At 36.3% G+C, this 72,089-nt stretch overlaps 2 protein-coding genes, 1 non-coding gene and 1 pseudogene across 3 annotated transcripts; 2 read left to right on the top strand and 2 right to left on the bottom strand.

Moving 5' to 3' along the window:
• Window positions 1–28,454: 28,454 nt before the first annotated feature.
• On the bottom strand, window positions 28,455–28,561 carry LOC112086062. Its single transcript, XR_002899286.1, has one exon. It is a non-coding gene; the product is annotated as a small nucleolar RNA R71 (small nucleolar RNA).
• An 11,147-nt stretch (window positions 28,562–39,708) lies between these two features.
• Window positions 39,709–45,799, top strand: LOC112086036 (receptor-like protein EIX1). Its single transcript, XM_024154838.1, is given in 3 exon segments — window positions 39,709–39,740; window positions 45,165–45,366; window positions 45,368–45,799. Coding segments are annotated over 3 exon segments (666 nt in total).
• A 3,577-nt stretch (window positions 45,800–49,376) lies between these two features.
• LOC18015350 lies at window positions 49,377–51,858 on the bottom strand. The gene is given in 5 exon segments (XM_024154828.1): window positions 49,377–49,772; window positions 50,131–50,221; window positions 51,188–51,246; window positions 51,316–51,699; window positions 51,702–51,858. Coding segments are annotated over 5 exon segments (702 nt in total). The 3' UTR covers window positions 49,377–49,761.
• A 7,528-nt stretch (window positions 51,859–59,386) lies between these two features.
• Window positions 59,387–68,692, top strand: LOC112086035 (annotated as a pseudogene).
• The last annotated feature ends 3,397 nt before the right edge of the window (window positions 68,693–72,089 follow it).

Genomic DNA, 72,089 nt, shown 5'->3' with positions numbered 1-72,089 from the left:
AAAGACCACCTTTCAACCCTCAAAAAGCACAGACTAGCTCATTAGAAGCAACCTTTTCCTAGCTGAGTGAGGATCGATTGTATGTACAATGACTTGAATGGGAAGTTTGAATCTCTTGCAACCCATCTCAAGAAGTTAGAACATCAGATAGGTCAGACTGAAGATTCAATGAAGAGACAACCAGGATTCTCACCAGGAAGAGTGGAAGATAATCAAAGAAGTTATGCAATGCTATGACAGCAGTTTTGGAAGAAGAACCTGTCGCAGACTCTAAGGAAAAGTCGGCACCTGAACCCCTCTTGAAGGACACAAAAACCGAGTATGAGAGAAGCCATGTCATCCCAGTTAAGGTACCAAAACGCTTACCTGCCAAAGACTCAAAAAGGCTAAGGACCCAGGGTGTTTTTCTTTCAGTTGTTCTATTTCTGGAATTGAACTTTAAGATCGCTTATGTGATTCTGGTGCTAATGTGAATGTTATGTCAAAATCTGTTGCTGAGAGACTTTGTATAGGAACATTTATCCCATCTCCAGTAATGATGATCTTTGGTGATTCATCTCAAAAGAGGACAGAAGGAATGATTCAAGACTTGCCACTGGTCATTGGAAACAAAATCATTCCAGCCGATTTCCAAGTCTTAGAGATGGATGATATATTCATAAATTGCATCATTTAGTGTATATATTTAAGTCCAAATCATGTCTCATTTGCATACATTTTAGGTCTTTAGGCATTTTTTTAGGACTTTAGAGATTGCATTTGGTCCAAGAGAGTTTTGCATGGTTTGGAGTGTTAAACAGGTGCTTATGAAGCTTATTTGGAGTGGAAAATGTGAACCAGATGAAGAAATGGAGTTGAAATGATCAAAAATGGTGAAAAGGGCATTATGGAGGTTCTCGGCAAAAAGGGTGTACTGATGGTCGGGGATTCTCGGCCAAAATCCATCCTGCGGGTAGATCTCTCGGCCAAAAACACGGACTAGCGGTTAAGTTTCTCGGCCAAAAATCGCGGGTGCAGATACATCTCAGAAATCACATTACCGGAAGGTCTTGTCGTCCTATTCAGCTGTCGGGGTCTTCATAAAAGTTATAGATCATTGAGTCAAGAACCCAGAACAGTTCGTATCAGGGCATTTGGAGCATTGAGCAGAGACTTAAGCTCACCGGATGGCACGCCTGTCTCGCTAGAGTTTTTAGACCTACCCGATGAGCTCCAAAGATTGCAAGGGACGATGCACTTCCAGAACGATTCAGTTTACAGGTCCTTCATCAAGATTCAATATATTTCAGTCCGCTGTCCAGAACGTTTGAGACCATTCAATTTAGAGCTATGAGCAAGAAGATAACGTTTCCAGAATGGACACATGTCTAGAAGCCTCTTTCTGATCGTGTCAATGCATTGCAAAGATGAGCCCTCCGGGGAACCTTCCACTTCCCAAGCGCCGAAGATTTCTTAACCAAAGTTTAGATAATTGCGCTGCCTTGCCACTGGAGTTTGAATCAAAGCATTTGGACCAGTATTCCAGGAGTTATGATGCATCAAACGTGGAGTGCTCTGAGAAAATGAGAAATGATGCGACTTGAGTGTGCGGCTTGATTAACTCGCACCCATGAATGTTCATACTCTGGAAACAAGTTGCGACATTAGAGATGAGTGTAAGGAGTCTCTGAGCAAGGTAGAGACTTCCAGAATCAAATTTGACTAAGTCTACAATGCTGTGCGAGATAGGCCTGCGAGTTGGACATGAAGTGGAACCGTGTAGCACATGTGTTCGCAAATTACACCGACTTGGGCCTGCGACTTGGGACTAAAGATGACCAACTCGCACACATATTATCTCCTGAATGCGTCTTGGTTGTGCGAGTTGAAGAGAAGAAAGCCTGAACAACACAAACACTCACAGTTTACACCTAGATAGGCATGCGGCTGGGGCTGATGGATTAAGGTGCACAAGCCTGTTTCTATAGCTGTGCGACTTGGGCCTGCGACTTGGGAAGCACCTGACCATGTCGCACACTTGAGACATGACCATTTGAAGCCGGATCAGTACCCAGTTTGTCCTGGGCTGACCCGGTCCGCAAGAGATACTATATATGCTTTTTAGGGTTTTTTCCAAGACTTAAGCTTTGTTTTCTCTTGTTTCTCTTTCCCCTTTTGTTAAAGAAAACGAGTTTGTTAAGAGATATCTCAAGGATTTTATCAATCTAAGTCTGTTTCTTATCATCTCATCTTCTTATCTTTGCTTCTAATCATGATTAACATCACCTCTTGCAAAGGAAATGGTGTGTTCATCATGATTAGTGAGTAGTCTTCTTTTAAGCTTCTAGGTGTGTAGATTAGGGTGCTTAGATGTTTGATTTATGATGTTTAGGTTCTAGATTCTCATTTCCTTTCCTTGGTTAGCTGCTCTTAATGCTAAATCTTTGATAATCACTCTGATTTAGAACTTAGCCATTTCTCCACCCACAAGGTGTTTGATGAAATGCCTGAATGAGCTAACTTAAGGGTTTATGCCTTTTTCATCATGGGAATGATTGTTAAATGCATGAATGACATATTAGAACTGTTTCTTAATGCTCATTGATTCATATTTCAAAAATGATGATTTGGTTTGAAAATGGATTAGTGTAGAGGTTAATGCCTTCATGAGAGGATTAATCTAGATTAGAGTTATAAGTTAATTGGAATTTGAGATCATGTGATGCTTGCTTTATCTTTCTGTATAAGATTCAGTCTTTCTTAGCTCTTATTTTGATGCACAGAGAGGATGTCTAGTCATTTTAGACTTGGAACCTTATGCTTGTTGATTGCCTATTCATCTAATGGGAATTAGTCTTGATTTGGTAATTAACAAAGGAATTTTTGTCATGAGAATGAATTAATCTGATTTGGAAGTCTAGACTAAAGAATTGCAAGTGTTGCATTGTTTGCTTAGCATCATGAATTCACATTTAAAGCACCCTAATCAATGATCACATCTAGAGGTTTAGCTTTATCTTTATTTGAATTTGAGTCTTTGTTTTGTTTGTCTTGTTTGCTTGTTTAATTCTTAATTACTGCTTGTTCTTGTTTGTTTTTATGTTTTTAGATCACTTAATCACCAACCTGTTTCATTAGACTTGGATTAAGAATTGATCCTCATAGTCTTAGTGACTAGATAATCTCCATTTGGATTGACCCTCAATTGCTACAACACAAGAGGTTAATTGACCTTAGTAGGCTAAAAAAAACCTACTATCAATGGACCAGGAGTCCAGGACAAAGACAGACCTTTGATATTTGGTCGCCCATTCTTAGCAACTGTAGGTGCTATTATTGACCATGCAAATCGCTTTTTAGTCTTCCTAAATATGAACAGGAAAAAGTTCTACAAGACCATACCTGATCAAGCTCCAAACCGAAAGGACAAAAGCAAAGAGAAGATGTTGGATAACAAAAATGAAATAAAAGCACTTGCATCCAGGCAATTTGAAAAGATCAAGATAGTGGTGCCACCAGACATTAGCAAGGAGAAAGAGAGAAACCTTGAGGAAATTGTTGAGAAGACATAACATGTCTTCAAGGATGCAAAAATCTTTAAGAAAGGAAAGGAGTTTGTGATTCAAGATGATGGAGATCCAAAGTTCAGGCTAAGAAGGATCCCAAAGACTCTTATTTCAAGAGATCCTACCTCTTCTTCTCAATCCTAATCCTACAAAGACTATAGCTAAAAGACTTTAAACACAAACGCTTGATGGGAGGCAACCCATTTGGTATGATTTTTTTTTTTTTTTTTTTTCTATTTGATATTTTTCTTTTTATGCATTTCAGGCTTTCATAAAACCCATAAAAACCAGAAAATACAAAAAGATAGGAGGAGGAAACAGGATAACGGGAAGAAACCGGGAGTTCCCAGGAGCATTTGCCGCGGCTGCGATCAATTCAGTCGCGGCCGGACCAACATTTGCCGTGGTCCATGATTCTCACCCGCGGCCTAATTCTCCTCTGCCGCGGCCAGGCTTGTTTCTGCTTCCCGACTTATTTTCTCGATTTCCCGTGAACCGGAACTTCAAAATCCCAATTTATTTCGGGATTGAACCAGAAAGTTCCTGAAACATAACTTCCGTGTTAAACACGCCAAGGTAAGTCCTTAAAAGCTTTTAAAATAAATTTTTCTTAGGAAAAACACATTTTTAAAAGAAAAAAAGATTTAAAATATCAAAAAAGTATTTCTTTTCATCTTCTCTAACAAGCTTAGAGATTTTGAGAAAAAGACCAGATTTCAAACTTGACAAATTTCTTTCAAATTTTCAAAACTGTGTCACTCTTTTTCAAAGGAGATTCCAGATCTATCATCACATAACACTTTCATCAAGGTATGGATCCAACTTTCTCACTTTTTCTTAAGAACTCAGATTTAGGATTTTCTTAGAATGAGTAGAAATTCACTTAGGATGATTGGAGATTGTCTTTGAACTTAAGACTAGACTTCTGGGTAGTTTAATTGCATGTTTAAGCACCTAGACCATGGAGATTTGAAATTTTTGAAAATCTGAGATTTGAGCACTTGAGAAAATCGAAATTATAAGATCTGTTTGATTCAGCCTAGCAAATATGATTGTTTGGTCATTATTGATAGATAACCAGATTAGATTACATATGAGTGAGCATTAGCATCATCTTAATTTAGAAATCTCATATGTTGGACATCATTATATCGAACTTGACCAGAAACTCTCAGATTTTGTAATGTCTGATGCATTTACCGCTATTTGTCAGATGAATGTGTTTGTGATAGTTTTATAAACACTTTGCTCATAAAAATTGATTCAAAAGCAGCTTCAGTTACTCTCTGTCTCGAGAATTTTGTTTTGCAGGTCATGGATCTCTCCCAGGTACGACTCATTCAAACCAAGAGGAGTGCTCATGCGAAAAAACCCATTTGCAGGAGACATATAACGCATTAAACGAGACACAGCCGAGTGATGATGAAACCTTCTCCACCTTCATAGCTGCACATAGAAGAATCTTTTCAGGAGAGATTGAGAGAGCTTCCACTTGAAAATCTGTACCTCGGAAAGCTAAGTCTTTCTCTAGGCCGAAAGTTAAGTTTGTTGGTAAAGTCATTGACCCAGACATCAACTACTTGGAACAGCTTGAGAAGCTGAAGATCAAGCCAACTCCAGCAACTGACTACTCAACTCTTGAGATACTTGGAATCAGAGAAGATGTGATATGGTATCTTGATAGGCTTGGAATGAGGTCATTCGTGGAGCAGAGGTTTCCAACCTATGAGAGCCACACCAAGGAGTTCCTTGCATCAGCGACTTTGTGCTACAAGAAGAGAGCTACTCTTAGCGCTCTAGATGACACACTCTCCTTCTCTATTGGAGGTCATCTCTATTCTCTGACAATGTTAGAGATGTGTGATGCTTTGAAGTTGCCATATTGTGATGAGATTACATTGGTGAAGGATCCAGATGAGGATCTTTGGAAATTGATGGGTTATGGAGTTTATGATAAAGTAAGGTCCAAGGCATCACTACTCTCTCGTCCTGCTGTTCAATATGTGCACAAACCACTAGCACACACTGTGTTTTCTCAAGCCAATCAGGCGAATGTCCTCAAGCCAGAGTTGGTGACACTACAACTACCTTTTGCTTATCACCCAAGGTTCCCTTGCTTTGCTTGCATCTTGGCAAGGAACCTAGTGAAGGTTAAGCATGAGATGCTTGCATCTGAGTGTCAGGACTACTCACCAGCTTTTGGAAGCATCATTACTTCGCTTATGGTAGCAGCAGGAGTTGATTTTTCAGCTGATACGCCTCTTAGGGAAGATTGGTTTGATCTCCCTCAGTTCTCTAGAGACATGACTATCACCAGGGACAAGATGGACCCAAATGGATTTTCTTACAAGTTCTGCACTAGTACCACCGAGTACAGGGTCCTCATATCTTCGGATTCAATGCCTCGTATCCGAGATGGAGCAGACCTAGGATGGAGACCAGAGACTCGCGATTTCTTACCATCTTTTCAACTTTACCTCTATCCATGAAACAATTTCTGGCTGCAAAAGCCAAGAGAGAGGTAGCTGCAAACAGCAGGAGACTTCAGCCTGCACCATCTTCATCTCGAGCCAGTTCTTCTCAGACTATAGCATCCACTAGGAGTGATGCAGACTTTGCCGCTTTGAAGAAGAAGCTTGACCAGCAAGAGAAGATCAACAGGCGCATGAAGACGCTCCTGAAGAAGAACCACATGTTTCATGATGACTCTTCTGCCACAGAGACAGATGACCATGAGACATAGGCGCCTACCAATCACCTCATCATACCCACGGTTCTATCATCATTTTCTTTTCTTTTATTTTAGACTTTTTGGCTTTTATTCACCATCTTCTCACCAACTATTTCACACTGGGGATAGTGTGATTTAAGTCCGGGGGAGGATGTACTAATCTAATTTTTCTTTGTTTCTTATCTTTTTTTCTGCAATTTTTAAAATTTCCTATGCTTATTAAAAGACCTTCAGTACTTTTCAGGAATGTTTGACACAAAACTATGACACAAATCTAGACTTTACATGCTAGTTTTTTTTTGTGGTTAGTACTAGTCTAGGCGGTAGCTAGAGTACTTGCACTACGAACTCCCACCAGAGAATTTCTATTCATGGAGATCTTTTCTGCCAGGATATACTAGCTCATTTCACTTGAACATAATCTTGACATCTAATTTTCTCATCATTGGTTTTAGCAGGCATCATGACATACATCTAGGAAATCTTCACCTTATTATTACCACTCTTTGTTGTCCTAGATAGCCAGTTCATCTTTAGTTGGTACCACACCTTTTACCCAAACCATCATTTCAAACCTCATGCATTCTCTCTTTAGTTTTTTGGCAGATATGTGCAAAAACGCCGGAGAGGGAGGAACAACATGGTTTTCAGTCACTCAAGAAAAAGACTGAATGAAATTGGGAAAGTGGAGTATCAGGAATTCTATCAAAGCTTAATGGTGCCTCAAAGAAGCTTGAACTTAAAGGTAAATTTCGTGCCTCCTAAGACTCTACATCCAAAGGTATTTTCCCCTTTCAAAAAAAAAAATCAAAAAAATGAAAGAGTGAAAGAAAAGGAAAAACACAAAGCCTAAAAGAGTTTAGGATGGCAAAGGTTACAAGTATTCATCTGAGAACATTGGTTTTAAAACCTGGACAAAAATTTAAGTCTGGGGGAGTCATGAGCAGAACCTGAAGAAAGGAGATCAAAAATCTGAAGGCAAGAAGAATGTGACTGGAAACTGTGGATATGAACAGCTCCATCCTCTCTTGCTGTTTTGCATAATGTCTTGTCTCTCCAAAAAAGGTAACCCTAAACAATAAGAACCTCACCCTTAAAAGAGCCATTTTGAATACTTAGCCTTGATTGCTTCACTAAAGCCCTTTTGATGAGAACCATTTGAACTTTTAAATGAATATTAAGAACTAGTTGACTGGAAGATAAATTTAAGTATCTAGACTTTCGCATGACGGATCAACGGACTAGTTATGCCTGTACTTTGGTGAGAATTTTCTAGACTATACCTGATCTGAGCATAGTGACTAACTTTGGTTTAGAAGCATGGTCTCTGAGATTTTGTTAGTTCCTGCGATTTTCAAACCTCTTTTCCAGGTTTAGATCTTTGGTTTTATTTGAGGACAAACAAAGGTTTAAGTCTGGGGGAGTTGATAACACCTGATTTTGACCACTTTTATGGATCACTTTCACTATCTTATGCAGGTGTTTTCACTCAGTTTTAAAGGTTTTATAAGTGTTTTCCATGTTTTGGAGGTTTAAAATGCTTTTCAGGAAACTTGGAGCTTTGGAGTGTATTTTGGAGCAAAAGTACATTTTTGGATAAATTCAGACCGTCAAAAGTTTGGCAACTAAAGAAGACCTTCTCACCATCTGCTCATCCCCAAATTTGGCAACTATAGAAGTTTGACAACTAAACCAGCTTTCCAACACACTTGGAATCAAATGAATCCAACTCACTTGGAATCAAATGAATCCAACTGTTAGATCTCCAAATATCATCAATGCACTGAAGCCCAATCAACACAATGCAGTCAAGGACATGAGCTTTCACCCGTGGCCAAGCTTGCTCCCACCGCGGCTCAGGTCCTTTCACCCCTGGTGGACGTCAGTCCGAACCTCAGGAGCCCAACTAAGGCCCAAGACACTTCCTGCAACCATTTTACAAGCCTTAGACGCCCAGACTTGAAGAAACATTATAAATACTCATTTTTTAGGTCTTTTGTAAGGGAGCCTTTTTTTTTCTTTGAGAGAGAACTCATTTGTAGTTTTAGGTTTTATTTTTATGCATCTGTAGAAGCTCTTCATCGCCACTCTGTCTTCAATAAGAGAAGTTTTTCTGCAACTTTTGTTTCTTTACTTTCCTTCTTTCTAAGTTCCAAACCTATGATGATGTCTATATCAGTCATGTATGAGTAGTCACCTAGTTGGGTGAAAGGGAAATCCTAAGGGATCCCATGTTCGAATGACATCTAGGTTTTTAGGAAAAAGGATTTCGATTTATACATGATTCTCCCATTCATCCAAATCTCAAAGCGGTAACTCTAGATTGATCACCCAGAGTTCAATCCTAGGTTAAATACGAGCCACGAGAGTGTTGTATCTGGGTTGCCTGAACTGGATCTTATGGACGTCAACGTGGTAGGAGACGAAAGCTACCTATGGAGGATACGTAAGCCAAGATGGATCCGATCTGCAATGCATGATCTTGTTCTGGCATGAGAGCGAGAGTTAACTGCCATGAACAAGTGATTAGATGATTAGGGTGACAAGAATTGGTTAATCTTACAAGTGTCTATCCTAGTTTCAGATTCATAGAAAATCCTTTCCTAAATTCCTAGTGTTTTAGAACATGAACCCTAAAGATGAACCTTGAACCCAGCGCCATTTTTCTTATTGTTTTCAACCGATTTTAATTTCCAGTTTTTTTTTTAATTCTCTGCTTAATTAGATTTAGTGACAAACCAAAACCCTTTTTTATTAGATTCGGTCTGCAATTATTTTTAGCATCAGTTAGAAGTCCTCAAAACATAAATCCCTGTGGATTCGATCCCTAAGTACTACTGCGTTTGCTGTTCACTTGCAGCTTGTCTAGGGTAAAACTTGTGTTGCCCACTGCACCCACATCAGCTTTTAACAAGGTTAAGTCATCACCTATCTCACGACCCAGGTTCATTTGTGGCTTGGTTCATGGGTCGGTAGTCCAAGAGTCTCTTTCGGCCAAACAACTCAAGAGTCAGTCAAAGGCTACCCGAAGAATCATTCAACTATCTCTTTATTCTAGTCAAACTTATTTATTTATTTTTGTATTTTCCTAAGCATGACCTTTGGTCTGATCCACCTACTATATAAAGGCCTTGTACTCCTTCATTTTTAATATTCATCTTTCAAATAAAATTTCAAGACTTCTCTTTGTCTTTTCTGAACTTTTCGATACTTGGGTGGTTAGCCTTTGATTCTTTTTCGGTTTATCAAGTTTCGACCATAGAACTTGACGCAGCCTTCGATCCACTGAGTTTTCGTTCTTGTTCAAGTAGTTTTAGGGGCATCAGGAATTTCGGGAACCCGTTTCTCACACCAAATCATCCTAGATCTGCGAGTTCTTGAATCCAGTGTAGCCACCCCCTTGTTCTCATCTGTTCACCGTGAGTTTGGACCTAGGGATTTTCAGAAGTCTTTCTCTTACGCCTTAGCATCTGCTCCGTGGAACCGTTTAGTCTCAAGGATCTATCAACCTCAACCGAACCAACTGTGTACCATTCCTAGGGAGTTCATATCAAGTGGTATCAGAGCCACACACTTGTAAAATTTGGTAGTTTCTATCCTTTTCTGTCTTTTCAAATTTTATCTATGTGTTCTATTGTTAAATTAAAAAAAAAAGTCTGATCTAATTAAAAAAAAAAAGAAAAAAAAGAAAAAAGAGAAAAAAAAAGAAGAAGTTGAATCGAATTCTTTTGTTTCTATCTTCTCTTTTTCTTCTCCATAATTCGCTTGATTTTCTGATTGGATTTGAAGGTCTATAGCGAGTTTTGGATTAGTTACTTTAGAACCAAGAATAGTCTCTTTTGTGTGTGTCAGAACATTAAGAGGGCTGAGAGTAAACACCGAGATAAACACTTGTTAGAATTTATACTAACGTGTTTGTTGAATTTTTGCAAGGTACAAATTCATGTCATCCGACGGATCCACCACGCGTACTAGTGACAAGTACTCTCCTCGGATCGCAGCAGGAAGACAGCAGGTCAAAAACCAAGTCATGGACAGGAAGTTTACACAGATCACCGAGCTAATGGAGCGCATGAATGAGAGAATGAAGCGATCAGAAGTTGCCCAACCAAGGAGAGCCGACGATGCCGGGCCTAGTGGTAGAATAGGTTTCAGAAGGAGGACTCAGGACCGAGATGAGGTTGTTAATGACAATCTGTTTTACAACGGTCATTCCTCGGGAGGAAGCCAAGCCCAACAAAGACACGGCCGAGAAAACAGATGCAGAACAGACCCCGATCCTACTCGCAGTCATAACTGGGACGAGATTTGCTGAGACCGTAATGATCAATGCCAAGAGCAAGACGAGCCGAAACCGGTTCATGGCCGAAATGACAACGACCTTGGAGGCATGAAGTTGAGAGTTTTGTCTTTCAATGGGAAGACCAACCCATACGCGTTCTTTGAGTAGGAAAAGAAGATCGACATATTGTTTAGATGTCAAAACTTCTCTGAAAGAAAGAAAATCAACCTGGCCGCCACAGAGTTTCATAAGTACGCCGTGGATTGATGGGACCAAATTGTTATTAACCGGAGATGGAACAGAGACAGGCTGGTTGAGACGTGGGACGAGATGGTGATAACACCGTATTTTGACCACTTTTGTAGATCGTTTTGAAATACTTTTTCTATGTCTTTTATTACTTTAAAGTACTTTTATTATGTTTTTATAGTATTTGTAGTTCCAAGACTCTTTTCAGGAAACTTAGGGAAAAGCTTAACAAAATGGATAGAAGACCAGATTTTCAGCTCAGAGTCAAACCGTCAGAAGCTCACCCCGATTGAAGGCTTTCTCACCGTATGATCCAGCTCAAATTTGGAGACCTCAAAGATGGAACTATCAGCTTTCCAGCACACTTTACAACTTGGCAATCCAATGGTTCAATCAAAAGTTACGCGAAGAGCAAATGTTCCGTAAACCAGCCGGCAAGCGTTTCCACCCGCGGTGAACAGCCATTTCACCACGGTCAGAGGCTACCCGACTGTGGCCAAGCATCCATTCCCCACGACCACGTCCCTTCCGACCGCGGCCAGCCACCTCCGAGTTAGAAGGCCCATTTCTTACGCCCGAAACATTTTCTCAGCCTCAATTCCGGAACCCTCAGACACCATGGAGCATTGGAGACTATAAATATTTATCATTTAGGTCGTTTTTAGAGAGAAACGAAATAATTTATAAATACTCAACTTTAAGCTTTTGTTTTAGGTTTAGGGAGAGAGATCTATCTCTTGAACCCTTTTTGTTTCTCCGTTAATTTTGATTTCTACTCTACCATTTAGTACTATGTTTTTGTTTTCGTTCATCATGTCTGAGTAGTTTTATTGTTGGGTCAAAGAGATTTTCGATGGGGATACATGTGTTCGATGAGGATTCCATGAGCTATTGAAGCCGAATCCTAGAATTTTTTCTTCTGAATTTACTTTTAATGCATGGGAGTAGCGTCATGAACTACAATCTGATTCAGATTCTTGGTGATACAAAAGTATTCATCCGGTGTCAGATCTAGTTTAGGAGAGCAAAACAAACATAGGAGTGGAAACCTACCTATGGACGATTTTTGAATGCTGACAAGTCTTAAACATATTGCATCTTTTCTCCTCCAGGGCCAGAGTAGAAACCTACTGGTCATGGTTGAGAGAGAGAGTTATCTATGATCACGACATTGGTGATTCTAACGCCCGTGACTCGAGTTCAAATTTTTTTAACTAGGATCTTATTAAATTTACTCTTTAGCAATGTTTTGAATCGTTCATACCCCGAAGAAAACTTCCCTGAAACCCAGCACCTCTTTTTTATTGATTTTCACAGATTTTATTTCAAGCTTTAGTTCATCATTTTCATTCTCTTAATCGATTTTTAGTGAAGCAATTAGATTTAGCCGTTTTTCTCGTTTTTAGTCGATTTCATTAAGTTTAGTTATTAGGTCATTTCAATTCTCGTATTTTCTCGTCAAGATTAGTTTTTACGTTTTAAAGACACCACCAAAACCCTTACCAAAATCGTCTGGTTCTAGACTTCCTTACTTTATATTTCTTTCCAAGGCTTTTGTAGGAAAGATCCTCCTTCCATGTGGATTCGATCCCTAAGTACTATAATCGATCAGCTGTGCACTTGCCGCTATTGATTTCATTTAGGGTAAAGCTTGACACCCTCACCACATGACACATCAAGTTTTTGGCGCCGTTGCCAGGGAAGGCACGCGTTTTTTTCCGCAAAACCCTAAGAAAGGTTGGTAAATCGATTCTAGAACCCTTTTCTACATATTTCTATTTTTTGTTTCTTTTTGTTTCAGTTCCCGAAGCAATGAACCCTATAAATCGATATCCCTACTACGAGGGAGGTTTTTACAACACTCTTAAAGCCACCAGACGCAGAGAAGAGCAATACATACGCGATCTCTACGACGAAGTTGGAAGCTCAAATCCGAACTACCGAGCATTCCTAGACGAGCCCTACACGCCTCTAATGGTAAACCCTAGATCACCTATGCATCGCCTACCTCACCAGATTCTCCAGCAAGATGAGAACGCCCAGCTCAGTAATCGATAGAGTCAGCTTGAAGCCATAATCAAGCAGTTCATCGAAGCTCAAGCTGTTACTACAGCCACTCTAAATGAAAGGATTGATGGAATATCGAAGCTTTTCAATAAGAAGATCGATAACCTCGCTTTTCACAGGTCAAATCAATAGAGGAACGAGCAACAAAAGACGCAATCATGATCGCTAATATGTTTGACATCATGCAGGAAGAACAAGCAAAGCACAACTATGAGCTTCGCAACACTAAGAACAAGGTCATGGACCTGGATTTCAAACTCGACGATGTGGACAAGGCCCTCAACGAAGCTAAGAACGAGTCTTACGACTTCACGATCGAAGTTTCGGAGAACGTATACAAAGTCATTGACAAAACTGAGGAGCTTGATTAAACCAATGACAAAGTAGTCTATGCTCTTGATGAAGTTGAAGAAAAGGTTGAGGAGATCATGCAAGGACTTGGAGAGCAGATTCCAGCAACCCAAACTAAAGACTTAAGCCCAGAAAGGAAGTACACCAAGCCAGAAGACCCAGGAGATAAGGAATAAGCAACTGCAGACACTCAACTCGGAGACACTCTCCCGCGGTCGCGTCACCTGTGACTGCGGTCGTGCTCGGCCTACCTGCGGCCCATAGCCGTTTCCCCGCGGTTGCGTTTCCTGCAGTCAAGACCAGTCAAAAAAACGTCCCAAAACAGCCTCGTTCCGCCCATACAAGCGGTTGGTCGTCTGATGCACCTTCTGAAGTAGCTAGACCTCTCATCCAACAACTAATTTACTCTATCAGCACTCAAAAATCTGAAGATGAAGACAAGCCATTACCCTGCAACATGGCCTTTTCTTTTGAAGATGAGTATGAAGAACAATACTCTGAAGATGAAGATTGTGGATTGTTCGTAAAGGATCCAGATGCAGGATATTCCTCAGAAGACAGTACGGGGGAAATTCAATGGATCACTAACAACATCAGTAGAGAGAAGATGATAGAGATTAACAATATGGTCAAGACATTCCCTGCTCACTTAAGCTTCGATGATATCTGGAAATTTGGTTGCCTACAGGTCTTTTTCAGGTACTGTAAGGAGTCTAAAGAGGACATCCATAAGTACTTTATGCAAGCTCTATACCTAACATCACCAGAAGCAGCTGTCTATGCAATTCAACTTCAAAAACATGAAGAATGCAGCTACTACACCAACAAAATCAGCAAACAAAAGCTTGATGAGTTCAATGATGTAGTTTGAAATTTGCCTGAAGGAATCACCTTTCCTAGAGCTTGCAAAGACTTCTTGATAGACAAATACTTCTGTGAGAGCAAGGAATCAATCCATGAAATAGAAGACTTGTTTAATCATGCCAGAAGAGGTAAACCTGTTCGAACACTTCAGAAAATCGAAGGTATATGTCAGTTTCTCATCTCTTGTTCCATTAGAGGTGAAATGTTTAACAATATACTTTGTGATGCTGGAGCTTGTCTCAACATAATGTCCAAGGCAATTGCTTTGAGAATTGGTATTAATCACCTGTGCAGGACTACAGCGAGGATTAGTCTAGTTGATGATTCCAATGCAACACCTAAAGGAATAGCCCACAACATTCTCTTGAGAATAGGAGACTGCATTGTGCATGTCAACTTCTAAATTGTCGAAACAAGAGACGCAGCACATCCAGTGATTCTCGGATGGTCTTTTCTAGCAACTTCCGAAGCTATAATGGACTGGCCAAACCGGAGGATCTCATTTGCTAATATCGACAAAGATGTCTTCACAGAAGCTGTCCCATACAACAGCAAAGCAGGAAAACGTTCTACAACAGAAGAGTTTGAAGAAGAACTTTGGAGTAACGAAGAACCTGCTAGGCAAAGCAAGAAGATTTCAAAAAAGACATGTCTTAGGACAAAGTCTTCTTAATTGGACTAAGCCACGTCCTACACCAAAGTCGAGCTAAACGACTTAAAAGAAAAGCGCTTAATGGGAGGCAACTCATTTAGGTATTGTTTTCTTTATGATCTTTTTTTCTTTTTTTTTTCTGTTAATGTTTTTTTTTCCTTAGTTTCAGGTGTTTCTTATAAATCAAAAGCAAAAAAATAAAAATAAAAACCGAAAAAAAACAAAAAGAAGGATGGTCTCTGATTTCTCGGCCCAGCAGGAACCAAGGAGAAGTACGAACATGCCGCAGTTAAGCCCCCGCGGTCGCGGGAGCTTGGACCGCGGCAAACAATACTTCGACCACAGCCGCGTCTTACTGACCGCGGCCGAGCACCAGTTTACCACGGTCGCATGACCTCTGACCGCGGCAAATGGTCGTTCAGATGATACCCAACCCCAAACCACCCACTTCACCTCATTCCACCTCGCCAATCCCCATTCCACCTCATTCATCACTTCCCACCACCTTCCATCACCACTTATCACCTTCCAAAACCTTTCTGAATGGATCCGGTCCACCTCTACCAGCATTCCGGATCCAGGTAAGTTCTCTTTAGCTTACCAAATTCGATTATCTATGCATTTTTCTCATCCAATCTCGACTTGTTTCACACTAAAGACAGTGTGATTTAAGTCTGAGGGAGAATTTCCTCCCTTTCTAACCACTTTTATTTCATGCGTCTTGAATTATCTACACCTTTTGAATTTTCTTTAAAGTTTTTTTTAAAAAAAAATGGTTTTCAAAACAAATATGTTTTAAAGGAATGGTGAACAATAAATCAATGATAGTTTAACTGTGTGCTTTTAGACTGTTCCTAGTGACATGCTCATTCATGATTTGGGACTAGCCTAGGCGGTAGCTAAGCACATTTGAAACGAAGTACCCCAGAGGAATTTTAAATGATTTCAATTTAGATGAAGGAATACACTAGCTCTGTTTTGTTTGGACTTAACTTGGACTTAATTTTCTCATTAAAGCATTAGACCAGGGAAAAGAATCATACATTCAGGACTCCTTTACCCTTTTACCATTCTCTGTTGATCCTGAATGGCTAATTCATCTTTAGCTAGTTTCCCACCTTAACCAAGCCTCTTTCGAACCACATGCACTCTTGTTTTATATTGCCTTATATGCAGATATGTGTAGAAACGTCAGAGAGAAAGAGAAACGACGCAGTTTTCAGTCACCAAAGACAGAGACCTGCGATTTTGCCAGAAAACTTCCGGGAAGGATTCAACACATGAGGAAGCTCAGCTTGCCTTGGAAAAATCTCAAATTTTGGTACAATTTCGTCCTCTAGTCTCTCTCTCTTTAAAAAGCATTTCCCCTTTTCAAAAAAAAAATATATCTGAAAATAGGAAAGGAAAGGAAATAAAAGCCTTAGAGAGTTTAGAAAGGTTGAATTTTAAGTCCCAATGCCACTAGAGTTCGATTTTATAGAGTTTTGGAGATCACTTTTTTTTTTATTCCCGAAAAAAATCTAAGTCTGGGGAAATAGCTGTTCACAACAAAGGAGGAAGGATTATGCAACAACATTGGACAAGAAGAAGAGACTGAAAATTGTGGTCAGCAATAGGTCCTTATCTCTCTTGTTGTTTTGCATAATATCTTGCATCCTCCAGATTCATCAGGTAACCCGAAACTCTTTAACTCCACCACTTAAACAGCTCTTTAATGCCAAACGCCGTCTACCCTGGATGATGTCTTTGTTGAGAGTTCACTTTTGCATTAATGAATGTAGAGAGCTAGTTGACTGAAATCAAGATTTAGATTATTTAAGTTTTGCATGACGGAAAAAGTGGACTAGTATCTTTTGTGTCTTGGTGAGAATTTTCTTGACTAAGTTGTGGAATGATGCACGATCTATAGTCTTAGTTTAGGAGTTCATGTCTCTGAGATTTGTGCATTCTCTATTTTTGTTTTCACTTAACTAGTTTAGACTTTTGTTTTGTTTGGGGACAAACAAAAGTTTAAGTCTAGCAGAGCTGATAACACCATATTTTGACCACTTTTGTAGATCGTTTTGAAATACTTTTTCTATGTTTTTTATTGCTTTCAAGTACTTTTATTATGTTGTTCTAGTATTTGTAGTTCCAAGACTCTTTTCAGAAAACTTAGGGAAAAGCTTAACAAAATGGATAGAAGACCAGATTTTTAGCTCAGAGTCAAACCGTCAGAAGTTCACCCCCAGTTGAAGACCTTCTCACCGTCTGATCCAGCTCAAATTTGGAGACCTCAAAGATGGAACTATCACCTTTCCAGCACACTTTACAGCTTGGCAATCCAACGGTTCAATCAAAAGTTACGCGAAGAGCAAGATGTCCCATAAACCAGCCGGCAAGCATTTCCACCAGCGGCCAACAACCAGCCATTTCACTCAGAGGCTACCCGACCGCAGCCAAGCATCCTATCCCTGCAGCCACGTCCCTTCCAAACGCGGCCAGCCACCTCCAAGTTAGAAGGCCCATTTCTGAAGCCCAAAATGATTCCCTCATTTGGAAAAACCCTTGGTGACGCCCAGAAATGTCTTGGGAGAGCAAAACAAATATAGGAGTGGAAACCTACCTATGGGCGATTTGTGAATGCTGACGAGTCTTAAACATATTGCATCTTTTCTCTTCCAGGGCCAGAGTGGAAACCTACTGGTCAGTGTTGAGAGAGATAGTTGTCTATGATCACGACAATGGCGTACTCATACGTCCGTGACTTTAGTTCGAAAAGTTTAAGCTAAGATCTTATCAAATTTACTCTTTAGCTATGTTTTGAATCGTTCATACCCCAGATAAAATTTACTCTTTTCTATAGATTTACATCGATTTTATATTTAAATTTCTTTCGAAGGCTTTTGCAGGAAAGATCCTCCTTCCATGTGGATTCGATCCCTAAGTACTACAATCGATCAGCTGTGCACTTGCGGCTATTGATTTCATTTAGGGTAAAACTTGACAACCCTCACGACCGCACACATCAATAACCAAAAACTCAAGAGTTGCAATGGTTGGTAAAATAACAGTAATCTCAAAACTTACAATGTTTAGTAAAATAACTATAAACTCAAGAGTTGCAATGGTTCAGTAAAATAACTATAAATCTCCAATATTCTATTATCGTTTAAGTGTAATCATAGATTCGCTGAATAAATAATTCATATACCAAATTCATGCATAAATAAAAATGTTGTGACGATTGAATTTTCATCTAATGATATTTTTGCCAAAATAATTACAAGTTTTAATATTCATGATTTCATGTAAATGGAGGAATAAGAAGATAAATAGTACTCGTTTGGAAAATTTAGAAGCAAAGGTGTTAAAGTAAATAATGCATAATCTTGCAGACGGTATAATATCATCTCTTACTTATTCAATTTTGAGTAAAATTGATTTTTTGGTAGATAGTCGAGATACCTAGAACAGTTCAGTAACCCAAACTGGTGGTAACGAATTTACATGTATGATATCATGAGGGTAGACCCGAGCACTTCGTGCTCAATTTTCCGCCTTTTGTATTCTTTGCTTGTGAAATGTAAATGTGAAATCGAAAAAATCTGAACGTCTCTTTACTCTTTACAAACTCCTCCAAGTGTAAATCAAATGTTGGCAATTCTTGAGTAAAATATTATAGTTATCTCTTCACATATGCAAAGTAATACATGTTATTGCGGAAGAACAAGTTATTCAAGAATTTGATACGACCATTATTGTTCACAAACCAGCTTCTCAAGATTCAGTTTCCTCCTTACAAAGATGTAAATTTGTGAGTGATGATGAACTTCTAGATCCTGCAGATATTACTTGTATGATTTGTTTAGAACCATATATCAATCATGAAAAGTATTCTATATGTTTCTTATGGTCATAGATTTTGTTAAATTTATCTTCTTAGTACAGAAAATGACAATAAAAAAAATTATTAAATTTTCATAAAATTAGCAGTTGTGTACAGAAATGTCTAATTTTTTTTTTTTAAAAAAGATACAACCATACAATTGTAACATTTCGTAAAATGTCTAATTACGGAAATGTCTAATTTTAAAAAAATAAACAAAAGATAAAACCATACAATTGTAACATTTTATAAAAGTAGCAATTATACACAAAAATACATAATTAAAAAATTAAATGAAAAGACACAGCCATACAATAGTAATCTTTCATATAATTGGCAGTTGTACACTAAAATGTATAATTAAAAAACAAGACTAATTGGAAAGACACATCGGTCCATTTATAGTTTATATTGTTTAAGAAAATTATTGAAAAGACACAGTCATACAATAATAATATTTCATAAAATTAGCAATTATACATGAAATTGAATAATTTTAAAAAATTAAATAAAAAGACACAACCATATAACAGCAGCCTTTCATAAAATTGACAGTTATACACGAAAATGTACAAGTAAAAAAATAATACTCAACAAAAAAAACACAACATCATTTGTAGTTTTTTCTATTGCTTAAGAAAATTAAACAAAAAGACACAACCATACAATATTAATCTTTCATAAAATTAGTAGTTATACACAAAAAGAACAATTAAAAAACAATATTAGATACAAAGACACAATTGTTTGTTTGTAGTTTTTCCTATTGTTATTATTAACAGGAAAGTGTGTGGTTGAACCGAGATCTTAATAAATTGTGAACTTGGATAATGATTGAATCGTGTACAAAGCACTTTCCTTAAGGAGTATTTTGACCCTTTTGAAGCCTTGGGTTATACGAAATCCTTTGTAGGATAATACAATCAAAGTTTTTCTGTTGTTATAGGCTGAAATATAAGAGATACAAATAGAGATTTCTGTGATTGTTATTATGTTATTTGTTATGGTTGTTGTTTGCAATTACTTTCTCTTATCTTTTTTTCTCTCCAAAGATTTTTCAGTATTTTATAGAATTCCAAGGTGTACAAAAGGATAGTTACAATGATTTAGAATAACCATAATCCCAACAGTTGTTATGGTTTAATAACCATAAACTCAATTGCAATTATTTAATAACCATAAACTCAAAAATTGTAATGTTTAGTAAATAATTATAAACTCAGGAGTTACAATTGTTGGTAAAATAATCTTAATATCAAAAATACAATCTTTAGTAAAATAACCATTAACTCAAGAATTAGAATGGTTCACTAAAATAATTGTAACACTTAAATCTCCAATATTCCTCTCCCATTTAAGTGTAATCATAGATTCACTAAATAAACAACACATATACCAAATTCATGCATAAATGAAAATATCGTGACGATTGAATTTTCATCTTAGTGATATTACACATTCCAAATGCCGGAGAATGCAGATGTCCTATGGATTGAATCCTTTCAACTCATTTCGGGCATATGAAGATATTACACATACAAATTTCCACACTACTCTAAATGTTTATGCTTTGACACTATTATAAGCCATATGTCCATATACATTCATGAGCATATACAAAACCAAGTCCAAACTTCTTGAAATGGCAACAGTTCACACTTATATAGGTAGATATTTTTAATCGTGCACCTGCAAAGAATGCAATTTTCAAAAGATCTATTAAGAAGAAACCTTCATCCTAATCATTTTTTTGCAGGTCTAAGCATTTACTTTGGAATGATATAGGTTTCCCACATTGAATTAAGCCTGTAACGTTATATCAAAGGAGAATTGGTTTCCTATCATTAAAGATTTCAAATGGACTTTAATATCATCCTTTTAACTGACTTGATCACCACATCCCTAGGTAATACTTTTTCAAGTGATCCGTTAGATTTTGTTTTGACCGAACAAATCCTATGGTGATTATCCCATAAGTGATCAACTTACGTATCGTGCTATGTCTAGGTTGCACGACTTACATTATATACTTGGCTATAAGCCTTAGACAAAGTAGTCTGACTCGAAAAGACACAACTATATAATAGTAATCTTTCATAAAATTAGTAGTTAGACACAAAAATATATAATTTAAACAAAATAAACAAAAAGACATAACCATACAATAGTAACATTTCATAAAATTAGACGTTATACACGAAAATGTATAATTAAAAATTAATATTAAACGGAAAGAAATAACGGTTCATTCATAGTTTTTTATATTGTTTGAAAAAAATGAAATGAAAAGACACAACCATACAATATTAATCTTTCATAAAATTAACAGTTATATACGAAAATATACAATTCAAAAATAATATTAAACATAAAGACACAATGATTCATTTATAGTTTTTATATCGTTATTATTAATAGATATAAGGCCCCGTAATATATATTTAAAAGTTGTGTCTTCGCTAGCTTAGACATATGGTCTTATTGTTTTGTTGAACTCTAATGGTTGGTTGCTGTAATTTGTTGTTCGAATTTTCTTCTCATTTTGCCTTCAAATTCTTTATTTCGTTGATAGATTTGTCGAATAAAACTTAGTTCCTGCTGTCTTATTTAAATCCAATTTCCCTTCATTGGATAAGTGTTTTTCTTTAAAATTAAATTTCTTCTACACATATCAGTAGTACTCCAGAATATATATCCCTTTTTTTATTTTTTTTTCTTACCTTGGTATAATCTGCCCTACATTCTTTTTCTAGGCCTGTTGGCCCATCACTGTCTGATGGTTGATGTGTTAGTCCGGAAGGCTTGTAAGACTTGTTTACTGATCCTGCAGTCGCCACATGATATTTCTCCATTCTTTGCCCTCACTCACATAGTACTGCAGACCACTTCCCGGTAGGTCACCCATTCTGAAATTTTTCCAGCTCAAGCAAACGCTTAACTCTGGAGTTCTTTCAAAACCAATTCCCGAAAAAATAATTGCACTTTGATAACATAAATAGCGGAATCAATTCTTATAAACCTTTTCACATATACCAGTTGGGATGTTACAGTCATAACTTCAACTGGTACACATTACTCAAATAGATTATTGAAGCGGTTTCCCCATAAAGAATATATTAACCCGAGAAACCTGTAGAAGAAAGATAAAGCGCGTGTGGAGAAAGCTCGTGTTCACTCTTCTCTATCTATTGCAGGTTGGACTGAAACTCGAATGCAAATTGTTAGTTTAAGTTGGAAGAAATAATCTTATTTTTGAGGGTGAACCTAATCTTCTCGTACTCTACCTGAGTCAAATAACCAATAAAGATATCGGCACTACTAATTTTTTTGGTCTCTCATACTCACAGTTTGAAATGATTTTCTTTGTTTTTATCTCGCATAATCACGTTATTTATGCTTGAGTTTCGTACAAATATGATTGTGTCTATTTTTGTGAGATTCTCACTCAGACATTGCATCGACACCTAATCACTCATATCAAAAACTTCTCTGTTATGCTCTGCAGGGTAAATCAAATCAATGGTCTCTCTGTGCTGACAACTAAACGTTGTTAAAGCAGGCCTAGAATCGAATCTTTGTTAACTGGCAAGAGATTCATAGATGGAGACATAAATTCAATAGTAGAGTTGCATGGGTACCATATGAACACACTCTTTCAACATTTTCATCTTTCAATCAGAGAAAAATTGCTTAAAAGGATGCTTTCTTTGTAGCTATATTTGAATGAAGAACCTCTGGCGTCATTGTTGCAAGTTGTTAGTCCTCTTCAATTTAATGTTAAACACTTAAAATGATAGCTCAAGCTACCAACAAAGTTTCTTGGTGGTTTCTTTTGTGGTTAGATAGCTGCATTAAAGAGCTAAAGAAGGAATAACTGATAGATCGGTTTACATTAATATCAGCGTACCAAAGAAGAAATCTCTAAGCATATGCGTCTATGGAGGCCACCATTTGGAAGGAAATGGAGTCTGACAAAGACAAACTCAGATGACCATTTATAGGAATTAAATACACTGTTATTTTCAAGAAGTCTTAACCTCTTTACGGATCGTTGGGAAGATGTAACCAGTAGAAAGTAGAAACTGTGAGGAGGTCCAAACTCTTTACAAGGATATAGGCATGCTCAGATACCAAAAACAATATTGTATACATACTCATCTGATTATAATGCATTGTTTTATCATCAAAACACAAATGATAAGTTATGTTGATTACAGTCTTAATTTGTCGAGCAAAGGCAAAATAAGAATCAAGGGTTTTTCTATCATTTTGTATGTCAAACAAGGCATATATCATAGAACATAACTCATTTGTGTTACATTTTATCGGCCGTAAAATTGAAACGCAATTTCAAAGCAATTTTACAAAACATTATCATCATATCATATAATTATTTTTGTAGTGATGTGCTTAGGTGTCTACTTCTCGTTGCATTTCAGAGTAGTTTTGCTAACATGTCATTATTTTAAAGAACACTGTTTAATTTTTGTTTATGTGTAAAAATTCTATTTAAAACAAACCGATTTAAAATTTTCGAATTATTTGGTTCAAAATTCATATAAAACGGACCGAAATTATTTAAACGGAACAAGAATCGTAATGAACTGAAATCAATTTTTTTTTGTCTTGAATGGTTCAAAATTCACTTAAAAAACAAAATTTATTTAAACTAAACAAAAATCGTAACAAAATGAAATTAATATTTTTGTGTTAAAAGATTTGATATCCAATTAGAAATCGATTATCGATTTTAATGATTTTAAACTTATATCGATTATCGATTTAGTGTGTTTGGAGAGCTAGCCGATTTAGGTATTTGTGAAAAAAAAAAAATAGTTGAAACCTTAACTTGGTTTGTGAGTATAAATATAGGTTTTGTTCTCCATACTTTCGTGTTCGAAATACTTTTTTTTACGTCCTTGCATTCTCACTTGGTTTTTAGTGTATTTCACTTGGTTTTTAGTGTATTTCATTCTTCTCTGCTAAAAAAATCGACTGATTTTGTTTATTTGATCGTGTATGTGGCTTTATTCAAAATATATTTACTCGAGGTTTGCATCTATTACACACTTTTGAGGTATACATTTCATGTTTATCACGTTGCCGAGTTTAATTGTATTAGCTTTTTTATTCTGGTCTCTTTGCGATTGTTTTGATGGCTATGTGTTGTTTAGCTTGATCCGATGATGTATTTTTGGTTGGTTCTGATTTGTTTATGTTATTTGTTGTTCTTTGTTGCTAAACGGTAGACTAATTTGCGTTATTGTTCGTGCAGGTAAATCTTTTTCTTGATATATCAAATGCGATAACGTGAGAGAAACAAAAGCTTTTAGCTATGTGCTTCCCGGTCACTTGAACCCTTTTCGATTTTGCTGTCATTAACCTCTAATTATGTACCTAAGATTGAGAAAGAGAATTATGTTTGGATGATTAGTATGTGTTTTTGTAATATATGTGCTTCCTGATCACTTGAACGCTTTTCGATTTTGCTGCCATTAACCTCTAATTATGTACCTAATATTGAGAAAGAAAATTATGTTTGGAAGATTAGTGTGTGTTTTTTTAATATTATAGTGTGGAAGAGATGGTAGGAAACAAAAGAGTACACCATATGATTTGTGTAGCCATCAAAAGAAGCCACCAGCACAAAGATTCTAAAAGCCACGGTATAAGACGAGCCTTCGAATATCTATATAGCTGACTCTATAATTCAGTATGAATAGGCCTTAACAAGCCCACAAGACGCAATTTCATTACGCTTCGAGCCCAATTTTTGTGTGTTTATAATACTTTTTTTTTTTGCATAAAGGTGACTTGAAGGTGGACGGAAGTTTTTTCAAAACAAAAGACGGGAGGCTTTAATTAATATTCTAAACAAGAAGATTCAACATTGGATATTGACGTTAGCTTTTAGACGTGATATGTAATTAGCCTTTCTCTATGTACACATTTTTGCTGCAAAAGTTGGTTGAGTTTGTGCCTCTAATTTATTTGTTTACTTTTGTCATTTAATAGATTAAAAGGATAAAATATTTGACTATTCCAGCAAATCACTGTCTTTTTTTTGATGATATTCCTAGCAAGTGCACTAAAACATACATTATAAAAAAAAGGAACTGGTCCAAGCATTCAAATTGTTGAAACTATCGATTCTAATAATAATTTGGTCATGGCTCTGATGAATATTTTAGATGGATGAATTTTTGGCTTCTTTATCGCTTATGCATTGGGTTTATACCATGTTTTTGTTTTCAAACTCTCTTCCAGTTTTGATTTCGCTTACACTGGATCAAATCTGAATTGCATGAATTTCTTGAGTGTTGATGTTTTGAATCATGCCCTTGGCACTTGGAGAATTATTAAGGAGTGGTTTTGTGGAGAGAAAACTCAAGATATTAGTGATTATGGGATTGTTTCTGATGCTGGGATGCTTAGAGAAGCCATTTTGGAGCAAGGTGGTTGGTGGCACAGGTAATATTTGAGCTACAGTGAGCAGTTGGCTTGCGTAGATACCACTGAGGTAAAAATACAAAAGCTTGTGAATTCCTGGTGTGTTTAGCTATGCCGAGGAAGTTAAAGATGAACTCATATGAGATAAAGGTTAACTTGCAACATAAAGAGTCATTCTGGTGCGTAAATGAGAAATCAAACTCAGTCTCTTTGATGTGGAGGAAAATAATTAAGTTGCGACCGATAGCCAAGTTGCTTCATCGAGCAAAAGTGAAGTGTAGGAAAGAGACTTCGTTTTGGCATGATTATTGGTCTCCTTTACGCAGGATATAGGACATCTTTGGAGCTAGAGGTTGCATTAATTTGGGCATAAGCATCTTTGCAATGGTAGATGAAGTAATGCAAACTCATCATCGAAGAAGACATAAAACTGTGTTGTTAAATAAAGTGGAAGAGGAGATAGTGAAAATCAAAGCTTCGTCAAAAGTAGAGGAAGACATAATGCTATAGAAGCAGAAACCTGACAAATACACAAGGAAGTTCAATTCGAATAACACGTGGAGAACGTGTGAGGTATGAGTGGCCTAAAGCGGTATGGTTCACTCATGCTACACCTAAGTTCTCCTTCTTGATATGGGTAGCAATGCATGACAGAGTAGCCACGAGGGACCAAATGGTGAAGTGGAATTCTAACATAGATGCATCATGTGTTTTTTGTCAACATCCAATGGAGACAAAATCACATTTATTTTTCTACTGCGTATACTTAACTCAGGTATGTGATATATTCATCATTTAGAGTACATATTTAAGTCCAAATCATGTCTCATTTGCTCACATTTTAGGTTTTTAGGCATTGTTTTAGGATTTAGGAGATTGCATTAGGTCCAAGAGAGTTTTGCATGGTTTGGAGTGTTAAACAGGTGCTTTTGGAGCCTATTTGGAGTGGAGAATGTGATTCAGATGAAGAAATGGAGTTGAAATAATAAAAAATGGTGTAGAGAAGCAATTTTGAGTCTCTCGGCAAAATGCTGTACTGATGATCGAAGATTCTCAGCTAAAATCCATACTGCGGGTAGATCTCTCGGCTAAAACACGTACTGGCTAGTTAGGTTTCTCGGCCAAAAATCTCCGGTGCAGATACATCTCAGAAATCACGTTACCGGAAGCTTTTTCCGGCCGATTCAGCCTTCGGGGTCTTCAGCAAAGATCAAGATAATTGAGTCGAGATTCTAGAACAGTTGGAATCAGGGCATCTAGATTGGTGAGAAGAACGATAAGGTCACCGGAAGACAAACCTGTCCTGAAATCATTCTGGAGAAATCCGATACGCCTCAAAGACATTGTTACCGGGAAGCCTTCCCCTCGGATCTGGTTTCCATGGCAAGCTTTGTTCTTGAAGTTTGCAACTATTTTCCTTTGACACGGTCTGAATGCCACGGCTTGACCTCTTGAACCTCAAGCGTGGCAAACTCCTCTAAACCCAGCAAGTCCGGGTCAGGACCCAGTTTGTCCTGGGCTGACCCAGTCCATTAGCAATTAGTATAAATACTTTTTTGGGAGACAACCCTAGGAGAATCTTATCTTCAACCTTGATTAAGAGATATCTTGCAGATTTAATCATCTGAAATCTGTTTCTTATCATTGCATCCTCTCATCTTTGCTTCTAATCATGATTAACATTACCTCTTGCAAAGGAAATAGTGTGTTCATAATGATTAGTGAGTAGTCACCTTTTAAGTTTCTAGGTGTTTAGATTAGGGTGCTTAGATGCTTGATTTATGATGTTTAGGTTCGAGATTCTCATTTCCTTTCCTTAGTTAGCTGCTCTTAATGCTAGATCTTTGCACATCACTCTGATCTAGACCTTAGGCATTTCTCTACCACAAGGGTTTGATGAAATGCCTGAAAGAGCAAAGCTAAGGGTTTATGCCTTTTTCATCATGAGAGTGATAGTTAAATGCATAAATGACATATTAGAACTGTTTCTTAATGCTCGTTGACTCATTTTTCACAAATGAGAATTTGGTTTTAAAATGGATTAGTGTAGAGGTTAATGCCTTCATGAGAGGATTAATCTAGATTAGAGTTCTAAGTTAATTGGTTTTGAGATCATGTGATTACTTGTTGCATCTTTCTGTGTAAGATTCAGTGTTCTATTAAGTAGAAACTGTCTGGTCATGATTAGAATTGAAACTTTATGCTTGTTGATTGGTTAATCTTGCTTAAGCTGAATTAATCTTGATTAAGTGGTTTGCAAAGGGATTATTGTCATGGGAATGAATTAATCTGCTTTTGAAGTGTAGACTAAAGAGTAACAAGTGTTGCATTATGTTCTTAGCATCATGAATCAACATTGAAAGCACCCTAATCAATGATCACATCTAGAGGTTTATCTTTCATCATCTATATTATCATCATCATCTTGTTTGTTTAGCTTGCTTTGTTTACATCTTTATCATTGCTTGTTTGTTTCTTGTTTATGTTTACTTTGTTACTTGTTACAAAAACCTTTCTTGTTTAACTTGACTTAAGAACTTTCTTATAAACTAGTGCCTAACTACCACACATATGGATTTGACACCCTTTATGCTACAACAGCAAAGGGATTGATAACCCTCTAAGAACCTAAAAAATTCTTAGTATCAATTGGCGCCGTTGCCATATTGTGTGGGGATTGTTAGCATTGGTTTCTGATATAGTTTTTGAGATCAAGTTTAGTTTACTGATTCCCTTTCAAGTTCTGTCTTTGTTTTCAGGTGTGTGATCACAAGAGGTCAACTTAGAAGACAAATAGAAAGAGCTGATCACTTGAACAGATTGGGAATGGATCAGCAAGTTGGGATTGAGCACCAGACTCAAGAAGATGCTCACGGTCAAGGAGCTGGTATTGGAGCTAATGGGAACAGAAATCAGGTTCCACAGGATCAGGTCTATCAGGGACAAGCTCAGGGTAATCAGAACCAAAACCGGCCTCAGGTTAATCAACCAGAACCCCACCCAAAGCCACTTAGGCGTCAAGAGCCTCCACTTGTCTATGTAAGAGAGAATGACCGAGCAAATGCACACCAATACAGGGCCGGCATTCAAGCTCCACCGGTTCAGAACAACAATTTTGAAGTGAAGGCTTCTTTGCTCAACATGGTCCAGAACTCTAAGTTCCATGGCTTACCAATGGAGGATCCTTTGGAGCATTTAGATCAGTTTGACCGAGTATGTGATCTCACAAAGATCAATGGTGTATCTGAAGACAGCTTCAAGCTTAGGCTTTTCCATTCAGCTAAGGAGACAAGGCACACCAATGGGAGAAGAACCTACCTAGAGGTTCAATACAAACTTGGGAGCAGTGCAAGCTTGCCTTTTTATCTAAGTTCTTCTCAACTTCTAGAACAGCCAATCTAAGGAACAAGATTTCAAGCTTCACTCAGCATTCTAATGAGACATTTGGAGAAGCTTGGGACAGGTTTAGAAGCTTTACAACTCAGTGCCCACATCATGGCTTTTCAGAAGCCTCTCTCCTTAGCACTTTGTATAGAGGAGCTGTTCCCAAGCTCAGGGCTCAGTTGGACACAGCATCAAATGGAAATTTCTTGCCAAAAGAAATCACTGCAGCTATGGAACTTGTTGAGAACCTAGCCATGAGCCAAGACATTTATGGGAAGACTATGACCGAAGTTATAGAGGAGAAAGTTCTAGTGTACAACAAGGGCTGGAAAAGGAAGTAGAAGGGTTGAAAGCTGAGTTTGCAAAACTGAAAATGATCACTCAGCAACCTGTACACTATGTATGTGAAGCCAATGACCAAAGTTGCTTTGCAAATATCAATGAAGCTGGTCTTGCTCAAGAGGAGTTGCACTTCATTGGGAACCAGAATAAGTTTCAAGGGTACCCTCCTCAAGGCTTTGCTCAAAAGAATCAGTACTAAGGCAACTTCCAAGGTCAACAATCTTATCAGCCACAAGCGGTTCAGGCGCAAGGGAATAACTTCACAGACCAAGTCAGCTTTCAGCAACAAAAGCCTCCACCTCCTGGATTCGGTCAGCCACAGTTTCAGCAGGGTTCTATGCCACAGAAAGGTCCTGATATAAGTATTGTTCTCCAACAGCTTTTACAAGGAAAACAAAAGCTTGATTCCAAGTGTCTTGACCTGACTTCTAAGATGGAGACACTAGGCTCTGAACTTAAGACTCTTAGAAAGAACAAGGGCTTCTGCACTTAAGAAACTCAGGTCTCTCTTCCTGACAAAGTTGTTCAAAACCCCAAAGATTATTGCAATGCCATCTACTCAGATGATGATTACTCATTTTCTGCTCAAGAGATTGAATATCTCCTTTATGGTAATGTCTCTGATGGATCTAGTCCTAACAATGTGGAAGAGGGCGCTATTATAGAAGACTTTATGAGCTTGTTACCTGATCTCAATGAGGACATTGAGAAAGAAAATAGGAGAGGGGGGGGGGGGTGGGGCGCAGCCTATGCCTTTGTTGAGAAATGGAACAATTCAGGGGATGCTGTAGCAAAGAGGCAGCCGGTTGATCAAGCACAGACAAAGGATGATGTCTCCAACCTATATTCATCAAAGATGAAGCCTACATCACTCCCAAAGCTGGGTAATCCAGGGAAATTTACTATCTCTTGCACTCTTGGGAAGTTCAGAGTTGAGAATGCCTTGTGTGATTCAGGCTCAAGTGTAAGTGTAATGTCTATGAACATGATGGAGAGGCTGGGGATCAAGAACTTAAAAGACTATCCTTCTCCAATCACTTTTGGAGATTCTAACTCAAAGAAACCTCATGGGCTGATAGTGAACTATCCATTGAAGGTGGGTGAGTGCATAGTTCCAAATGATTTCATAGTCATGAAGATGAAAAAGACCAAGGAGCTTCCACTTTTACTTGGAACTTCATTCCTTAACACAACTGGTGCAAAGATTGACTTTGATACTCAAAGAGTGGTGCTTACAAAGGTGGATAAGGATGTCTCTTACCCTGTTAAGCCTCCTTTAGCTGAATTTCGTGGATCAGCTGTTCAAGAGATAAAAGAGCCAAAGGTGCTTGAGATGCATTATGTGGGAAGTGTTGGCATTTTAGGAGGAACTAAACCCCTCCCAGCTATGGATAAAGGAGAAGATGCCCACATCAACTCTATCTATAAGAAGATGGAGAGCCTGCCATTAGAATAGAAGATATCTTGCTCTCATGGTCTCTTACACTTGATGATCTAAAGATGATGAACACCAAGAGTGATGGCTCAGCATCAAAATACAAGAGCATTGAACCTGACGTATAAGCTGGATTGCAATGGGAAATCAGGACTGTTTTCTAAGGTCAGGGCATGTCTCACAAAGGCAATCATTGACAAGGACCCTGATTGCATTTAAGAGCTGATGCAAAAGGGTCTAAAGCATGAGTTAGAGGAGAAAGGGTCTGATGGTTCTCCAAGGGAGCAGAGCTCAGCTTTCATGCTTAAGATAATTGACATGTTCAGGAGCATCAGTGCTCCTCCTCACCCCAACTAAAGAAAGGTTTTACAAAGTAAAATTTAGTGACTTCAAACAAAGTGCTCTTGGGAGACACCCCAAGCTTATCCTTGTATATAATCTTTTAATCTCTTATCTTTATGTTTTTAGGATGTTTTGATGTGGTTTGTGGAGTGTGTTCAGGTTACAGAAGGACTTGGTGTTGTTTGGCCTTAAGAAATGGTGGACAAGAGGAAAAGAAATGAAAATTTGGCTAAGTATATAACTTGCCACGGTCTGTGCCATGGCTTACACTTAAGCGTGGCAATCTCTTTTTACTTGGCTGAATTCACTCTGCAGTTGCCATGGGAGGTGTGCCACGGGTCTAACAAGGCGTGGCACACTGGTTTACACAAGAAAATGTTGTTCGGCATTTGCCATGGCAAGATTGCCACGCCAAGGAATGAACCGTGGCAAGTCAAATTTTGAACACAAACTCACTCGGGATCTGCCACGGGAAGACACAGGCGTGGCAAGATGAAGTCTGAACACCAAGTTGCTCGGGATCTGCCATGGAAGGAACGCCACGGGGAGAGTCAAGGCATGGCAATGTGTTAAAGGAAAAATAAGAAGAATGCCACGGGTTGTCCCGAGGAGCTTCCAATGCGCGGCAACATGGCGTGGCAAGGGAAACAATGCACAAAAACAAGCTCCAACCCTCACTACAAGCACGTTCAGATCAGTGCAAGGAGCAGCATCAACACAAGGACACTTCCAGTGATGTTTAGCCTCCTAAGATGCCCAATTCCACTCCTCCCTTCCATCAAAAACAAATCTGGTAACACTCCAAACTTCTTTGTAAATATGCATCTAGTCTTTGATTTTGCATTTTGTTTTCTGATTTATTCTCTTTCTCATACTTTTATAACACAAGGGACTGAGTTATTTAAGTGTGAGAGAGGGATTTTTTGTTGGCTCATCTTGTTTTCTTTGATCTTATTTTCCATTTTGAGTCTTGAGTCTCATTCTTGATCATGCAATCATCTAAGTGCATATAAAAACAAAAAAAAAAAATGAAAAATCTGAAAATTTTTCTCAAAAAAATGTTCATGTAGTTGCATTCACATTTTAAGGATTGAGTCTAGCTGCATTCATATAGGGTTGCATCACTTGCATGGGAGTAATGATAGGTTTCCTTGAGAGAAAATCACATTAATAGTTTGATTCAGTGCCCAAGTTGTTAGGTCTCTAATGCTTTCATGACTTGAAAATTTGTGAGATTGTTGATGCACGTTGAATTGAACTTAGTCCTAATTAAGTGATAACCCTGAACTTGAACTTGCAATTATCATGTGATGCATGCTTGAATGAACTTGTGGATACCTTATATATATTTGAGCTAGAAACCCCATTTTAACCACTCTTTTCCTTAGCTCAAATAGCTGACTCTCATCACTGGAGCAGTTACCTCACCTTAAACCAAACCCATTCTTTCAAGCCAATGTTTGTGTGTGAATTGTGAGGCCACCAAGGACCAAACTTAGCAAAAAGTGTTAGGCTTAGAGCGACAAGGGTTAGGGTTCATGTAGACTAGTTCCAACATCAAGGAACTAACTAGGTCTAGGCTGAGAGATAAGTGAGGAAGAGCGGTTTCTTGGTGAGAGTTCTGAGAGAAAAAAGATTTTGAGAGAGAAAAGAGAAAGAGTGTGAATATGAGAGTGATAAGAGCAAAGGGTTTTAAAAGAAAAGAAAAGGTTTTGGGTCTTGTGTTTGAAAAGAAAAGAAAGCTCTAAGTGTTTTGAAAAGAAAAGTTTCTAACCTCTAAAGTGAAAAGAAAGGAAAAGATTCCAAAGGCTCATGTTTTTGAAAAAGAAAGTGAGAGGTTAGAGGAATCAATTGAGAAATGAGAGCTAAGTGTGAAGAAAGATCCCAAAACCAAAGTCTGTAAATGAAAAGAAAACCCCTTTTTGAGAGATGAAAATGAGTGAATAAGAGAGAGTGTGAGGTTCATGAGAGGGTGTTTAGAGCATCTTAGGCAATTGGGTAGATATATTCTAGCCCTTGTATGCATCGGTTGCTTTATATCTTTAGCATTTTGCCAATGTTTGATCATTCAGTTAGAGATTCCTTGTGCTGAACTGAACCCACATGTGCATATAATGAGATCATTTTTATCTCATAACCTCATCCCTTGGCCAAGCATGTTTGTTTGAGTATGCATCATTTTTATTCACTTGGTTACTGATTAATGAATGTTAAAGGCCTGAGGAAAATGAGAACTTGTGGAGATCCTGGTTTTAACTTGATGCACTAAGTAAAGTCATGCATGCAATTTAGACTTAGCAACTTGGACATTGAGTGTGAATTCTTTTTGCTCTCCATAGGAAATGTGAATTCCAAAACTCACAACCCTCTCTCTCATTTGTTCTCTTTGCTTGAGGACAAGCAAATGATAAGTGTGGGGGGAGTTGATATATTCATAAATTGCATCATTTAGTGTACATATTTAAGTCCAAATCATTTCTCATTTACACACATTTTAGGTCTTTAGGCATTGTTTTAGGACTTAGGAGATTGCATTAGGTCGAAGAGAGTTTTGCATGATTTGAAGTGTTAAACAGGTGCTTTTGGAGCCTATTTGGAGTAGAGAATGTGATTCAGATGAAGAAATGGAGTTGAAATGATCAAAAATGGTGTAGAGGAGCAATTTTGAGTCTCTCGGCAAAATGCTGTACCGATGGTCGAAGATTCTCAGCTAAAATCCATACTGCGGGTAGATCTCTCGGCCAAAACACGTACTGGCTGGTTAGGTTTCTCGGCCAAAAATCTCCGGTGCAGATACATCTTATAAATCACGTTACCGGAAGCTTTTTCCGGCCGATTCAGCCTCCGGAGTCTTCAGCGAAGATCAAGATATTGAGTCTAGATTCTAGAACAGTTAGAATCAGGGCATTTTAAGCAGTGAGATGAACGATATGGTCACCCGAAGACGAACCTATCCCGAACTCATTCCGGAGAAATCCGATAAGCCTCAAAGACGTTGTTACCGGGAAGCCTTCCCCTCCGATATGGTTTCCAGAGTCTTCATGAAAGTTTTAGAGCACTGAGTCTAGTTTCAAGACCGCTAGGAATCATGATATTTGGAGTCGTGAGCTAGGAGATATTGAACCAGAAGGAAGCCATGTCTAGAAGCTGATTTGGACCCATGCAATGCACCTCAGAGATCAGCCCTCCGGGAACCATTGAACTCCCCGGATGAAATTGAGTTCTTCATCAAAGTTTGATATGGTTGAGTCACCTTTCCTTTGGACTTGGGATTGTGTCATTTGGAGTTGGGAGCTGAAAGTTACATAGAACAGAAGAGAGGCATGTCATTCCGGGTTCAAAGAGCTTCCTGAGCACTAAGTGTTTGAGGAAGCCACGGGAACATGATGCGTGTCAACTGCGTGAGGGAACAAATTTTACCCTTAACAAAAACAAATGAAAGCCGCAAGTGCACAGCTAATCAGTTGTAGTATTTAGGGATCGAATCCACAAAGATTTGTGTGCCTGGTATTCTTCTACGATTTCTAACTTTATGTCTAGACTAGATTGGTTTTAGAGGTTGGTTGTTTGTCACGGATTAAACTAAAACAAAAGAAAGCAAATAAATCTATCCTAGAAAGCAAGTAGAAAAATCGAATGAAAGCAAATGAAACAAGCAAAATATCGAACTAAAGTAAATAAAGTGCAGATCTAAATAAACAAGTAAAAATCGATTGGTTTGTAAACTATGGCTAAAAATGCTGAGCTTTCAGGAACTCTACAGGGATCATAATCGGTTTTAACACTAGGGATGATAGATTGGGATTGACGGATATCAAAATATAGGGTTATAGAGCTAGAGTACGGCGGTATGACTACATCACTATCGTGATCATAACCAACTGTTTCTTGCAACCCTGACCAGTAGGTTTCCACTCTGGCCCTGCAAGGGAGAGAACGCAAGAGCTGCACAAGACTCGTCAATATTCACGATCTCGCCGCAGGTAGGTTTCCACTCCTACAAAAAAATCGCCTGTTTCATTCTAGGTCTGATACTTTATGAAAACTTTCGCAACACTAACTATCTAGATCATATACTAGGTGATCAATCAAGCATACATGCAATAAGAACGAGAATAAACAGAGAACAAAGTTAAAATCTCAGATCTATAAACCTAGATGTCTTAATCGATTATGAGAGCCCCTTTCGGGAACCCTAAGCCCAACTCGGGATCTACTCAGACATAGCTGAGGCACTACAAGAAAACAGTTAATTAACGACTACGGTTTGCGACTGATAATGTAGTCACTAAATTTTGTGACTACGTAATGACTGATTAACGATGACCCTACGACTGCGGAAAATCAGTCGCCAAAATGTCGCTAAATAGTGATTGCGAATGTCGTCACTTCTTAGTCGCTATCTAACGACGGATTAGCGACTAATATGTAGTCACGATTAATCACTCGCTAAAACGTCGATAAAGTTGCGACTAATTTGCGACATATGCGGCGAGTCGGTATTATTTAACACGTGTAATACGTTTTAGGGTGGTTGTACTGGTTTTTCGCGACGAACCGTTGGCAGTCGCAATATAGTGACAAAACAGTCGCATATTAGTCGCAAAATTTTCTATATATTGAGATCCCATCTACCTTCTACTTCATTAGTATGCTTGCTATCATTTTGGTAGTTACTTTATAAAATTCCTTTAGCTGTAAGAAATATTTCTTACAAAAAAGGTGAAAAAAGAGTTAAGAAAAAAAAAACTCTTATAATAGAAAGAGAGTTATAATTTTAATTTCCAAAATGTCTGGAAATTATAATTATAATAATTTTAGAGCTTGGATGTATAACCGAATCGATGAAAAGACGGGTAATTTTTCGGATGCGTTTATAGAAGGAGTGGAGCAATTCATGAATTTTGCAAATAATCAGACTATAACACAAAACAATTGTGGTAAATTTTTCTGCCCTTGTAGTGTATGCAAAACGACAAGTTTTTGTTGGGGAGTAAGATTTGGAATCATCTATACAGTAAAGGGTTCATGCCAGATTATTATGTTTGGTATAAGCATGGGAAAGAAATAACTATGGATTATGGAACTAGTTATAATAACAGTCATCTAAGTGGGAGTGAAGAAAAAATGGATAATATAGCTGAAGATAGATATGTGGATATAGTGAATGATGCATTTTGTGATAATTTTCGTCAAGATGATAGCTATTGTCTAGATGAGAGTAATGAAAATGTAGAAGAACCTGTACGTAACCATCCCAAAAAGTTTTACGACTTGTTAGAACCTGTACGTAACCATTTGATGTTGAAGATGCAGAACCAGCTGATGAATTTCAGTGTAACTTATCATCCTCAGATGATGATGAAGATGAAGATGAACCTTACTAATTATTTTGTTTAAACTAGTTGATAATATGATGAAGATTAAGATGAACATTACCAATTTCATTTTTTTAAAAATTGTTTAAATCATTTGATATTAGTTGATATTATCAATTTAACTAAATCAAAATTAAACCAGATTAAGATTAATCTTAAAACCAAATTAAACCCTAAAACTAAACCATATCAAACCAGATTAAAATTTGGTTAACCCATAAAACCTAATTAAACCATACTTAACCAAAATTAACTCACTAACCCTAAATTAACCCGAAGCCCACTAACTAAATCCTAAGCCCACTAACTAAAATTAACCCACTAACCCTAAATTAACCCGAAGCCCACTAACTAAATCCTAAGCCCACTAACACTTAACAAAATTTCTTCTTCCCTCTAGTCGATCTAAACGACTAAACCCTAATTCCTTTTTCTCTTCTCTCGATCATTCCGCCTCTTCTCTCACACCGATTCTCTCTTCTCAACCTGTTTTTCGATTCTAAGTTCTAACCCACACCGATTCTCTCTTATCTTCACTCTTTCTCTCTTCTCCACCGATCTGAAACCCACAAACCGATGGTTACTCGTCGTTCGAAGAAAGGAAGAGGAGGTGGAAAGGCATCGACTGCAAAGACGCCTCTCCCAAGTCGATACGCCTTCACTCCGTCGCCGTCTAACCAGTCTCCACCACCGCTTCAGCCGGAGAGGGCACCGTCGATCTCGGTGACCATCAGAGAATCCTGAACGCTTTTCTTACACAACCAGGAAGGGAAGCTTTCACCACAGTCCTATCTCCTTTACCGAAGCCTAATACAACATGGTAATGCTTTCATTTTCAGCTTGTATTGCTTAGTTTAGTTGTTTAGGTTTGAACTTGATTGGGTGTGGAACTCGGATTAGGTTTCAACATGGTATGCGACTTCATTGCTTAGTTTACAAATTTAGGTTTGGAACTTGATTTTAGGTGTTGTATGCGAATTCGTTGCTTAGATTAGGTAACAATTATGTATGTTTTGATAACTGGTAACTTGTTTGTATCTGAATTTGTAGGTTTGGTCGGGACAAATCTAAACTTACCCGAAAGATCACCAAGATCTTTACAAACAAGTTCGACGGTCCCTTTTACAGCTGGACCTGTGTGCCTCGAGAGAGACAAGAACGGTACTTCATTGAATTTGCGGTAAGTATTTCATTCTTATTCTCATTTGTTTCTTTGATGATTTTCAGTCATTTTAGGCATTTGAAGCAGTTGTTTGTTTGAGTCGTTTGAGTTATTTATAGCAACTGTTTGTTTGCTTCATTTAAAGTTATTGAGGCATTTCATTCTTTGAGTTAGTTGAGGCATTAGATTAGATGTTTCTTAGTTTAGGTTCGCTTAAAAGATCTTCTACTCATTTGATTCATTTGAGGCATTTTAGGCATTTGTGGCATAAGACTTCATCGTTTCTTCTCCTTTGATTAATTTGACTTGTTTTTTTCACTCGCTAATACCATTTTCTATGTTTCTAATGTAGAAAACACACACCTGGGATCCATTAGTAACCGGTGTTGTCCAAGAAAAGTTTGAGAGCATTTGTCTCAATCGGATGAAGGATATGGTGAGCAAGGCAAGGACTACTCGGGAGCAGCCCAACTGGATTGGCGACACTCTCTGGAAACAAATGAATGAATACTGGAACACTGAAGAAGCCAAGGAAAAGAGTGCCACTACATCAGCTGCAAGGATGTCTGAACGTGATGGTCTTGGACCTCATGTCCACTTCTCAGGCCAGAAGTCGTACATACAAATCCAACAAGAGATGGTTAGTTCTCTTCCCTTTTCATTCATCACTTATGTCTATACATCTTTAAACTCTTTTGTTTGACTTTTTTTTTCATTGCAGGAAGAAGAACTTGGAAGGCCGGTGAGTCTTGGTGAAGTTTTCATCAAGACTCATACAAAATCGGATGGCACTTTTGTAGACCGAAAGTCCAAGACGGTGGCTGAAGCGTAAAGAAGAAACTGGAAGAAAAGATGGCTGATCTTGGGGTAGACTCCGAGACTTCAGATGGTACATCACCGCCTGTGGTGCTGTCCGTAGAAGAGGAAAATGAACTCTTTCTTCAGGTAAATACTTTTTTTACATTGTCTTTTATGATATGCTTTTATTCTTTGGATTTTGACAGTTCTGTTATTCTAATACTGTTTTGCAGGCGACTTTCACAAATGAAAGAGGCATTCCTTATGGAATTGGAAGCCTCTCACAAACGACTGGAAAAAGGAAGTACCCAGGAACCTCGGCAACATACAAGGGTCTCGAGGAGCAGCTTCAAGAAGCTCAACGCCTAATAGAAGAACAAGCAGATCAGAACTCAAGGCGTGAGGCAGAGCTTCTCAAAGTTTCTGCTGAGCAACAAGCCAGAATCGACAAGTTAGCTCTGGTGGAAAGGTACTTGACTCATACTGATCCAGGGTTCTTAGATTTTGTGGCTGCAAATCAAGTTTCAAGTAATCCAATGCCTTCACCTAATCACTCTACAACTCCGTAGGTTCTGGTTGGCCTCTGTTTTTCTTTGCTCCTTTATTCTCTTTAAGAACTTATCACAATGATATGCTATGTATTATTTGGGTATTTTGATCACAATGTTTTGGAACAATGTCTATTTTGGTATTTTGGAACAATGCCTATGTTTAATGTAATATATATTTGCTTTTACAAGTTCTTCTAATTATTTGATTTCGAGTTTAGCTTTTTGGTGTAATGAACAAATTTGATCAAATGAAAATAGGAAATATAATGGATTACCAAACCTGAATCCGTTTGATCAAATGAAAGTATGAAGGTTCTCTCTAAAAACGACCTAAATGACAAGTATTTATAGTCTTCAATACTCCATGGTCTCTAGGATTCCAGAATTGAGGCTGAGAATGACTTTGGTCTTCAGAAATATGGGCTTTTAATCGGAGTTGGCCGGCCGCGGTCGGGAATAACGTGACCGCGGGAGATAGGTGGTTAGCCGCGGTCGAGAAGCTTGTGACCGCGGGGAATGGGCTGGTGGCCGCGGTCGCGTGACTTGCTGGCCGTCTTTGAGTGGCTCCGGGCTAATGGAATATCTTGAGATTCAACCGTTGGAATGTCTCCAAACCAAGTCCATTTGAAAGCTGGTTGATTCTTCTATAAGTTGTCCAATTTTGAGGGTGATCAGACGGTGAGAAGGTCTTTTTCTCTCGATGAGAGTTCTGACGGTCTGCATTTATCCAAAAGAGTCTTTTTGTTCTAATTTGTGCCTCTTTATCCCAAATTACCTGAAAAGTCTTTTAAAATCCGGAAACATAGAAATCCTTTGAAAACCTTTGAAAATGGAGTAAAAACACATGTAAAAGATATTAAAGTGATCTATAAAAATGGTTAAAATCTGGTGTTATCAGAACATTGCCACGGTAACGTTGTGGCAAACTTGCATTTAGTTTGGGATTTGGCATGGCTGTTTACCACGGCAGAACCAAGGAGTGGCAACAAGTGTTTAAGGAAGCAAGATCATTCGGTTTTAGCCACGGCTTCATTGCCACGACTAGTTGTGTAGGCATGGCAATTTCCTAACTACACAAGAAGACTGCCCTGTAGTGCCACGGTTCACTTGCCATGGGAGATCACAAGGCGTGACAAACCCATTGTTCTTGAACACAATCCCAGAAATTATGCCATGGAAAACTTTGTTCTTAAAGTTTGCAACCATTTTCCTTTGACATAGTCTGAATATCACGGCCTGACCTCTTGAACCTCAGGCATGGCAAACTCCTCCAAACCTACCAAGGCTGGGTCAGGACCCATTTTGTCCTGGGCTGACCCGGTCCATTAGCACTTAGTATAAATACTTTTTTGGGAGACAACCCTAGGAGAATCTTATCTTCTATCTTGTTTTCTCTTTGTTTCTCCTTCCTTTTTAGTGTAAAACGACCTTGATAAGAGATATCTTCCAGATTGAATCATCTAAAATGTGTTTCTTATCATTACATCATCTCATCTTTGCTTCTAATCATGATTAACATCACCTCTTGCAAAAGAAATGGTGTGTTCATCATGATTAGTGAGTAGTCATCTTTTAAGCTTCTAGGTGTGTAGATTAGGGTGCTTAGATGCTTGATTTATGATGTGTAGGTTCTAGACTCTGATTTCCTTTCCTTAGTTAGCTGCTCTTAATGCTAGATCTTTGCACATCACTCTGATCTAAACCTTAGGCATTTCTCCACCCACAAGGTGTTAATGAAATGCCTGAAAGAGCTAAGCTAAGGGTTTATGCCTTTTTCATCATGAGAGTGATAGTTAAATGCATAAATGACATATTAGAACTGTTTCTTAATGCTCATTGATTCATATTTCACAAATGAGAATTTGGTTTAAAATGGATTAGTGTAGAGGTTAATGCCTTCATGAGAGGATTAATCTAGATTGGAGTTCTAAGTTAATTGTTTTTGAGATCATGTGATTACTTGTTGCATCTTTCTGTGTAAGATTCAGTGTTCTCTTAAGTAGAAACTGTCTGGTCATCATTAGACTTGAAACTTTATGCTTGTTGATTGCTTAATCTTGCCTAAGGTGAATTAATCTTGATTAAGTGATTTGCAAAGGGATTATTGTCATGGGAATGAATTAATCTGCTTTTGAAGTCTAGATGAAAGAGTAGCAAGTGTTGCATTATGTTCTTAGCATCATGAATCAACATTGAAAGCACCATAATCAATGATCACATCTAGAGGTTTAGTTTTCATCATCTTTATTATCATCATCATCTTGTTTGTTTAGCTTGCTTTGTTTACTTATTTATCATTGCTTGTTTGTTTCTTGTTTATGTTTACTTTGTTACTTGTCACAAAAACCTTTCTTGTTTAAATTGAATTAAGAACTTATCTTATAAACTAGGGCCTAACTACCACATATATGGATTTGACACCCTTTATGCTACAACAGAAAAGGGATTGATAACCCTCTAAGAACCTAAAAAATTCTTAGCATCAGTATGGGAAGTGATGGCATACATTCACAACATGATATGCATGATACTAATGTATATAACTCGACGAATCATGGGGAATTTATTTTTGTTACAGTTACATAAGGAGCATGGATAAATTTATTTAATGGGTTTTCATTAAAAAAAAAATAATAAAAAATAGACAGGAAAAACATGATAATATTTTAAATAATGATAATCAGATTTTCATATCGATATTTTTTTGAGGAAAGACCTAATGGTATGAATCAACTTTCAAGTTTCAACCTCCAACTCAGTGGGGCCAATAAAGATTATTGAAACACCAACTTTCAAATACTTTTATTTTTAGTCATAAAAATAGACAGAAAAAAGCATTGAAATTAATATTTTAAATAATAATAATCGGATTTTCGTACTGATATTGTATGGAGGAAAGACCTAATGATATGAATCTTTGATTCTTTCAACCTCTAACTCAGTGGGGCCAATGAAGATTGTTTAAACACCAACTTTAAAACACCTCTATTTTTATGCAACTATAATTTGTGCTTGATATATTAAGTTCATCCTTACTTAACTATAGAAATTCATTGCTTTATTCACATATTACACGAGTCACAAAGAGTAGATAAATTCCTTTTACAATTGAATAATGATTAATTTGTGTGGAATTATGGATTAGATTTTCAAAAGAAAAAAAAATGAATTTAGCCATAAAAAAAATTGATCTGGATGTTTTAAACAGCGATAATCGACTTCAAATTCAAATTCGAATATGGTGTAAAACTGAATTAATAACAAGATCACTCAGATTATCTATGGACGAATATTAACTTTTAGATTTTTTTTTTCTTCGATGATAGATCCAATCAATTTTTGGTTTAGTATAAAACAATAAAAAAAATCAATAACTTTTTTGTAATAGCTTTATAAAAAAATATTAACTTCTGAATTATAAGTTTTTGTAGCCCTCACACAGTGCGGGCCTGTTAGCTAGTTTATTTATAATTATCGAGCTGATGGGGTTATGCATATGGTAAAATTAATAAAGGAAGTGCTAAGCTAAATGAACGTTAAAAAATATCATCTTTAGTTGATCTTGATTAAAATTAGTCATTAAATTGCATTCGGTTAAAGAAAACAAAAGAAGTATAAAAGGAGGAGGAAAAATAAACTGAAATTTAAAGAAGATATGTTGAAAAAGACAAACTAAAAGTCGAATAAAACCCTGGAGAAGAAAACCAGAAGAAAAAGAAGACAAAAATGAAAGATGGAAAACAAGTGAAAGAAGAAGAAAACCAGAAGATGAAAGAAAAGGGTAAAGAATAAGACAATGAAATATCTATCAGAAGAAGAAGAAGCAGAAGTCAAAGAAGATGAAGAAGAAGAAGGACAAAATATGAAGGAGAAAAAAAATCTAAAGATCAATAAAAAGAAGAAGAGAAAGACAAATTTGATGAAGATGAGGAAGAAAGAAAAGACAAAGAACAGAAAAATAAAAATTAGAAGATGGATAAGAATTAGAATAAGGAAAACACGAGGAAGAAAAAATATCTAAAAGTTGAATAAGAGGAAGATGAGGAAGACGAAGTCAATGAAGAAGCAGAATGAAGCATTCTAAATAAAAGAAATACAATAATAAGAATAAGAAAAATTTGGACAAAATGAAGATGTTGAAGAATAAATAGGGGAAGAGGATGATGAATTTGTGGAAGAAAAACTACATAGAATATTTGAGAAGAAGTCCAGTAGCAATCTTATGGTGTTGGTCTCAACTTACAAAATTATTAGATATTATCACTAAAGACCTTAGAAGGTAATCAACTTGAAAGTGAAAACAACATTAAAAAGCTTATATCGAGAAGATAAATTGTGGAAAAGACTTTTTTATAATAAATAATGATACTTAAAGTCTGCACAATAACAACATGTTTAGAGAGATAGGAGACATATATATGTCGATCTTGATGTTGTATGTGTTGCCTTAACGGTTATGACTTATACTTGCTACAGACATTTGTATAATGAAGAAATTTTTATCCTAAGATGATTGTAAATTTTGTTTCAATTAGACATTGTGATTTTGCTTCAGATTTCATACTATATATCCTCGAGGATTCATGTTAGAAAATGAGATAATATGTGTTCACATTATCTATGTGATTCTACTCTGCAAGAATCTTTCAAACTGATTGATTTTGTAAAGATAGTCAAGCTCATAAAAACGTTAAAATATATGTCTAACAACTTCCAAGCTACAAATGAATAAATAAAAAAAGAAAAAAAAAGGAAGAGAAACAATTGAAATACAAAAAAAAAGGAGAGAAGAACACAAAGAAGAAGTAGAAGATGTGGAAGAATGAGAAGATTACGTATACAAAGACTATAAATAAAAACAAAAAATGAAGAGAATCAGATGAAGAAAACAATGAGGATCGGAAGAAAAAAATGAAAAAAAAAACTGATGAGAAAAATAAGAAGTCAAAGAAGACTAAGACAGTAAAGAAGAAGAAGTAGGAGTTGAAAACAATGGAGGATAAAAACGAAAAGACGAAAATATGAGAAAAACTAAAAGATAAAGAAGAGGGAGAAGAAAAGACAAACTCAACGAAGAAAATGATGAAAAGAACAATTGTTGACAAAGACGGTGAACAAAAAAGAAGAAATGACGAATTTGGAGATGAAAATAATAAGAAAAGAAGTCTGAGGAGAAAATCTGTACATAATAGACGAAGAAGTGGATGGAGGAAAATACGTTAAAGAAAAAAGAAGAAGACCAGACAATGAAGAAGACCAAGTAGAAGTTGAAAAAAATGAAAGAGACGGAAAAACAGATGAATAAGAAATTAGAGAAGATGAAGCCGATAAAGGAAACTCAAAAATACGAGGAAAAATATTAAGAAATGGAAAATATAAACCATAAGAGGACTAATAATATAGATAAGATGAACATGTTTTACATATGATGAATTATTTGGAGAAAAGAAGAATAATCAGAAGAAGAGGAATAAGAAGTCAGAAAAGCAGGAAAAAAAAAGCATATGATAGAAGATGAAATGGAATAATGGAGAAATATGGAAGAGAAAAATTAAATGAAGACTTTAAAGGAGGAGAAGATGTAAAATTGGAGAAGAGGAAGAATAACATAAATTAGAAAAACGTGAAGATAAAGAAAAATACGAAGAAAACACAGAAAAACAGAAAGTTGAAGAGAACAAAGAAGATGAAGGCAATGAAGAAAGAAAAGAAAGAAGTAGAATAAAGAGAATAAGAAAACTCAGAAGAAGAAGTAGAAGTAGAAGTCAAAGACGTTGATGAAGATGAAAGAATAAAATGAAGAATAAAAAATTGAAAGATGTATAAGAGGAAAAAAAATAAAAGTTGAAAACGATACTGAAGAAGTAAAAGATAAAGGGAAAGAAGAAGGCGTGAAAAATAAAAAACCTGAAGAATAAGAAGGAGAAGAAGACAAAGATAATGTAGAAGGAGAAGGAAAAAGAAAAACTAGAAGACGATGATGAAGATGAAGAATAGCCGGGATAAGAAATAAAAAAGACAATGTTTATTTTTTTTGGGGCACATTTATCTCGATTTAGTATGTTTTATTCTAATTTTCTTTGTTTGTAATATAAAATTTTGTTTTGCGTTTTTAAAACTCTTAGGCCCGCGCAAGGCGCAGATTAAACACCTAGTTAAAATAAATTGTTCAAAAAAAGTTCTGCTGACAATATGTGAATAGCTGAGATGTCTTTTTCTGAACAAGAAAATATTTTATTTGAATAAAGTGAATATGATGTTTTTATAGAGCACGGAGATTGGTTACAATTTTAAATAAAGAAATCTTATTATAAAAGTTGGAGCTTTCAATGTGAGCATAGCACATAACCAAAATCATGACTCATGAGATTGTGACATATGTTTTTTCTTAATTTAGATTATGACATGTATTAATGCAATGATATAAACTTCTTATTCTTAATTATTTACTTTAGAAAAAAAAAACTAAATTGTGTATTTTAATAAATGGAGATTACTAAATAAATAAAAGAAATGAAAAAAAACAGAAACTACCATTTAATAAAATTATGTCTTTGAAACGTTATCATTTATTTAAAATGATTTAAATAATATGTATCAATTTATACTGTCATTATTCTGAATCATAAAACATAAATTAAATAACCTTGTATGATCTTAAATTTAAATTTAATTATACAGATCATAATTGCAATTTAATTTTAAAATTTAAGTAATTTTTTATATTATTGCATATTATGCGGACCTAATTTTTATATTTCTTCTGCATACGGCAATGAGATACTAGATTATATGTATGGGATGGATTTATCAAACAATGAATTAAGTGGTGTTATCCCCATAGAGCTTGGAGATCTTTCAAAACTACGAGCTTTGAATCTATCTCATAATTTTATGTCGAGTTCTATAGCATCCAAACTTCTCCAATCTGAAGGATATTGAAAGCCTTGATCTGTCTTACAATATTTTACATGGAAGCATTCCTCACAAGCTAACCAGCTTTACTTCACTTGCTGTGTTCGATGTGTCTTACAAAAATTTATCCGGAATCATTCCCCAAGGATGGCAATTTAACACTTTCAACGAGCACAACTACTTAGGCAATCTTTTTCTTTGTGGACCACCAACCCACACAAGTTGTGAAGCTAGGAATACCTCAGATAATGAAGGCAAAGAAGAGGAAGAAGCTGCTATTAACATGTTGGTTTTCTATATTAGTATTGCTTCAACTTATGTGACAGCTTTGACAGGTATTTTCGTACTTATGTGTGTTGATAGTCTTTGGCGTCAAACATGGCTTTGCATTGTTGATGCTTTCATTGCCTCAACGAACAATAAGTTGTCTTGATTTCATTTCAGTTCAGTTCTGGGATATTGCTGTTACAAGTATTGCAATATCGAGAACTAAAAATGATGATATTTTGTGAATAAAGTGTTCCACTGGTTTGACATTCTGGTTTGAACAGTTGTGAGATTATAAAAGTGGTGTAAACTTACTAAACCAAAAAATTGAGTGAAGCACCTTATAAGTTTAGTTTTACATATTGGTGTATTTCTTTCAGGAAAATTGTCCCATATGACACTTTTTGTGTTTAATTTTAAAAATGTCATCCTTAGGTGTTTTATTACACCTTATGGCACACTGTATATGGAAAAGACGAATAAGACCCTTGCTTCAATTAAAACATAATAACTTAATTAAAAATCTCTATGTTAGTGGACCTGACAACAAAATCCAAACTGATGCAGATACAGTTGAATTAGAGTAATAAATAAAACTAATAATAAAGCTTAGAGAACCATTTAATGAGTCATGATATGCGTGTGCTATGCATTAATGAAAGTTAATAGCAATTCTCACTAAAGAGAAAACGAATGACTGAGATTTATCCAAGTTTTATGTATGTACTAAGCAAATAGTAAAAGGCAAAAATAAACCTAGAAATTAGTAAATATGAATGGATATACGATTGAAGTGTACAAGACTAAAGTGTACACAACGGAAGTGTACATGTACATGATTTATATATACCGACTGAAATGTACACAACTGAAGTGTACAGATTAAAGTGTATACGACTGAAGTGTTTATGACTGAAGTGTACGACTTAAATGTACAAGATTAAAGTGTACCCGACTGAAGTATATAAGACTGAAAAATAAGAAATTACATTATCGTGTACACGACTGAAGTGTACATGACTAAAATACATTATCAAATTTCATTCTGTCATTTTTAAAAATTTAAAATTTAACAAAAAATCTATATACTTTTCAGATATATTATTAATTTTTTATTATTTAGAATAATAAATGATTTAAAGTAAAATAAAAAATTAAAGAAAAGAAGAAAGAGAAAATAATATTATTTTTAAAAAGGAGTTTTTGTCGACCAAATTCATTATAAGCCCAAAATGGGCCGAGTTACAAATGGTATTCGAAGTCCATCACCCATACAATTGTTAAAGCTCAATCGCTACCCACAAACAGAAGATAACGATAGATCTAAAGTAAACATGTGTCCCAACGTGGACATCTTCAATATCACCACATGTGCTCTTTTACATTGTCGGAGATGAGCAGCGCTTCACCGGAACCTCCTTCTGATAAGTTTTGAGCAGGTTGAAGCTGATTAAATCAAACTAATTTCACTCAGTTCTTGCCCACAATCTTCGAAAACCATTTGATTACTCTTTCTTTGGAGATAAATACCTTCCATGGAAAACCAATAAAATCCCAGATGATAGAAAATCTTCTAACCGCCAAAAAATAACCTCTGATTGTCTCTAGCTCGAGACCCAGCACCCTCCGCCTTGACTAAAGCTTTTCAATAGGGTATTTAGGGAGAAATTTCTCCCAGTCAAGAGAAGACAATACCAAATTTCAGGACGATATTCACCATCATCACCGCCTCACACAAGAGGAGTAAAGCTGTAGAAGAAGACAACTCCAAACAATCCGGTCAAGCCGGAATTTTATTATCTGATCAAAGTCGGAAACGCAGAAACCGATATAAAAAAAACTTCGATCAAATGATCGAAAGTATGAGAGAAAAAATTTCCTCTCTCTGTGAAAGATGTGAAAGAGAGAATGGAGAAGAAAGCAAAAAACTCTCAATCACGTCTTCAATCGCCCTAAGGAGAGAGAAGGGAGCGAAACATAAATTTTAATTTTGGTCAATATGAAAATATAACCGCTCTCTCTCATACAAAAATAACTTTTGAAAGATGTGGGTCAGAACTTTTCCAAAAGCAGAACACCGATATATAAGAGCATCTCTATCAGCAGAACATCGTGAGGGGTTCTTGGCCCGTTAATATAAGCAAACGGAATTAAAAAAGATCAAAAAGGCCTAAAAGCTAAGAACCAACTCTTAGCTAAGAATCCGAAGAGGGGAGTTCATAAGCGACGTATTCGATTCTGATTGGGTATGGTTTATAATTTTTTTTAATCAAAACTCTAATCTCTCTCCTTCCTCGACATTTCTTCGTGATTGAACCAAAAAAAAAATTCTTCTCTTTTTCTCTGGCGATTGACTCTTCTTTCGTGATTAATCAAATAATTGTTCAACATTTTTTTTTAGAAAAAGAATTATTATTTTATTTCTAAGAACCCTTAAACGGAGTTCACTTATGGACGCTCAAAATAACAGCAAATTCTTCATTATTCCAAAATAAAAAAAAAATACTTAAATAATAATAATACCACATGGAGGGTTCACTGCTGAATGATGGTCTAAGGTATATGTCACAAATAGTACGGTATCATAGGATAGAATAAAACACTTTTGGGTAATAATTCGGGAATTAAACACTTATTTGAAGCAATTACTTCTTTTTTTGTGTGCTCACATCGAAATTTCTGCTAAACATAGAGTATGTCCATCAGGGGTTTAGATAAGGTTCATGGCCCAATTTCATAGATCAAAACTATTAAAAAAAAAAGAAAAAAAAACTCATTTTCGACGAACCTATTCTTTCCGAAGAGCCTGATTCTTCACCACGTGAAAGTATATAATTGGTCGAAAATTGTGTTTTAATTTCTTCATTTTTCTTAAATCTAAAAACATAATATTAAATTCTTATGAACACTGTCATTAAATTCTTAGAGGTTCAGGTCTTAGATACTTTCTCTGGACAGTTCACAATGAAAGGCTACTGTGACAGCTTCTCTCAAAATATAGGAGAGAGATAATTGGCAACTCAAAAACTAATAAATCAAGGATTAAAAGTCGAAAGGAAAAATACAGATAAAAAGGTTAAGGCTACACAACACTTGTTTGAGACTTAAAAAGAGTCCTGAAGGTAGTACACAAGCACACAATCAAACTAGTTTATTCCAATAACAGACATAAGGAAGCGAAGTCTAACACTAGCATTTGCAATTTCATGACTATCCTGGTTCATCAACCTTGACTGAGGAGGCTCGACCACTCCGGTGAATACATAAAGAGCCTTCAACTTGATGCGATCCTCCCAAGGAATCGGCACTCTAAGGTGGTTTAATGGATAATCCTTGACTCCAAAGACTTTCACGGAGAAGATGCTAAGGCGTGAGAGTAAATCCCGAAAATCCTTAGGCCCAAACTCGCGGTGAAAAGGAATGAAACAAGGGGGTGGAACAAAGAAAGAGAAAAACGCCGGTAAAAGGATGTTAAGGCGTGAGAAATGAATTCCCGAAAATCCCTAAGCCCCAATTACTACTAACGGAATTCCCAAACTCTGCAAACGAAGGCTGCGTCAAGTTTTATGGACTGAACTTGATAAACCGGGTTGATCAATGGATAACCTCCATAAGATCGAAAATGAGAATCACTCTCAAAAAAGTTCCAAAAATAATGAATCAAAGTCTTATTTCTTCAAAAAGAGATTACACTTATTTATAGGAATAGAAAACTTGTAAAGAAAGCTAATTATTAAATGATCTCGAAAATATAAGAAGACTAAAACTAAATCAAAGGAAATAAATAGAGTTGAAAAACTCTTGGCCTTCTTGACTTTTTATTCATGACTCTTCACTTCATTTTCGTCACCTCCTTTGACCAGAAAAATAAAGTGCTTATTTTGAGCTCTTCTTGGACTTCTATCATTCTTAAAATGGGTTGGACTCTATAGGTAACATCTTGAATGGATTTCTTCATGCTTCTCTTGTCAAAATCTTCATAAATTTGCTCATTAAGTGCTTCTTTGAACTTCTTAGCATTTAGCCCTTTCCATGATCATATCACAACTCCTCTGTATAGGTGGCACTCCTTGCAACACTGTATCCTACTACCTTCCTTAACGCCTCCATCTTCTCCCATAAATTTCCTCACTGTACACCTGCAAATGCCAGTGTTCCTCTTAGCTACATCTAAAGCATACATATTTGAAAGTAGATTCACTGACTTCAAAATCATATTTTAGAATCAAACTCAATGCAGAACGGTTTATCCACTAAACTCTGTGATGAAGAAGAAAAAAAGTCATTCGGATCCCCACCAGAATTTCAGAGGTAGGGAAAGATATTTAAGTTAAAAAATGTTACTAAAATCGGGCATCATAACAGAATAAAGACATCCCGAACCAAAGCATTCTAAGCCACCACATATAACTAATGGCACAAAGAAAAATTTAGCAATGAACGTACGCATAAGAACCCAAAACATGACATTTTAGATTGATGAGTAAAACCGGTTACCTGCACGCCCGGTTTTTTTCTTTTTCTTAGTTGTGTTTTTTTGTTTCTCTTCCCCGGTTCCACGTGCCGCACTAACATCTTGGTTCATTGGCTGGTCAAGAGATCAGAGAATGGTTTTAAAATAATCTCAATCAGTTAAACTAAAACTGCTAACACGAGTCTATGGAATTCATTTTTCGGTTCCACAATTATGACTTCACCCTAATTATGTATACCGAACTGTATAAACCCAGCATTGCCTTTATAAAAGACTTACGGACTCAACCCAGCATCGCCCTTTTAAAGGACTTTCGGACTCAGCTGGACCCAACCAAAGAAGTTCAAATCAAGCATCACAAGATCATGCATAGGACTCAACGTTTACACAAATCAAGGTGAGGATGTCCAGCCTGGTAAGCTAGTGATCTATCAAATCAAACACATTAATTGGTCCATGTGAGATAATGAGTTAATCATGGCTACATATCTCTCTCAGGTGAGACAAATTTTGAAACGTGCAGTAATAGTTAATTATGGTTTGAAGCTAATACTAATCACTAGTGAACCAGCCTCTATCAACCCAAATAAATCCTCACGAGTCCATGCATGGGTGTCTTATACAAAAATCTATCCAGGAGTTTTCTTTTTGTTTTTAATTCAACTGAGAGTCATTGGAATACGTACCAACCGAGGTGGTGTGGGAACTGTAACAGAGATGAACACAATTTATAGAACCTTTTGGATAGTGACAACATCTTTTTAAATTATGACTCGTCATAACCTTTATCGCTAAAGAGGATTCACCCACAAAGATCCACAAGACCACCCACAGAAAGAAAGAATACCATTAAAAGAACACTCACCAACATAATTATATTAGTATAGGCAGAGTATTCACCCGTGAAACAAAACCAGTAGCAAAAATGTGTGGCAAGACAACACTCAATTACTCCCTAGAATGCATGCAAATAAGAAACTGAGCATGGATTTATCCGGTACTCAACTAGAAGTAGGGGATGTTCGAATATGTTATATCATTCAGGTATTAACTCATAAGATGATAGGACTAAGTCTTAACCTCATTGGAAGATGTTTCTTCATCCTTTCCCATAAATGCTTCAGTTACCCCAAGTTCCCCTGCAAAGTGTATGAATCTCGGTGAGCGATTTCACTAGATATAAGATTTAAATAATTATCACAAACAACCTTCACGTCCAGTCTCAGGCGCCTCCTGCTTTCCAGGCTGATCTTGAACATTCACTGATCTGGCATTTCCAGAATTTTCGCCATCTTGTAATTCTTTCTCAGAAGTTCCTCTCTCAGTTTTACCCTCTTCCCTAATTCTCTCTAACAAGCTCGTTGACTCTTTTGACATCTCCTCATCTTCCTCGATTGGAATCAGAATTGGTTCAGCCTCATAAACTTCAGCAGTGCCTGCACCACGACCAAGCTTGCTGTCCTCAGATGTAAATTCATCCTTCTCACTTCTACCGGGTTCTTCATTAGCTGGAAGCAGGCTACTCATGACCTTCTGAGTACAAGCATAGTTTACCAAGAAGAGACAAAAAGGAACAGAGAAGATAAAGGCGATGTAGAGGCGACAACAAGTGGAGGAAAAAGGAGTGGAGCTGAAGAAAGTACAACACCAGCTGTTAGAACCTTCTTCCCAACACTTACTGCTTTACTCCAAATCCAACTTATCTTGCCTTCACTCTGATTTGAGTCATATTTCTCCATTGTTTGAATCATGATGCTACCTTCGATTCTGCAAGAATACAGTCAAAAGGGTAAATTTTCATAGACAAAAGAGAGTAATTTTTCATAGACAAAAGAATCGAATAAAGAGAAAATCTAACATCTTACAAGAAAAACATCATTTTACAACGGCCGAAATGGTCGTTATTTCGTCGTAATAGGGCTATTACGACGAACTAGACGATTTCGAAATCGTCGTAAAGTCATCGTCATAATAGACAAATCGTCGTAAAATCTTCGTATAATATACGACGGTTTCGTTTCGTCGTAACATCGAGGGAAACAGAATCGTCGTAAATGCGTCGTATAGTTTACGACGATTGTACATCGAATTGCGTCGACTTAGTCTTCGCCTGGACCGTCGTTAAGTGGTCATTAATGGTCGACATAAAATCGTCGTAAAATGTACGACGCACAAATCGTCGTAAATCAATCGTAAAGTATTTAATCATTTCGTCGTAAAATCGTCGTAAATCACGGACGTATAATCGTCGTATTTGTCGTCATACATTTTAGTCGTAAATCCGTCGTAATATTTACGACGAATGTACAACGGTTTTAATAAAGATATTACGACGATTATACGACGTTTAATATGATTGAAAATTAAAAAAAAAAATTAATTCGAATTAAAATTTAAATTAAAAAAAAATAATTTACAATTTAAAATTTATTAAAATTTGAAATTAAAATTAATTGTAATTTACAAAAAAAAACCCTACAGATCTAAATCTAAATCTAAATCGATCCCGTCGATCCCGTCACCGGCCTCCTCTCCTTGTCCTGGACGTGTTCCTTGCCGGGTCTTCGGTTTAATGCTTCCGCCGGCGCCTGATCTCCGGCTCTAGGAGGCTCAACCCCGAGAGATCGGAACATCTCCTCGTCCGTCTGCACCGGCGGTTGCGTTCTAGTGGATGACCCGGCGGCAGACGATCCGACAACCCCATCAGCCTGCAGCTTGTCCAACTGCGCCATGAGCTCCGGGTTGTCGGCTCCCATGATCTCGAAGAGACCGTAGAGCTGGTCGATCCTCGTCTCGTAACGGGTCCGCATCTGATCGATCTCCTGGCGGATAACCGGATCCGGGACCCGGACGTGACCAGTCGCCGTAGCTCTCGGGGTATCACGGATGGACCCCATCCCTAATACCCGCCCCTTTTTCCTTGGGGCAACCTACAAATATTTAAAAATATTATGGTTAGAAATTTAATTTAAAACTAAAGTTACATTAATTAAATATAGTAATTAAATTTACCTCTTCGAAGATCTGGTCCATCTCCGCCACCGTCAGCGCCGGGGTCGATTGGACCAAGCTACCTCCGGGAGACGTTTGACGCGCCTGCTGAGTCAGCTGCGTCTGTCGCTCCTCGATCGCCGCACAGGCGGCGTTGTAGATCTCCTCCGCCCGAGGATCCGTGAATTCGCTGTTCCGCTTTTTATGCGTCTCGGCGAAAACCTTCGTCATCGGAGGAAGTTCTCCTCCATTATCTTCGACCTACAAAATCAAAATGAAAAAATTAATTAGTATCGCGAAATAAGAGTTAATTATTTGAAAACAAAAAAAATAGTAATTTTAATTTACTTACCATCATAAGCCGTCTTCCGGCAAAAGGAATCTGGCCGGAAGTGTGCGGAACGTTCTTCCGATTTCCCGCATCGTCAGTAGCGTTCCTGAAAAATATTTCATTAGAATCTATTATAAGAAAACAAATAATGTAAATATTATTGGAATTAACGGAATCTCTTAGCCCGAGGAGCCATATCGAATGAATCTACAAAATTTTAAAAAATTTGTTACTAATTTTTCAAATATTTATTTAAATTTACAAAATCCGGGCCTATCTAAATTCCGAAACCTAAATCTAAATTCCAACCTAAATCTAAATTCCGAACCTAAATCTAAAATAATATGTAATGAAATTAATTTAAAAAAAAACTTACAACTTTTGGCTGGGAGAGTATGGAGAGAGGGAGTGGTTTAGGGATTAGAGAGAGAAAGTATTGTAGAGAGAGAGGGGAGAAGAGAGGAATGAGCGACGAAAGGGGGAAAACTCGCGTCCCTTATATAGATTTTGTGATCGTCGTAAAATCGTCGTAACTTTACGACGGTTTTACGACTATTCGGTTGTATAACAGTCGGTCCACTGCATGACATGACACGTGTCGTGATGGGAGCATTTGACCGTTACGACGGTTTTACGACGATTAAACCTAAAACCGTCGTAAAATCGTCGTAAGGTCTAAACATTTATAACCTCGTACCTCAGATCAAGAGCTTATCCGGTGCAAACGTTACGACGGTTTTACGACGGTTTTGGGTTTAATCGTCGTAAATTTACGATTATATTACGACGATTTTACGATGTTTTTAAAAAAAAGTGAGTAAACCCTAAATCTTATAAATGGGATATTGCATAAAGAACAATGCAAAGGCTATTGTATCCTAAAATATAACAAAAGGTTTACAACTTTGCATGTATGATGGATTTATGACATGAGATAGTAAAAATTGAAATTCCGTAATCTAATATATATATAACCTTTCACTTAACATTTACGAAAACATGCATGAACTTGTAAATATGTATGTTTTTTTCAAATTTTTGATTTTGATCAGATTGATAGCATTTCATATAAAATAAGATAACCAATCAAAAACATTTGTGAAATACCTTACAACCAACAATATATAAAAGATTCAAATTCTTCGATTTCAACATTACGACGATTTTACGACGAAACAGTGTACTCGTCGTAAAACCATCGTAACTTTACGACGATATTACGATGGTTCGTCGTAAAGACGTCGTAATGTTGAAACCCTATTCATTCAGGGCTTAAAACCTAGAATTAGGGTTTAGGGTTTAGAAAAACCGTCGTAAAACCGTCGTAAAATTGAATTTTAGGGTTTTTAAAAAATTCAAACAAACAAGGTTACAAATTACATAATAACAAACATTAACTGAATACAATGCATGAAACTCAATCAGATTCATCTTCCTCTATTACTTCATCACCATCACCGTCTTCTTCCGCCAAATCGTCATCATCGGTTTCAGCAAACTCATCATCACCTTCTTCTTCTGTATAATCGGGAAGATCTTCAACTTGCCTGTTCCGAGGGTCTATTAAGAAAATCTCCTCATCAACATCTGGTTCAGACAGATCTACGCAAGTGTGCTGTTGAAGTGGAACATCCTCAACCCCTACAATCTTGCCCCTCGGAGCCACTTTAACTACAGCTAACCATGAAATTCCTGTTGATCGAACTCGAGGGTATGGCAGAAACGTTACCTGTTCTGCTTGAGAAGCTAATATAAATGGCTCAACCTGTTGTACCGTCGTGATTTGTTCACGTCAACAACTCTAAACTTGTTTAGACGTACCCCTCGTCCAACAGTTGGATCAAACCAATCACATTTGAAGAGAACAGTTTTCAGCCTTAACAATCCAAGATACTCTACTTCAATTATTTCTTGCACAACTCCATATAAATCGATTTCACCCCTCACACAAACTCCATAGTTAGTTGTCGCCCGCTTTGCACCGTGACGGTATGTGAGAAAAACATAGCCCCGAGTGAAATACATTGAGGCTGTAGTTATTTTTGCCATCAGACCTAGTAGTAACTCATGGAACCATATTGGAAATTCATCCGGATCATTCGGGTCTACCTAATAAGAAAAAAATTCCGCTTTTATTTCTTGATTTCGATATATAGCAAATTAAAGTAGTCTTTTAATTAAAATTTTATACGTACTTGCCCTTTTAACCACTGGGCATAGTGTTGATCTTTACGATCATTGATTTCAGTTTCAGAAATCCCAGATATGCATTCTTTAACCTCATCAACAAATGTGCTGAGAAAAACAACAAATAGTTATTAATACTGACAACTCATATAAAGATATTATTAATAATTAAAAAGGTACCTTTCATACGATGACAACTCTTCACAATTTAACAAGATATACATATTTGCACTGTGATAATATTTTTCATTGGACCACCAAACATCTTTTAGTTTTCCACTAAGACGTCCGATCGGCGAGAATATGTCAGGTACACCTTCAACGGCATATGTATGGCCAACTCCTCCATCATCATATCGACGAGTAGCTCTTTTGCGTGTTCGTACTTTCGGTGCAAAATAGTATGAAGTAAAGTGTGAAGTCTCTTGCGTCAAGCTTCCCGCCACAATTGAGCCTTCCACTTTAACTAGGTTTTTGGCTTTACCTTTAAGATGCTTCATGAAACGCTCAAACGGATACATCCACCTGTACTGAACGGGTCCACCGAGCTCTGCTTCATGTGGGAGATGAACAGGAAGATGTTCCATAACATCAAAAATGATAGTGGGAAGATATTTTCCAAATTGCACAACAAGATTGGAATATTCAATGCCAGTTGTGATATTACATCAACTGATAATGTTCGTGTACTAAGATTCCGAAAAAAGCACCAATGCCTCCAATAGCTTCATGGACGTTTTTGGGCAAGAGTTCAGCAAATGCAAATAGAAATAATCGTTGCATAAACACATGGCAGTCATGGCTTTTCATCCCAGCAAACTTTACCCCCTTCTCAACAGATTTGGAAAGATTAGAGACATACCCATCAGGAAATTTAACGTCAGAAGAAACCCATCTGAACAATGCTGACTTTTGATCTGCACTCAACCGAAATACAGGAACTGGTGCTTTCCCGTTTCTCAGTAGATGCAACTCACTTCTGTTTCATAAATCAGGCAAGTCCAATCTTGACTTACCATTGTCTTTTGTTCTTCCCGCTACGTTCATAACTGTATGCATGATGTTATCAAAAAAGTTTTTTTCAATGTGCATGACATCAAGATTGTGTCTGAGCAGATGATCTTTCCAATAAGGTAGTTGCCAAAAGATACTTTTCTTGTGCCAATTATGATGAACTCCATAACCTTCAGGCATATTTGCAGGAGTGTGCCAGTTTCCCCCACGCGTTACTGTTTTCTCTGCCCTCCAATGATCGATTTGTGCTTGTATATCAGCTCCTGTTAAATTAACGGGTGGAGGGACATGTACACTTTTGTTCTTCATAAATAACCTCTTGTTCCTCCGATATGGATGGTTATCCGGTAAAAACCTCCGGTGACAATCAAACCAACAAGTTTTTCTACCATGTTTTAGCTGAAACGCATCAGTTCGATGAAGACAATAAGGACAACATAGCCTCCCATGTGTAGTCCATCCTGATAGCAAACCATAAGCGGGGAAATCGCTTATTGTCCACATAAGCACAGCCCGCATAGTAAAATTTTTCCTCGTAGAACAGTCATATGTACGAACGCCAGTATACCATAACTGATTCAACTCATGTATGAGTGGCTGAAGAAATACATCGAGAGCTCGCTTCGGATTATTTGGACCTGGAACCAAAATACTTAGGAAAAGAAATTCCCTTTGCATGCACAAATCTGGAGGAAGGTTATAAGGAGTTAGGATTACTGGCTATAATGAATATTGTCTACCAGACATACCAAATGGACTAAAACCATCAGTGCACAGACCAAGATAGACATTCCGTTTGAACTTAGCAAAATCTGGGTATACCATATTGAAGTGTTTCCATGCCTTTGCATCTGATGGATGAACAACTTCTCCATCTACTTGTGTATGTTCTGCATGCCATCTCATTGATGCAGCTGTCCTTTCAGATTGATAAAGCCGTTTTAACCTATCAGTTATAGGGAGATACCACATACGTTGGTACGGTATCCTTTTACGCCCACTACCAGTTTGCGGCCTGTATCTTGGTTTTTGGCAAAATCGACATTCCTCCAACTGATTATCATCTTTCCAAAAAATCATACAGTTGTCAACACATACATCTATCATCTCAGAAGGTAGACCAAGACTAAAAATCAACTTCTGAATTTCATAGTATGTTCCCGCTGCCAATTTATCCTCTGGTAGTTACTCCTTCAGAAGATGAGCCCAATTATCCATGCAAACCTCAGCCAGGTTATGATCTGTTTTAATTGACATCATCCTAGCTGCCAACGATAATTTAGACAAGCCTTCTCTACATCCTTCGTAGATTGGCTGATTAGCATTGTCTAACAAATCATAAAATCGTTTGGCATCTACATTAGGTTCCTCAACAGCATTACCAGTATGCGTTTCATGAAATGCATCAGTCACCATTTCGTGCATCCTATCATGATCTACACTTTGATCATATTAATACTGATTAGGCTGATGACCATAATTCGATTCATCAATATCAACATGACTTTGATAATTACTACTACTACCAGCATTCCCATGAGTATTACTGCCATATCCTTCTCCATGTAGATACCAAACAAAATATTGCGGCATAAACCCTCTATTTAATAAATGCGTCCACACGGTTTTGGTTAGTGTATACCTCGTATTCTTGCATTTCAAACAAGGACAAAACATCTTCCCACTATCTTTCGTTCTCTCCATATTTGTAGCCTGAAACATAAATATTTCTAACCCGTTCTTGAACTCTTCTGTTAACGCCCCATCTGAATCTTTACGCATATACATCCAACTTCTTAGCTCGTATATAGACATCTTGAAAATAAACTCAAAATACTATCTCTTTTTATTGATTAGACAATTGTGTCACGATCTAGCCACGTGAATGGAGTAAATTAACCTTATAATATTATTACTTCTTCCTTTCAAAGTAATATAACTCTTAATTCAGGTTTCCAGCAATGGACAACCCAATATATAAGGATTTACAACACTATACTAAAATTTAAGAGACCTACAATGGGTCTCAAAGATGAAGATGCTCTTATGTTTGAATGATATTGTCTTGTGATTGTAAGAAGGAATGAAGATCTATTTATAGGAAAATTTCGGGCTTTACAACGCTTTTACGACGAAATTTTATGACGAATTTACATTCAAAAATATTATTACGACGAGTTTACGACGATTATGTGATAAAATCTATCCCCTGCAATTGTTAGGTAAACATGTTTTAAATATTTTCCACCTAACTTCTTTTCGACGTAAAATCGTCGTAATATGTACATCGAAATGCAGTCGTCGTATATTCGTCGTAATGTTACATCGAATTTACGACGATTTTACAAATCTCTCGTTTTCGATGTATAATCGTCGTAATTCGTCGTAAATATTACGTCGAGTTTACGACGATTTTTTATACGACGGTGTTACGACGGTTTTAAAATTAGACATTAGATCGTCATCAAATCGTTGTAAACTTGCGACGATTTAAAAACCGTCGTAATGGACCGTTGGAAAACGATTGTTTTCTTGTAGTTTCATTAGAAAAAAACAGCCTCAATCCCAAATGAATCATTTTGGGAGTTAAAAAGAACCATATCGGGGGAAATAAGAAAATAAAGACTCAAAAACTACATGCTAACACAATTAAGAAAAACTTCCAAACACAAAATTCTGAAAAATGCTAAAGGGCATCTTTATCTTCCACTATAATTATCAAACTAAATCAGTTTTATAAGCAGATCCGTAATGAGATGGGAAAGGGACTCCAATTAACCAGAAAAGTAAGCAAATCTGTTTAGGCTGCAAGAACTTGGAAAGCTAAGAACTCATGGCAAATTCAGCAGCAAGTAGGAGAGAATAATGACCAAAGATGGAGGGAGAGAGACAAAACTTCTTTGGAGAGATACAAGTTGGAGAAAAATACAAAGAAAGACAGTAACAGGCGTTGAGGAAACAGAAACTGAAGATTGCATGGTTTTGTGTCGCAACGTGGCTCTTTCCTTCTCTATCCACTTGTTCTCAATCCTCTGTCTAATGCAGAGTGAAAAAGATATGGGTTGTGTACTGTGTAGTGTTCGAACTGTGATTACTCATAAATCAACTGTCCTCGTTACACAATATTAAAGTTACGAGAGAACAACACATTGTTAAATTTTCAATTCAATTATCATTTTTTAATAAAAATTATATATAAATATATATTTAAACCTGAGAAATCTCTCGACTTTGAATATTTATTTGTTTTCTATATTATTGAACTTTCACAATTAGAGTTTTCTATTTTTCATATATCTTTCATTAATTTTAACAAAAAAAATTATATATATATATATATCTTTCATTATTTCATTTTTTCACATTTTTAAGTTGTTATATTTATCTTTTTTTTTTTTTGGTAATTCTCAAAAACAGTCCTTAAAAACCTAAATTTTCTGTAAAACAAAAAAGCTCTCAATTATCATGCTGACAAATCTAGCATTCATTAAACAAAAAAAAAAAATGTGATACTTCCGATACTTCACACTCGACTCACCTAGCCTATTATCAAATCCGTGATTCTCTTCCCCAATTCTGTCTTTTTTCGATCAAATCTCGTGGTTCAGATTTGAAATTGAAGATCGCTGGTTACAGATTCATGCTAGAATCGAAGTTTGTGTTCTCAATCTACTCAGAATTTTGAATTCTCCAGATCCAGCCATCTTTGATCTCTTTCTGGAACTTTAAATTTTCGGAAACTAATCTTCTGATTTCGTTTCCTAAATATCATTCTGAGATCTTCCCGATTCCAAAAATACTAGAAGAAAAATCATTGTTACTCTTGTCCTCGATTTTCTGGGTTATGAAATATGGGGGAAAACAATTGAAATTCTCATTTGACAGATCAATAGGAAGATAAGCAATCGCTGTATAAACCCAGGGATACTCGCAGATGTTTCATTTATATTCTTCTCCACTTCATTTACTAAGAGTGTTGGGAATGTCCTAAAATCATCCGTACTTTTTTAGTTGAAGTGGTAATGTCAAAGTTTGACAATCTCTTATAATGTTTTGCTAGAAACCGCTTATAATCTACGGATTATGAATCTGTTGCTAATATTATACGATCTTACAGGGTCACACACTTAAACAAACTAGATCAATAGTAGTTTGGGTTCAAATAAAATATGCTATATATTTTGTTATATAAGATGTAACTGATTATTCATATTAATATAATGTTAATAGAATAATATAATATATATACGTAAGTGTTATACATGATAACACTAATACACGTGAGAAGAAGAAGTTTCTTCTTAATTGGGCTTGGCGTGGTTTCTTCTTTAATTGGCCCATTACGTGCATTAGGTTACGTATGTCATTAATATATAAAGGTGTAGTTATGTGATTAAGATATATATCTCTCTTTTAGCGACAAAACCCTAAACATAATTAAGAGGCAAAACTGTTTGTCAAGTTTTAAGATTTGATCTCGTCTTGATCTAATTTGTGTGCGTGTGGATACCGGTAGAGGCACGACGTTTGGAGTGCTATACAATCTTATTTTCTGTTCATCTTTCCGCTGCAGGTATATTCTAAATCTGATGACCTAGATTCAATTTAGTATTTGCTTGGGATCTTGGAAATTGAATTCATAATTAGTTTTATAAATCGTTATAAACCGGTATGAATTCCAACAGTGGTATCAGAGCGAACTTGCTTAATACTGATTTTGAATCTGGCATATATATGAGATATACATGTTAATTTGATTGGTTTAAACATGTTTGAATTTATGAAATTTAATGAAACATGTTTGTGTGAATATTGATTAAACCATGAGTTTTATGATTTTAATTAAATCAGTACGTTCGTCGAATTTCTGACATATAATAATTCTGATAGTTATAATTTGATTAGTAATTCACAGAATTTATATGTTCGCGTGATAGTGCTTGTCATAATCGATATATGTACAAAATCGTTACTATAGTAATCGGAGACATACGTATTTGTCATTTAGTAACATGTGAATGCCATAGATATAAAGTTTGTGCATATATTGGATTTGAACGTAGCACTTATTATGGTAATACACGACTGCTTGATTTTTAAATAAATAATATATATGCATCTTGTATCTTGTGAGTGAATTAGTATGGGTGCTGTTCCTCGTGCGTTCAACCCAGTATAAGAATTCTTACTTTGATACGAGTTCTAATTTTAAATCTTTTAGTTCAAGCTCTAATACGATTAGGGTTTTGGAATCTATTAAGATTATTAATATAATAATTTATAGTTTTAATTAGATTAAAATTAATTTAAATTATTTACAATTCAATAGAAATACATATATGATATGTATAGATATTTTATATTAGATAAAATTTAAATATAACTACTAAATTGGATTATAATTAATTCCTCAATAATCTCAAGTATTTTTTATGTCTATCCAATCTTTCAACTATCAAGGCTTGTTTCGTTGCTTGATGGGCTTGCCAAGCAAGGCATCTACAACTACATAAGTGAGATAGATGGTAATGGTTACCATATGAAATAAGATTGGTTTCCTTGACTAAGTTATCAAAACGGTTTTGGACTTAGAGGCATAGGTTGGATAAGACATAAGATGTCGTCTAACAACCAAGAGTTATATAGGATATAATTAGCAAAGGTGTTGCTTACCTAAATAACCAGACATTCGGGCGATGAGCCAAAGCTCACTTGAATTCTAGTGATATTCGGATCTTGGATCATTATATTCATCTTGAGGAAAATTTTTTTTTGAATATAATGTGAGTTTTCTTAATTGTTGAGATTTCTCAAATACCTGAGCATCATATTAACATTTCCTATTATTTTGATCCAGCTATGTCGAACCCTCACAGCTCATTTTCGCTGCGATCTGTCCTTGAGAAAGACAAGCTGAATGGATCGAACTTCCTCGAATGGTATCGAAATCTGAGAATTGTTCTCAAACAGGAGAAAAAGGAATACGTCTTGGAGAAGAGTCTTCCTCCTGAAAAACCTAAGTCCAATGCTCCACATGCAGAGAGGAATACATATGAGAAGCATGCCAGTGATATGGTCGATGTATGTTGTCTCATGTTGGCTACCATGAACTCAGATTTGCAGAAGCAATATGAGAACGTGGAATCGCCAATTGACATGATCACCAGCTTGAAAGGAATGTTTCAGGAGCAAGCACGAACTGAGAGATACCAGACGGTTAAAGCTCTCATTGACTGCAAGCTGCCTAAAGACAGTCCAGTTAGCCCACATGTCATTAAGATGATAGGTTATATTGATAACTTGGCAAAATTGGACTGTCCTATCAGCCAAGAGTTGGCCACTGACCTCATTCTTCATTCACTGCCATCAAGTTATGATCAGTTTGTTATGAACTACAACATGCATAATTTGACAAAGACTTTGACTGAGCTGCATGGAATGCTCAGATCTGCTGAACCAAACATCAAGAAGGGCACCCCTAACGTCCTTATGGTACAAGGGGGTAAAAAGTTTAAGAAACTTGGTAAGAACAAAGGAAATGGTAAGACAAGCCGGATTGAGAATCCAAGCAAGTCAGACCCTGCTCCTAAGATCAAGCCTGGTCCTTCTGGTGAAGATAAGTGCAATTACTGTAATGGTTCTGGACATTGGAAGAGAAACTGCAAGAAATACTTGGAAGATCTGAAAAAGAAGAAGAAGACTTTTGAGACTTGTTCTCCAGGTATTTATGTTATAGAAGTAAATGTTGCTACTTCTAGTTCTACATCTTGGGTATTGGATACCGGTTGTGGTGCTCATATTTGTGTTAATATGCAGGGCCTAAGCAACAGTAGAACTTTGGAGAAAGGACAAGTGGACCTGTGGAAATGGAGCAAGAGTTGCTGCATTAGCTGTAGGAACATTTAATTTGTCTCTGCCTTCAGGCATGGTTTTAGAACTTAAAAATTGCTACTATGTACCTGCTATAAGCAGGAATATTATTTCTATTTCTTGTTTGGATTTGGAAGGATTTCATTTTTCGATTAAAGACAAGTGTTGCTCATTTGATCGTGGTGATATTTTTTATGGTAGCGGTCCATTAGAGAATGGTCTTTATGTTTTGAACCAAAGTATGCCTGTCTATAACATTAGTCCCAAGAGATTTAAGTCAAATGACTCAAATCCAACTTTCCTTTGGCATTGTCGCTTGGGCCACATAAATGAGAAACGCATTCAAAAGCTTCATAGTGATGGACTATTGAAATCATTTGATTTTGAATCTTATGAAAAATGTGAATCTTGTTTGTTGGGAAAAATGACTAAAGCTCCTTTTACTGGACACAGCGAAAGGGCTAACGATTTGTTGGGCCTAATACATACCGATGTATGTGGACCAATGAGTATAAATGCCAGAGGAAACTATCAGTACTTCATTACATTTACTGATGATTTCAGTAGATATGGTTATGTTTATCTAATGAAGCATAAGTCTGAATCTTTTGAAAAGTTCAAAGAATTTCATAATGAAGTACAAAACCAACTTGGCAAAAGAATCAAAGCCCTTCGATCAGATCGAGGAGGTGAATACTTAAGCCAAAGTTTTATTGATCATCTGAGAGAATGTGGAATTGTTTCACAACTCACTCCTCCAGGAACGCCACAATGGAATGGTGTGTCTGAGAGAAGCAATCGAACTTTATTGGATATGGTTCGATCAATGATGAGTCATACAGATCTTCCATTATCCTTTTGGGGATATGCTCTTGAAACGTCTGTGTTTACGCTAAACAGATGTCCATCAAAATCAGTAGAGAAGACACCATATGAGATATGGACTGGAAAGGTTCCTAATCTGTCTTTTCTGAAAATTTGGGGTTGTGAAGCTTATGTCAAACGTTTGATTACCGATAAGCTTGGACCCAAATCTGATAAATGCTACTTCATTGGTTATCCCAAGGAAACCAAAGGTTATTACTTTTACAACCCTGCTGAGAACAAAGTGTTTGTTGCTCGAAACTGTGTCTTTTTGGAGAGAGAATTCCTTTCTAAGAGAAATAGTGGGAGTAAAGTACAACTCGAAGAAGTTCGAGTAACACAGGAAGTTGATGCAAATTATGAGGAAGAACATCAATTAGATTGACGAAGAGTCGTAGAATCTACACCTGTGGAACCTGAGGTACGTAGGTCCGAGAGGATTCGTCACGAACCTAATAGATATGGGGTTTGGGTGACAGATGATCATGATCTATTGATTATAGAGGGTGATGAACCTACGTCTTTCGAAGAAGCAATGATGGGCCCTGATTCTGAAAAATGGCTACAAGCCGCAAGATCCGAAATGGGATCCATGTCAGAAAACAAAGTATGGACTTTGGTGGATTTACCTGATGGTGTTAAAGCCATTGAGTGTAAATGGGTTTTCAAGAAGAAAACAGACATGGATGGTAATATATTGATATACAAAGCTAGATTGGTGGCTAAAGGTTACAAACAAATTCATGGTATAGACTATGATGAAACCTATTCTCCAGTCGCAATGCTTAAATCCATTCGGATTCTCCTAGCAACTGCCGCTTATTATGATTATGAGATATGGCAAATGGATGTGAAAACAGCTTTCCTTAATGGAAATCTCGAAGAGGATGTGTACATGACACAACCTGAAGGCTTCACAGTTCCTGAGACTGCTAGGAAGGTATGCAAGCTTCAACGTTCTATTTATGGATTGCAGCAAGCATCTCGGAGTTGGAATCTTCGTTTTAATGAGGCAATCAAAGAGTTTGATTTTGTTAGAAACGAAGAAGAACCGTGCGTTTACAAGAAGACTAGTGGGAGCGCAGCTGCATTTCTAGTTTTGTATGTAGATGACATACTTCTCATTGGAAATGACATTCCTTTGCTTCAGTCTGTCAAGACTTGGCTAAGTAGTTGTTTCTCAATGAAAGACATGGGAGAAGCTGCTTATATTCTTGGAATACGAATCTATAGAGATAGATTAAACAAGCTTATTGGACTATGTCAAGATACTTATATTGATAAGATTTTGCATAGGTTCAGTATGCATGATTCCAAGAAAGGTTTTCTACCAATGTCTCATGGCATTACTCTCAGCAAGACGCAGTGTCCTTCGACGCATGATGAGCGAGAGCGCATGAGTAGAATCCCTTATGCTTCTGCTATAGGATCTATCATGTATGCCATGCTCTGTACTCGTCCAGGTGTTGCATGTGCTTTAAGCATGACGAGTAGATACCAATCCGATCCCGGTGAAAGTCACTGGACAGTAGTCAAGAACATTCTTAAGTATTTAAGAAATACTAAAGATAAATTCTTGATTTATGGAGGTAGTAATGAGCTTTTTGTGAGTGGTTATACTGATGCTAGCTTCCAGACAGATAAAGATGATTTTCGATCGCAGTCTGGATTCATCTTTTGTCTTAATGGAGGAGCGGTGAGTTGGAAAAGCTCCAAGCAAAGCACCGTAGCAGACTCTATAACCGAAGCTGAATACATCGCTGCTTCTGAAGCAGCAAAGGAGGCTGTTTGGATTAGGAAGTTCATTACTGAACTAGGTGTGGTTCCTAGCATATCTGGTCCAGTGGATCTCTATTGTGATAATAATGGAGCCATCGCACAGGCGAAAGAACCTAGATCACACCAGAAATCCAAACACATAGAAAGACGATATCATCTCATTTGTGATATTGTTGATAGAGGAGATGTTAAGATTAGCAGAGTCTCAACGGATGCAAATATTGCTGATCCTTTGACGAAGCCTCTTCCCCGTCCTAAGCATGAGAGCCATACAGCTGCTATAGGCATTAGATTCATAAAGATGTAATCTTATTTTTAATGGAAGATTTTCTTTTTATGATATGATGTTCATGTTTACATACATTTGATTTTATTTTCAAATTAATGAAATTAGTTTCAGTATTATTTTATTATTGGATAATTGAATAATAGTCCCAAAATAATTTATTGTCATTCTTATAGATCATCAAGTACGTGACTTGATCATGAAACTCTATGAGTGTAAAATGACTTAAATTATTAATGTCCCTAGTCAAGGTTATTAAAATGGGACTTTAATAACTGAGGATGACTAGTATGTGAGGTGACTGATGACTAAGTTTCGTGAAGTCATTAATATGTTGTATTAAAGTCAATCACATAGATATGTGTTAGAGAACACAGTATTGGACTGACCCGCTATGAGAAATCTACAAGATTGTTATATGAGTGTCATAAGAGTTTCTCATCACGACTATAGAGTGTAGTCCTTTGACCTGAGTTCGTCGTGATTTCTTATACATGGACTGGTTTGCTTTGACTCTGTCAAACGTCAGCCGTAAAAGGTGATTATAAAGACAGTGATTGGGCGCATTATGAATTGTGTAAGGAACAGGGATGGAACAAGATGGAATTTGTCCCTCCCATATAACGGGAGAATAATATCTCTGGGCCTATCGAAGATTTGATACTGAGAAATGCATGGCCGTGCTCAAACGAGGTGAATGTCAGTCGTTTGTTTGATCAGTATAAATCAGAGTTCGATAAATATGATCTAGCTTAATAAGGATGACACAGTTTTTTGCCTTATGATTAGATCGAGATATAGAGACAAAGAGATTATAGGAATAGATGATTCCAGTACAAGTGGAAGATTGTTGGGAATGTCTTACAATCATCCATACTTCTCTAGTTGAAGTCGTAACGTCAAGGTTTGACAATTGTATAATATTAGGTGGTTATAATATTTTGCTAGAAGCCGCTTATAATTTACGGATTATGAATTTGTTGCTAATATTATACGATCCTACCGGGTCACACACCTAAGCAAACTAGATCAATAATAGTTTGGGTTCAAATAAAATATGCTATATATTTTGTTATATAAGATGTAACTGATTATTCATATTAATATAATGTTAATAGAATAATATAATATACGTAAGTGTTATACATGATAACACTAATACACGTGAGAAGAAGAAGTTTCTTCTTAATTGGGCTTGGCGTGGTTTCTTCTTTAATTGGACTTGGCCCATTACGTGCATTAGGTTACGTATGTCATTAATATATAAAGGTGTAGTTATGTGATTAAGATATATATCTCTTTTTTAGCGACAAAACCCTAAACATAATTAAGAGGCAAAACTGTTTGTCAAGTTTTGAGATTTGATCTCTACGGCACTAGCATCCCGTCTTGATCTAATTTGTGTGCGTGTGAATACCGGTAGAGGCACGACGTTTGGAGTGCTATATAACCTTATTTTCTGTTCATCTTTCCGCTGCAGGTATATTCTAAATCTGATGACCTATATTCAATTTAGTATTTGCTTGAGATCTTGGAAATTGAATTCATAATTAGTTTTATAAATCGTTATAAACCGGTATGAATTCCAACAAAGAGATCATTGACAAATGCAAAAAATGGCAAAGCTTTTGTGTGTGGTGACTCTCAATATCTTTCTATTATTCATCCGAATCCTTTGATTGAGATCATATCAGTCACAATTATGGTTCTTTTGGTTTGCGTTGTATTCAAATTCTAGTGTGGCAAGTTATGGAAATTTGCTTTCAGATTCTGCTTCAAGAAAAATGAGTGACACAAAGAGAACGCTTCTAAACAGCTTTTTGCTACACCAGGATACTTTTCGTCTTAGATTGAAGTCAACAGAAGCGTCCAAGCGTCCAAGGTCAATCCAACGTCACAAAATCATGCTTAATTCAAAGAATTTTGATCTGAACATGATGCTTATAATTATGTTTCCTGACTGTGTTTATTCAGATGGGGTATCACTATTACGTTGCAGTAGATACAGTCTTGGGATTATGGCTTCTAGCTGAGGCCTTGTTGCTGGAAGGTTATTTCTATAGTGAGTAATTAAGCAATCTTTTTTCTCTATGGCGGTTTTTTCTTATGAACCCCTATGTTTTAGCTGACATTGTGATCTCTGACCTTTTATTTTGTTCACACACAGGAGCCAGATAAGGAAGCTGTAGATTGTTCAGCCTGTGGTTCTTCAGCTTATGCGATATCAGGAGACTTAGTGTGTATTATTACAAAAATTTCATGAATGATTCATAATATACAATCAACACATACAAAACCAACATGTATGATATCAAGAGAATTTATATATGTAGGAAGTGCTTCCTAAATACTTAGGAAAGCCTCCTAAAAATCTTTATAGTTTAATGTTCAGATGGATATAGGCAATTTTAGAGATATATCATCCTGTTCAGAAATATTTAGAAAATCTATCATAAACTGTTTTGAAATAAGAAAGGTGCACCATGAATCAAGAGTCAATCACGAGTTATACGTAAATAATTATATCTTATCAAGAGTTGCAAATAAAGATGGATCATGTGATTAAAAAAACTCAGTTTCATAAAAAAAAACAAGAGTTTCCTAAGAGTTTAGAAAGACTTAAAAAAAATTATTTGATCTACTAGTAATTAGCATATGATTTAGGAATACCTTCCTAAATTTTAAAGAATCCTACCTAAAAAAATCAAAAAGATTTTCTAAAATTCAAAATTTATTTAACTTTTCAAGATATGTGGGAAAAATATCATACAGCTTTTAGTAAAGTTCTCCTAAAATTTTGAATGACTTCCTGAATTTGAGTTGTTGTATAATTAAGCACAAAAGTTCTCATTTATACATTTTACGAATGCCTTGCTAAATGCATATAATGGCTCCTAAAGTTAGATTTCCATGTTAATTAGATTGTTTTTTCATCTTTTATCCATGTTCTAAATATTTATGTATGCCTTAGTAAATGTTTATGAAAGTTTTTTACACATTTAAGAAAGTCTTCCTCAAAGTTTAAAAAGACATTGTAGATGTTTAGGAACGCTTCTTAAAAGGTTATAAAATCTTTTTAAAACATTAGGAAAATTTTGTAAATCTTTCTAATATTTAATGATTTCCCTAATCTCTAAGGAAACATTCATAATTCATAATTTTGATGCTAGCCTTCATAAATCTTTTTAGTAAGACTTTCCTATCATTTAGGAAAGCTATTCTAAAAGTTTTGAAAGGCTTCCTAAACGTTTGAAAATTTTCGTAAAACATTAGAAATGTTTTGTAAACCCCATAAAATTTTTAGAGGTTTTGAAACTCTTAGGAAACATTCATAAACCCTTCCTAAAACAAATTTAGTAAGATTTTCCTAACATTTAGAAAAGCATTCCTAAAAATTTATAAAGACTTCCTAAAACATTCGAAAAGCTTCCTAAAACATTAGAAACTATGTATCTGCCCGCGGTGCACGGACACAATCAACATACAAATCTTATTATAATTTGATTTTTTAAAATTCTTGTAACATAAACATCACATTTTTTATTTTCAATAATTGAGACTAAAACATTGTATAAAAATAAATCATACAAATACTAAAATAAATCATATAATAAGATTCAACACGCAAGTTTTAAGTTATATAAATACTTATACAAAGAAATTAAGAGAACACTACTCTATTAAGTATTGTTATAAGTTATGGTTCCGTCTTGTGTCTAAAATGTGCTCCACCTCTCCCGAATCCTGGAGGTTTAAGAGACATATACATACTGTAAGGTTGTTGTATATACAAAATTCTCCAATTATAATTTTCAGATTACTTACTTTCTCTTAAAAATCAGGACATCATCAGTGGTGGGATCAAGGAGAAGACGGGAAAAACCAATTGCTTCATGTGAATGGATAGTTATTTCATCTACACGTATAAAATTATTATTAGGAAATATACATGCAATATAAATATAAAACATATATTGGACAAAATGAAAATAATAATGACATATGCTTGATTATCCATACCTTCTTTTTTATTAAAATTCCAATCGGTTAAGACAGAAACCGCAAAAGGACCAGTGAATCATTTGGTTCTTTCTTTGATATCAACGGCAAAGTCCCTGTATGCGATACATTTAAACTTCACATCCCTTTGATTTAAACAATTTAAGTTACAAACTTTGTTACCAAGACATAGTGATCGTGAGAGAAAATATAACTTACTCGAGATCTGTGATGGTGAAAGTTATTTTCTGAACAATATCTCCATCAGGGTTATTCTCTGTTTCAATGTCGCTAACATTTTCCATCACACCAATGAGATCTACAAAACAATTATGAGAGAAAAATTTATCATAAACGAACTTCATTTTTTTTTCCTATATATGTACAAATTTATAGATGAAAACACTAAAACGAATATTAGAAGTTAATCTTACCAACATGATACAACTGAGCGTAAGGAATTCTGTATATCTCACTAAAAGGGACAAATTTCATGAAGGGATCCATTGTCAATGGTCGTAGACTTGAGACTTCTGTATCAGTAGTGAGAATGATCTGATAGTTGTGTCTCGTTGTCCTTCTCTCATTCTTCCATTCAGATAGTATCAAGCCGAATTTAGACAATTCAATCCACTGTCCTTCAATCCCAACACGGTAAAAATATGGAGAGGTTACCACATGAAGCATTAATTCTACAACCCTATATACAATGAAATTTGTAAAGAGATCAAACAAACAATAAATATAGACAAAGCAGTTATATATTCATATTAGATAATACTTACATTTTCGTCGACTAAAATGAAATTCAGCCCTGGTAAGCCTTGACGATCAGTTTTATTCCATCTTTTCAAAACTTTTTGACACGGATTTTCCAATCTCGTCTCCATGCATGTAACTCATCAACAAAGTTATATGTAGCCATGGGGATAATGTTTTTATAAAGTCAAAGAAACAGTTGGGGAGAAGGATTGCTTTGTTGTTTATTTTTAACGATGGATATGAGGAAATGAGGATATATATAACACCCAAATAACGGTTATGGAAAGTGTCCCGTGAATCAGTGCATTTTACATATTTTTGTAAACTAAAAATGCTCCATTTTTGAAAAGTTGCAACTTATGATGAATATTCTAGATAGATTATTGGTTAGCACAGTTTATCTATTAAAGGAAGAGTCGAATTTTTGTTATAACACAAACTTTTTTGGCCCATATGATGTATAAAAATATTGGGCTCACACTACAAGAAAACAATCGTTTTCCAACGGTCCATTACGACGGTTTTCAAATCGTCGCAATCTTACAACGATTTTACGACGATCTTACGTCTAATTTTAAAACTGTCGTAACACCGTCGTATAAAAAAATCGTCGTAAACTCGACGTACAATTTACGACGAATTACGACGATTATACATCGATAACGAGAGATTTGCTAGTAAATGTAAAATCGTCGTAAATTCGATGTAAAATTACGACGAATATACGACGACTGCATTTCGATGTACATATTACGACGATTTTACGTCGAAAAAAGAAGTTAGGTGGAAAACATTTAAAACATGTTTACCTAACAATTGCAGGGGAAAGATTTTATCGCATAATCGTCGTAAACTCGTCGTAAAATTATTTTTGAATGTAAATTCGTCGTAAAATGTCG

Source organism: Eutrema salsugineum, unplaced genomic scaffold, assembly GCF_000478725.1.
Source record: "Eutrema salsugineum unplaced genomic scaffold, Eutsalg1_0 scaffold_24, whole genome shotgun sequence".
NCBI classification, from domain to species: Eukaryota; Viridiplantae; Streptophyta; class Magnoliopsida; order Brassicales; family Brassicaceae; genus Eutrema; species Eutrema salsugineum.
Note: the sequence above shows the minus strand (reverse complement) of the source record. Positions and strands in the feature narration are given on the sequence as shown.